Source organism: Chionomys nivalis, chromosome 2 (genome assembly GCF_950005125.1).
Source record: "Chionomys nivalis chromosome 2, mChiNiv1.1, whole genome shotgun sequence".
NCBI lineage: Eukaryota > Metazoa > Chordata > Mammalia > Rodentia > Cricetidae > Chionomys > Chionomys nivalis.
This window is the reverse complement of record NC_080087.1, coordinates 24,594,307-24,655,254: the sequence shown is the minus strand read 5'-3', so window position 1 is coordinate 24,655,254 and position 60,948 is coordinate 24,594,307. Positions and strand designations below refer to the sequence as shown.

The 60,948-nt window shown below is 42.8% G+C and overlaps 1 non-coding gene across 1 annotated transcript; it reads left to right on the top strand.

The window, feature by feature from the left end:
- Positions 1-11,095: 11,095 nt before the first annotated feature.
- Positions 11,096-11,178, top strand: Trnal-uaa (transfer RNA leucine (anticodon UAA)). The gene has a single exon. It is a non-coding gene; the product is annotated as a tRNA-Leu (tRNA).
- The last annotated feature ends 49,770 nt before the right edge of the window (positions 11,179-60,948 follow it).

The following is a 60,948-nucleotide window of genomic DNA, read 5'->3' as shown; positions in this document are numbered from 1 at the left end:
ACCTTAGATGGTGACAAAAACTTAATCAGTCCCAGGAAATTAACAGGTGAAGTTGAGAAAGAATTAACTGTCATTGAAGAGAAATTGCATAGGCACAAGTGAATTGAGTGAATACAAATCTTAATTGCATTCTAGTCATATTGCCTTCCAAAATTTTCCCTACAGGAATTTTAATGCAGAGGAAAGATATTATCTTAGAATGAATCTTTTACCACATAAGCCAAGCACAACATTAAAAAATGTAGAAAAGATATCTGAATTAATTATAAAAGGGAAATTGAGACTTCATCAACTAGCAGGTTCAGACACAACAGAGATTATAGTGCCTTGCAATAGAATTAACCTTATAAAGAAAACTACTGGATTTTTCCTTAATTGGTGCAACACATCAACAACTGGAGCCCATATAGTTTGTACTAATGCAAATAAATCAGGAAAGGCAGGTTACAAATCAGAAGATGTAAGTAAGGTGGAACAATGCCCTTATAATTCTGTCCAAAAGTCAGAATTATATGCTATTCTCATGGGACTAATGAATTTTAAAGAACCTCTCAATATAGTTACTGATTTTCAATATGCAGAAAGAATTGTCTTGCATATTGAAAACACTGAATTTATACCAGATGATACAGAATTGACTTCATTATTCAGGTTTAAGATACAATCTACAGTAGGCTTTTCCTATATACATAACACACATCCGATCCTATTTGGGTCTGCCAGGTCCTCTAGCACAAGATAATATAGAAAGTGATCAATTATTGATTGGAAATGTGCTGAAGGACTCAGAATTTCATAAAAACATCATATCAATAGCAAATGCTTAAAGAGAGTTTTCTATTACACGACTACAAGCTAAGGAGATTATTAAGAGATGTCCTACTTACTCTTTCTGTATCCAAATACTGCTACCTGCATGGAGTAACCTAAAGGGAATAAAATCTGGCAGATGGATGTGTTTCACTTTGCAGATTTTGAAAATTAAAATATGAAGCCGGGCGGTGGTGGCGCACGCCTTTAATCCCAGCACTCGGGAGGCAGAGGCAGGCGGATCTCTGTGAGTTTGAGACCAGCCTGGTCTACAAGAGCTAGTTCCAGGACAGGCTCCAAAACCACAGAGAAACTCTGTCTCGAAAAACCCAAAAAAAAAAAAAATATGTACACCACAACATTGATACTTCTTCAGGTTTTCAATGGGCAACTGCTTTGAGTTCAGAAAAGGCTGAGTCAGTAATTATGTATATATTAGAAGTTATGGCCATCATGGGTATACCTACACAAATAAAGACAGATAATGATCCAGCATATGTCTCTATGAAAATTAAACAGTTTTTTGTTTATTATAATATAAAGCATATTACAGGTATACCAAATAATCCTACAGGTCAGGCACTTATAGAAAGATCAAATCAAACTATAAAGAATATTTTAAACAAACAGAAAGGGATGAAATACCCCCAGAAGTAGATTTTATAATTTGTTAACCTTGAACTTTGTTAATGCTAATGAGAAAGGAACAACAGCAGCAGAGAGACATTAAATAATAGAAAAAAAACTTCTAAATTAAATCAGCTGGTGTATTTCAAGGATGTGTTGATCTCAAAATGAAAACAAGGAGGTGTTCTACATTGGAGAAGGGTTTTCATTCTTGTTTCTACAGGGGAAGAAAGGCTATGGATACCATCAATATTAATAATGATTCAGTTTGAAAAAGAGAAACCTCTTGAGACAGAGAAATGGCAACTCTTCCACAGAGTTAACGATCATACAGGTGGTAAGAAAACCTCATAAGGGCTGGGGCATGGTTCTGTTCATCTTTGCAAGAAAATACTCATATTCAAAAAAATGAGAGACCTTGGACATCTAGATGCCTAAAGAGCCTAAAGATGAAAATATCCAGAAAAAAAAAACACCAAGCAAAGAGAAATCTAACTTATGATGCTGTATCACCTGGTCAGTAAATTTGATTTTCTGATCATGTATACATGTCTACTTAAAAATCAAAGATGATTTTTGAGTTGGATAATGGTTATCCTTCTCAAAATCCAAGCATCTTATTAAAAAAAAAAAATCAGAGTGTCTGTCTCATGTCAGGAACCATCTGGTATGGAACAGAAACGAGAAAGAATTTAGGAAAAATTTTACTTTTTTCCATAAATATTTTGGTCTCTATCATACCTTTTGTTGAATAATATCTATATAAATAATGTTTAAGTTTTCCACAATGAACAATGAATTTTGTGCAGTAATCTTTGAAGTTTCCAAGAAGTTTCCACAACAACAACTCCAAGGTGGCTGGTATGATGCCATGATATTAATAGTGCTACTTTAAGAGCTTAAACCAAAATATCCAGGAACTATAGGACACCATGAAAAGACCAAATCTAAGAATAATAGGTATAGAAGAAAAAGAAGAAGTTCAACTCAAAAGCACAGGAAATATATATATTGGTTTTTCGAGACAGGGTTTCTCTGTGGCTTTGGAGCCTGTCCTGGAACTAGCAACTAGCTCTGTAGACCAGGCTGGTCTCAAACTCACAGAGATCTGCCTGCCTCTGCCTCCTGAGTGCTGGGATTAAAGGCATGAGCCACCATCGCCCGGCTCACAGGAAATATATTTAATAAAATTATATAAGAAAATTTTCCCAACCTAAGGAAAGACATGTCTATGAAAATACAAGAAGCTTACAGAACACCAAATAGACTGGATCCAAACAAAAATTCCTGCAGCCACATAATAATCAAAACACTAAACATACAGAGTAAAGAAAGAATATTAAGAGTTGCAAAGGAAAAAGGCCAAGTAACTTAAAAAGGTAGACCTATCAGAATTGTATCTGACTTCTCATTGGAAACAATGAAAGCCAGAAGGTCATAGTCAAGCATTATGCAGACATTAAGAGACCACAAATGCCAGCCCAGACTACTATACCCAGCAAAACTGTCAATTCCTCAAGACCCAGTAATACCACTTTTATTGGGTATATATCCAAAGGATGCTCAATCATGTCACAGGGACATGTGCTCAACTATGTTCATAGCAGCTTTATTTGTCACAGCCAGAACCTGGAAACAACCTAAATGCCCCTTGACCGAAGAATGAATAAGGAAAATGTGGTACATTTACACAATGGAGTACTACACAGCAGAAACAAATAAAGACAGTTTGAATTTTGCAGGAAAAATGGATGGAGCTAGAAAACATTATTCTGAGTGAGGCAACCCAGATACAGAAAGACAATTATCACATGTACTCATTCATAGGTAGTTTTTAAACATAAAGCAAAGAAAACCAGCCTACGAACCACAATCCCAGAGAACTTAGACAACAATGACGACACTAAGAGAGACTTACATAGATCTAATCTACATGGGAAGTAGAAAGTAGAAAAAGACAAGATCTCCTGAGTAAATTGGGAGCATCGGGACCTTGGAGAAGGAAAGTGGGAAGGGAGAGGCAGGAATGGGAGCAGAGAAAAATGTAGAGCTCAATAAAAATCAATTTAAAAAACTAAGATAAATCAACCAAAAAAAATAGGTAGATTAGTATGAGCTTACTTACACTAATAATGATAGTGAGTAATAGAGTGGATACTTGTAGTTATTATTTATAGGCAATTTACACTAGTATAGATTCTTGTATATTGATACAAATTATTTTGAATATGCTCCTATTTCTGTTTGCAATATTTGTACACCTAGGCAAAGTTATTTTGTCATATTGTATACATGCAAGCTTTTACCTCTGCTTAAGACATTTTGTATGCTGAAACAATTTTAGGATATATTTGTCATATTGCACTATACATTTCTACCTCTGATCATTGTCCTCATTTGCTGCACAGTTGTTTAAAGATTGTTGAATATTTTAATATGAAGTCTTAGTCTTTACTCTATATAGATATTAAATATTATAGGTTTCTAGTCATCCATGTTTGTCTTACTTATAGTTAGACTAATCAGGTTCTTTAGATACATAGAGATTGTATTCCACATAGATTGGTAACTTTCAACCACTTCAAAGAACTGTAGACTATGGCATTTAAAAACTTAGGGTTCTTCTGACGTGAGACACAATTGCTCCTGGCAGCACCAATCTGTTCCCGAGAAATTGCTGAGCACTGAAGACACTCCACTTGGAGCTTGTTTTCTTCTTGGCTAAACTGGCCTTTGGGCAAGGAACTATCCATGCCTTTACCACTGACAAAATGCGCAGTGTCAAGACAGGACAAGCAGGATACAAGAAAAAATATTGCCAAACCTTGCCAAGATGGGGCAAGTCAGTTCTGAAAATTCTCCTACCCCTGAACATGGTTTAGGCCTTAGCCAAAGTTAATTGCTCCAATGTTACAAATGAGACTTTGGTTGATTGCCCAGGTAGCCAGTTGTCTCTGTCATTTATTGCACATTTTGGAAGTTACTTGATTGTACTTCCTGTCTATTCAAGTAATATTATTTCCCTTCTCAGGTCTTGAATGGGGTTAAGACTAGATAGTCATAGTTACTTTCCTCTCATGACTTGGCTAAGCTATGTCTATTATAAGACATAGATTCCTTAGGATAGGATAATTATTGAAATATTCAACTTATGTTTCTTACTTGATATTGTTTATGGTGGTTGTAATTCTAATTTTTATACTTAATATTTGTTTTTATTGTATATAATTTTGTATTAGGCTTAGAACTCTCTTATTTAAACTAAAGGGGGAGGTGCTGTAGGAACTCCTTCAGCTAGTAGCCTTTTAAGATACCAGGCCACTTGAGTGTGCTCTCTTATAAATGCCTAGGTAAAGCACATGCCTGCTCTCCTTCCTGGCCTCTGGATGACTGGGTTCCTGTTCCTCGTTCATGCAGAGTACTGTGATCTGTGAATGTACTTCTAAGTAAATAGCCCTTTATTATACTCAATTCTGAACTAGTGTGGAATTATTTTATAGCATCCATCATGAGTTAATTTATGCAAAATAATTAACTGCCGGCTCTCAGTTGTGAACGGCTACGTTTCAGGTCAGTAGCTTAGTCCTAAAATAACATCAATCACTGAAGATGCATGTGAGAATCGCCCAAGAAACCAGTCCATTTCTGTGTGTATTCCGGCCCCAGGCATCCCATATAGAATGCTTAGACCCACAAAGCTTGTTAATGCCAGAATACCTATCAGGAACCTGCAAGGTGGCCCAGTGGGTAAACACACTTGCTACCAAGCCTGAGTTCAGTTCCCAGAACTCACATGGTAGAAGAGAATCACCTCTCATACATTGATCTCTGACGTTCACATGCTGCCTTCAACACAGGCATGGCACATATACACAGACACACATACACACAATGTAATTTTTCATTTGCAATTCGTGCATCTGTGAATTAAATAGTTGCAAGGCCATTGTTAGTCTGCAGGATCTAAAGAGCCAGGAATGGATGTAGGAGGACCCTGAGCTATACCTGCTAATCGGAGAACTCAGCTGGGCTTTGAGGCACAGACAGATGTTTGGGTGGCAGTTGTCTTTCAAGCAGCAATCAGAGAGTCCTCACAAAGGAGAGGGCAATCCAAGGAATGTCACCCCCATTAAAAAGGAGTTATTTAGCCTCCACGTGACAGATCCAGGAATTTTTCTTGCTCTCTCTTGCACATAGGAATGTTTGACTAGTTCATTCTTTGCCTTGCCCTGTGGTTTGCCCTGGTGCAACGCTCCCTTAAAAGGACATAGTGACATGGTCTCTTCATAATCTTCAGGCACACTTTGCAATCTGGTTGATGGGGCATCAGGGCGGGGGGAGGGTTGGCCTGTCAAACAAGAAATGTCACTTAGTGGTAAGGTGTTACGGCATGCATTTGGGAGAAGAAAGCCAACTATCAAGGAAATTCAAAAATCCCTTTTTCTACACTTCATCAAAAGGACTTCCTGCACCAGCCGTTATCAGTGTTCGAGGTAATTGTTCAAGGAGTTCTCTGTTCCAGTGGGAAACCTTAGTCTCTGCACTCACAGCTTCCTCTCGGTATGGCATTAAAAATGAACCCACAGCATGCAGTGCAGGACTTGCAACCAGGACAGACCCCTCCTTTTCTTGTGGCTACCAGTTAAAACAACTTGGAGTGAATATTTTAAAGATAATCTAGTGTTATTAATGAGTTAGTGTCTCAAATAAAAGAAAAGAAAAGGATGAATGCCGTGACCAATGCCTGTCAACCTAACATTTGAGAGACACAGGCAGGAGGATTACCATGAGCTTAAAGTCAACCTGGGCTATGTAGTGAGTTCCAGGTTAGCCTGGAATATGGAGGAAGGAGGGAGGAATGAATCTCATAATAAATATTTACAAAAGTTGTGAGAAAGAAAAAAAGTGGTAGAAAATAGATTACATAGATAGATGATAGATAGATAGATGATAGATAGATAGATGATAGATAGATAGATAGATAGATAGATAGATAGATAGATGATAGATAGATAGATGATAGATAGACAGACAGATAGATAGATAGATGATCGATAGATAGATAGATGGATGATAGAAAGATAGATAGGTAGATAGATAGATAGGTAGATAGATAGATGATAGATAGAATATACACACTTATATTCATGTATACACACACACATATATGCGATGTAGCTCAGTGGCAGAGTGCTTAGAAAAAAAACAAAAGAAAATAGGTTTTCTATAAAAAGGCAAGAGAACCATAGATCCTACTAGTTTAAAACCTAGAAGAAGGGAACTGAAAAACAAAACAGAGAAACAGACATTCCTGTGGGAGGGGGTACTCCACATATTTTTTGCAAATAAAGTGATTAACTAAACCAATAGACAGTGTAAAGGCCTGCAGAGCTTTGCAAGCCGCTAAAGCATCAAAGCCATTCTGACCATCACCTCCTCCCCACCGCACTGCTCTCTGAAGGATGAAACAGGAAGGGAACAGGGTGTCAATTCTATTTAGTCTATTGTTTCCATATTTACCCTACTTTTTAATTTGGATGAAAAAAAAACCAATACAAACATGCATTGTTCTCAAAGCATTAAGTCACAAAACCTTAAGTACAAAGTAAATACTGTGGTTCAAACCTCAAAGGAAAACCTGCAGATCAGAGGTCTGCCGTGGAGCGATGGAGTAACTGAACTCCTCCTTCAAATTTGCAAAATAAAATAGAACAGTAAATATGCACACATTTGAGATGATATTAGCAACTCCTGATGGATCAGCCCAATGGAAGAGGCCTCAGAGTGCGCAGTGTGTGGGCATGGCTGGCAGGAGCTGCTGTGGACTAAGCTGCGTATGTACACACGCCCTTTGCAGTAATCCGCATCTAGATTAAAGTTACTGAGAAAATGAGGAAGGGACACTTACTTATTGCTCCCCCAGCTCTTGGTAAAACACTTACCTCAGTTCTCTTTCACAATACTGGAAGGAATCGGCTTCCTTATAAATGAGCTTGCCTCCTTGTGGGCATGGAGGCCCTGGATTCCGTCCTTTCGTCCTTCCTCTTTTTAGGTGATTTTGTTCATTTCATGCTTTGCTACTTTTTCCTGACAGTTTCCAAGCCCTGGTAAAGAAAAGAGTGACCACGGGTGATCCCACAGTTCTTACCAAAAATAACAGGAAATAGGTCCACCGTCCCATCACACAAGTTGCTTTCTGTATTGTCAGCGCAAGTAGCCAGCTGGTACCCACGCCACGCCCATTTTCCTGCAAACTGCTCTCATCTTAACCTTTGTGGTGCGAGAAGGGCCTGAAAGACCAGGGATGTAGCTTGCTTGGCAGAGTGCTTACTAGGGTACACAAAGGCTTGAGCTGATCTCAACACCACATAAAGCTGGACATGGGGGTACAGGCCTGTAATCTCAGCACGTGAAAGGTAGACCAGAAGTTCAAGGTCATCTTTGGCTACATTGAGGGGCTACATGAGGCCCTTTCTCAAAAATAATAACAAAAAAACCCAAAAAACCCAACACTGCCATTTTGGGGGCCCACTTTGGATGTAGCATCTTGCCCGCTAGAAGCAACTGGCAAACAAACCTGAGTCACAAGATTTCTGAGGAATGCTGGATTGAGGTTTTTGTTTATTAGCTACCAATCCTTCTGTTTACCCAGTCAGAGTCCATCCTGAGCTGAGCCCAGACTGTCATTCAGGACATTGTCAGCAGCACTGCCATTTTGAGGACCTGCTTTGGACCGAGCAAACCCCTGCCAGAAGCAACTGAGTGAAGAAACGGTTTGTGTGACTTAGACGTCACAGTTCATCTCTGAGGGAAGTCAGGGCAGGAACTCACGACAGGAACCTGGAGACAGAAACTGAAACAGAAACCGCGCAGAAGCATTGTTTGCTGGCTTGTTCCCAAGGCTCACTCAGCTTCCTTTTCCTAACAGCCCAGGACCACTCGACCTGTTACCACAGTAGGCGACAACTCTCACATAATCATTAATCAAGAAAACTCCAGACACACTTGTCTACAGGCCAATCTGATGGAGGGATTTTCCTCAAATGATGCTCTCTCAGCAGAGGACTGTAACTCGTGTCCAAGCTGATAAAAACCAAAACAAAAACCAAAAACTAACCAGCATACTGGATGACACTACGTTACATGAAATAAGCAGGCTTAGAAAGACAAATACACAGTCTTTCTCTCATGTGCAGACTCTAGATTTAAATCTCACTTTTCTCTTCACTGTGTGTGTGTGTGTGTGTGTGTGTGTGTGAGGGGGGGGTGGTGGTAGAAGGGGAACCATGAGAGAGGAAGAAGAGGTTTTAGGAGGGGGGGGAATAAGAAAGGTCAATAAAACACATGTGACATAAAACTGAAGGGGGACCTACTTGGGGGAAGTGGAGGGTCACGGGTCACGAGAGAAGGACCATTGAGAAGAACGATGTGTTTTATAAAAATGCTACGACGAAATTATTTGCTTTACACGTTAATTTTAACATCAATTTAAAAATTAAAGCAATAAGCTGAGAACCCAGAGTACTTAGCTATACAGAAAAGTAATAAAAACACGAAGCCGTAAAGTAGTCGTTTATCGTTTGTATTAATACTGCATGTGACTAGAGGAGTAGGGTATCACTGGCAGAGCCAGAGAGTATCATACCAGCAGCGCCACAGATTCAGGAATCCCACGCTGCCCTGCAGCAGCCACCCTGCACTTGGGCATCAGAAGTGTGGACTCCACTCTACCTTATGAGATCATTGTTTCTTAGGTGGAAACGCTATCATACAGACCATGACTGCACTGAGATCATAGATACACACCACAAAGCCGGCATCCTCCCTGCTTCTTGTCCCTTGTCCCCAGTAACCATATATATATGTCGATGCAGAAACACAGAACTCACTTCAAAGGGAATAAGATAGTTTATTCTGGAGCCAAAACTGAATGGCCATAGATTTGCGTTACTTTGAATATCATGTTCCAATGTGGTAAGAGTTGGTGAAGTTTTTTTTTTTAATTAGAGAACAAAAGAAAGTCATAAATCAGGCACTTCATAAACACTGATGGGAATAGCAGAGAGACTATTGTTACCACGCATGGAATCTTTGCTATTTGTTTCAGATGGTATCTGATGCTATTCTTAGCTCTTGGGCTGGTGGAGTCTAGTGGTCCTAGCGCATTTCAAAAAGATCCACTCATGGTCACAAGGATATTAGGTCGAACGCAGAGGTGGGCAATTGAGCGGCTATTAAAAGGGCTAAATATAGCCCAGGATAATCAATCATTCAATTAGCCCTGTCGAGTCTTTAATACGGGTGTAGCGATTCTTTCTGTCTCTGGGAGCTTCAGTTCACGTATCTCCTTAAAGCATCTATCAGAGAGGTCCCAGAGCTGTGCACCAACAGGATTAGTTGACTTCACAAATGCTCGGCTATAGGGGGCAGAGGAAGTGAAGTCCAAAGTGAATGTGTATTTTGACTTGGATGCGGCCATGCCGAAGACTTCAAGGCCTCTGACACAGGGAACAATTTGGCAAAGCCAAATTACCCATACGGCCAAGCCTCGAAAGAACGAAAGAAAGGCAAAGTTGTTTTTCTGAGGTCCGACTATGTTTATAGCTGACCACTGTGTATAAAAACAAGCAGACAACTCACCTACAGAAACCACCTACCAAGATTACTTAACCTCTTCACCTCTGCTGTACCCAATAAACACACTGACTTTCAGCAGAGAACCCCACCTGACCCCAGCTTCATTGTGTTTGTGTCCGTGTGTCTGTCTTTTCTTCATTCCGTCATCCTCTCCTAGCCAGACAGATCTATGTAAATTCATAGTCAAAAAGACAGGTGGACAAGGTGGGGTGATCAGTACAAGGCTCAGCCCCCAGCTACCTGCTAATGGGGAACACCTAGCCTGGGCCCTGGGGTATTGACTGGGTGACGGCCAATGTAAAGCAAATAAACCCCTGTCCCCTAAATTGCCTTCAGTTGAGGGTGTTTTCTCACGACAACAAAAACGAAAGTAGAAGACCGCACAAGTTAAAAACAAGGGAAGATGGCCCCCTAGGTGAGCCGTTGGGGTGTCAGGAACCGGGATGCCGCAAAGGGGTCAGTGCCTGCAGCCACCAGGGAGGGAAATGGGGACTGAGCCGCACTACCCTGCCCGCACAGCAGTCTCCAAAGCCTCCTTCCGCTGCGTCCTGCCCCACGGGCGGGAAAGGAAAGCGGCGCCCAGGTGCAGGGCGCAAGCACCTCCTTCGATTTAGAAAAAACACACCGAAGCTCGCCCTGCGGGCCCGTCCCCACGGCCGCTCTGAGCCCAAAAGTTTGCGGTGGGGTTTGTGTGCGGCTCCCGCGCAACTCTACGAGCCCCCCCCCCCCCCGCCCGCTCGCCCGCCTGCCTGCCGGGTCCCGAGCGCGGCTCCTGCAGTTGCAGTTTCTTCGTTGCCGCCAAGACAGTGAGCGGCTTCAGCGACAGGAAACTCGGGAGGCAGCCATCGAGCCTCGGTAGCTGGGCGGGGAAAGCCGGGTGCGCAAGGCAGCCCGCTCGGGAGCAGCCTCAAAGAAAAAAAGAAAAAGCAGGAAAAAAAGGAAAAGGGAAAAGAAAAAAAAAAAAAAAGAGGAAGTTGGTGTACGCTTTGTAGGAAGAGTAGACGCGGTAGTGCACGCCGGCACCAGGATGGCCGAGTGGTTAAGGCGTTGGACTTAAGATCCAATGGACATATGTCTGCGTGGGTTCGAACCCCACTCCTGGTATAAGTGCTTTTTTTGTTGTCTTCCTCAAGATACCGTTTTTTTAGGTCTAGATTTGTTGAAATATTAGAAATCAAATTTCCAATCGGAAGAAATGCAGTTAAAGCCTTAGTAGAGTGCTGCTGTAAGGCTAGTTTTCCCTCCGTGAGGCGACCTAGTCTCCAGGGACCAGTCCACGACAGGGGACAGAAATCTCGGCTAGCTGACGGGAAGACCTGGTAGCAACCAAGTTTTTGCAAAAGTGCTTTTCCAAAGAAGGAAAAAGTAAATTTGCCTCTGCCTTTCTCTGCCTCTGTCCCCACTCTCCACTCCCTTCTTTTGTATTTTCCTTCCTTCCTTTTTCTTTTTTTCGTCTCCAAAGTTTAACCTGTTCACACGCAACCCACCCTTCAGTGAACTCCAAGTAGGTACCATTATTCTTTAGACCCAGAATTTGAAATATTTTCAGGTTTTTTTCCTATTTTTTTTCAAAAGTATTTTTAATCAAAGCAGTCTACGATCTTAAACAGAATGTGTAGGTGCGGCTCAAGGAACTCTCCAGCCTTTGAGTAAGTCGAAAGTAAGACAGTGATTAAATCCCTCAATACAAACATAAAACTTAGGAAACACTGATCATTAGCATTGATCATTTATTTCCATCTGATCTTCAGGCCCCATTCAGTTATCTGGAGTCGTAGAAATAGTCTTTGCATCGAAAGGCTGATGTTCAGAATGATGTATCTGGTTTTCCAGTCCCAGCTCAGAGCTCTATGGGAAGTGTGATCAGTATATTTAAACAGTGACACCTACTGGTAAAATTGAGGTAAATTTATTTGTTTAGATAAACCTGATATTTTTTAATAACTCTGTTTAGGAGATTAGGGCAATGTCAACCACAGACAGAAGGTTAACTCCCCACCCCACCTTCGATAAATAATCTTTGATAAATAATCTTCTTTTAAATAGAATCATTCATCTCTGAAATAATGTTTCATGAGCATTGTTACAATTGTATAAAACCCTTCTCTGGCTTCATTGAACTTTGTTCCAATTAAACATTTGCTTTTCAAACTTTGAAGATGATTATGAAGTTAAAGGGATATATATATATATGTATATATATATATATATATATATATATATATATATATATATATATATATTTAAGACACAGATATCATGGTCTTCTGAAGACTTTTCCTACATAAGAAACTTTCTTAATCCTCCCCAGCAGTAAGTTGGCGCTTGGGGACTTTGATTAGCTTCTTTTGTTTTCCACTTTTATCCATTTATTTTATGTGTACCCATGCATGCCTGAATGTATGTGAGTACATTGCATGGGTACCTGGTGCCAGCTTAGGAGGCAGCCATGAGTCCCCCGGAACTGGGCATATAGTTCATAAAGTGTCACGTGGGCACTAGGAACCAAACCCACGTCCTCTGGATGCAACAGTGCTCTTAGCTGCAGACCTATCTCTTCAACCCCACACAGCCTGTTTCTCATTTTTAGACACAGTTTCAATTAGTCAGTCAGGCTATGCACCTCATGCCTGGGCTTATTACTCAAACGAAGTAAATTTTAATGCCTCAAACGCTAAAATTTTTATTAACATATTTATAGCATAAAATGATGTCTTTCATAACAAGTTCAAACATATGTGCCATGTGATTTGTTTGTATTCACTCCTGCCTTGCCCCATCCTACGCCACCCCAACTCGATTTCGTTCCTCTTCCCTTACACTGCTCCTTCCACTTTCAGATCACACATACACACACACACACACACACATATATTTTAACATTGGAAATGGTGTGTGTGTGTATATATATATACAGTCATTTTCCAATGTAATTCCACATTACATTGGAACTTATGATATCTGTCTTTCTGAACTGTCATATTTCAGTTAGCATGATCTTCAGTTTCCTCTTTTTTCATACAAATGGCATAATTCTGTCCTTGGATGTGGCTGTGTAAAACTCCATTGTGCATGTATACTGAATTTTCTATATCCACTCATCTACGTTAAATGCCTAGGCTGCCCTTGCTCCTTGGTTGTTGTTGTGTGTGTGGGGGTGCATCAGTAAACATATTTGTGCTGGGCAGTAGTGGCACACACCTTTAATCCTAGCACTTGGGAGGCAAAGGCAGAGATAGCCGGATCTCTCTGAGTTCTAGGCCAGCCTGGTCTACAGAGCTTGTTCCAGGACAGGTTCCAAAGTTACAGAGAAACCCTGTTGAAAAAACAACAACAAAACAAACAAACAAACAAAAATCCAAAATATCTGTGCATGCGTCTTTGTGGTTGCTGACTTAGACTTTTTCAGTCAATACCCAGGAGTAGTATACTATATGATAATTCTATTTTTAGGGTTGTGTATGTGTGTAACTTCTATTGTTTATTTCCATAGTACCTGTGACTAATTTATATTCCCACCAATATTGTATTAGGCCTGCCACCTCCACTCTAGTCAGCATTTTTTGAGTGTGTGTGTGTGTGTGTGTGTGTGTGTGAGAGAGAGAGAGAGAGAGAGAGAGAGAGAGAGAGAGAGAGAGAGAGAGAGAGAGAGAAACAGGGTCTCTCTATGTCATCCTGGCTATTTTGGAACTTAGTATGCAGACCAGGCTAGCCTTGAACTCCCTGCCTCTGCTCCTGAGTGCTAGGATAGAAGGAATGGGCCACATTGCCCAGCTTTTGTCTTGTTTGTTTGTGATTTCTTAATGGTAGCTGTTCTGACTGGGGTGAAATGAAATCTCAAGATAGTGTAGTTTTAGAGACTCCACCTAAGAGGCCGAGAGCATACATCTATTCATTTCCTATAATTGGACACAAGACCACTGTGAACCAGTAATTTCCAGTAACATAAATTTCCTGGACCTTTTATCAGAGTACATGCAAGGGGATGATTGCTGTTTACACCATTGAAAAGAATGGTGCAAACAAATGGGCACAGAGGTGCACATCTCTAAACTCAGCACTTGTGGGCAGAGGCAGGTGGACCTCTGCACGTTTGAGACCGGCCTGGCCTACAGAGCAAGTTTTAGATCAGCCAGGATTATTAGTAAAAAAAGAAAGGAAGGAAGGGAGGGAGGGAGAGAGGGAGGGAGGGAGGGAGGGAGGGAGGGAGGGAGGGAGGGAGGGAGGGAGGGAGGGAGGGAGGGAGGGAGGAGAAAAAGAAAGAAAGGAAGAAAGGAAAAGACAGGTAGACAGACAGACTGAAATAGAATCCTAGGTGCTAGATATCAGTATTGCACACAGACTGAAGTTAGCAGAGAGATGTGTGGAGTGACATCCCAGTCTGAGCAGACTGCCCTGGGCAGTGATGGCAGTGATGGTCTATGACTACGACACAGGAAATGAGTCAGTCGGGGTCAGCACCACCCTATCAGCCATCTCTGTTCAGGGTCAACACTGGGAACTCACCACAGTGAAATGGGAACTGTGCCTAAAAGCGTCTCTAGAATGTTATGTGCACTCATGCCCCACCCGCTGAACAAGTGAGTGACCTTAAAGTCCACTGGAAATATTTCACACCTGATTCTGTACATTGTGGCCTTGAGCGTCCTCTTTTAGGGTATGTGGTAAGAACGTGTCACGGATGCATTTTACCCAGATTTGGTAGTCACAGGGACACAAAAATGACTGCTGTAAAAGATGGCACACTACAGATCCCTGAAACCAGAAGGTCCCATTGCAGAAGTCTCAAGGTCCAGGTTGGAGGGGGGGGTGCCGGAAGGTGTGGCTTGCACAGAAAGACAGGAAGCAGGCTGAGGACTGACTGCTTTGGGTAAAGTCAACAGTGTGGTACCCCTAAGAATTAGCAAACTCTGGAAGGGACATCCTGCTCTGTGGGAGAGGCCCCAGATCCAAGAGCTTCAGCAATACGAGGAAGAATAAAATGAGGGTTCCCATAGTATGGGTTAGGCTTTCTGCTGTTGCATTTGTTCATCTTCCCCCCTTCCTTCTAGATCAGATAGAGCCAAGATTCAGAGGCCAAAGGGAACCCTCAAGTCGCTTATGAGTCATTTCTATCTTGGAAAGTTTTAAGAGGTGCTTGAGCAATTCAAGTCTCAAATTTATCTTTGGGAATAAGCTGTAATTTTGGCTATTTTATTCATTGCTGTCTATAGTGTAGGAAGGTTGGCACTTATCTGAAGAGGTACTTCTCCCTCCCCCCAACCCCCCAAGGGTCTCACTTCTTAGCACTGGATAGCGTGAAACTCACTGTGTAGACCAGGCTGGCCTGGAACTCAATGGAAATACTTCCTCTGCCTCTGCCTCTCAAGTGCTGGGACTAAAGGCTTGTGCCAATGCACATAAAATTTTAAAAAAAGGAAAAAGATAAAGTGGGCCTGGTGGAAGACTGCAAATCTCAGCACTTAGCGGCCTGAGTTACACAGTGAATTCCAGGCCAACCAGGCTATAGGGAATCACCTCTGATTCGGACAAAGGAAAGAAGACAAAAAGCAGCAACAATGAAAAGTTAATATTTGCCTCTTAGGGCTGAGGAAATGGCTCACGGGTTAAGAGCACTGGATGTAACTGGGCGGTGGTGGCACTTGCCTTTAATCCCTGCACTCAGGAGGCAGAAGCAGGGAGATCTCTTTGGGTTCAAGGCCAGCCTGCTCTACAAGGGCTAGTTCCAGGACAGACAGGACTGCACAGAGAAATGCTGACTTGAAAACAAAACAAACAAAGAGCACTGGATGTTCTTCCAGAGGGCATTTCAATTCCCAGCACTCACTTGGTGGTTCACACAACCACTTAGATGGTTGATCACAACCGCCTATATCTTCAGTTCCACGGGACCTGACACCTGTGGCCTACACAGGTACCCACACTCATGTGCACATACCCACATGCAGATATACATACCCATACATAATTAAAAACAGTAATAACCAATTTTTAAGGAAAATTATTTGTCTCAGCTTTCCCTCCTATAGAAGTTCACACAGAAGTCCTGTTTTATCTTCAGCACAGAAGCTGTGCGTTAATGTACTGCTATCTCAGCCAGCAACTGTAGCTCCACAGTTACTGGCCTGTTTATCTAGCAGTGGCCTGGATACTCAGCCTGAAGTCTGGCGAGAATTCTGCTCCCACAGGCACCAGCCCTAAAGGTGGTGCCACAGTCGCTGCCACTAAAGGCAGCTTTAACAAAATCTCTAACCTTCTAAGTGTGAATAAGACTCGAGATTCAAAGGCTGGGGTGAAAACCTGTGAGCTCAGAGAGGCTGAGTAACAGCCAGCTAATCCCCTCTCCTTGTTGGCATCAGTGGAAGAAGCATGCTTCTGCTTTGCCAAAGCCTAAAAACCTGCACCCCTTCAAATCTCACCCTACTACTTCCTGTGTCTCTCTGTCTCTCCTCAATGGCCTTTGAGACTCCATGATTACTTTCTGTCAACTAGTTGCTAAGGCATCCTCCTGACCCAGGGTTAATTTTATTTAATTATTGCAAATGCAAACTCGGGGTTCACAGTGTGATTAAATATCCCCCAACACAGAAGCAAGCATGCTTGCAAAATCCACAGGATAGTACGCATCCCGTGAAGTATTGTTTGTTTGCTTGGTTGGTTAGTTTAAAATAAGATCTCACCATTTAGCCCAGGATAGCTTCATGCTTACTATGTAGCCCATGTTGGTCTTGAATTCAAGGTTTTCCTGCTCCCCATTCCCAGTACCGCCGGAAAGGACCAGAGTCAGCACAGGACACACCAAGACCTCATTCCCAGCACAGAGGAGATTTATTTGCCCCAGAGGAACAGGGGGCAGGGAATAAGAGGTGAAGACAGGAGATTGAGGACAAGGAGAAGGGAAAAGGAACAAGGAAGAGGGAGAAAAGGGGCAAGGAAGGGGGAAGGGATATTTGCCCCAAAGGGAGAACAGGGGACTGGCTCCAAATAGAGAGACAGACTTGCCCATAGGCAAATGGTCATTTATAAAGAGAAAGGAGGAACCCTGGGTTAGAATTAGTTGACTTGTTTTGATTGGGCATCTTAATTAGGTGAACCAAAGGTGGGCTTATGATTGCTGGACCTTGGTGGTCGGCCTCAGGATGAGGAAGTGGCCGAATAAGGGACCGGACCTTGTGGGCCAGCTTTAGGAATGGAATCTAACAGTTTTTAGTAAAGTGGAGAAGGGTGTAAGGCAAAGCCTCCTCACCCTATTGGTCAATGCTCGGGGGTGTTGGAGCCCTTCTCTGAGATTCCAGCCTTGAGGGTTCACGCCCTGCCCAGTCCAAGTCTTAACCTCAGATCCACCCGGGTTAGTCAGGACTTTGAATTCACGCTCATTAGCCAGGCTTTTAAGGTCTCCAACTCATCGTCATCATCGTTGTCGTCTCTTTATAGCAACTGATTCTGAAGGTTTGCTCTGGCACTGCTGTAATGTTTAGTAAGCGCTTGGCATGTGAGTGGCCAATGAGTGAGAGATATCATTGCACTGATGGGTTGATGGATCAGTTTTTATATAATGTCAAGGTTGCTCATAAAATTTGTATCTTGTATTTCCACAACAATCACCGAGCAATAAAATAAGATTTAATTTCAAAGACAGGGATTTTGGAGAAAGACATAGCTTGCATTTTTCTGGTTTGTTTGTTGAATTTCTTGTATTATTTACCAGCCTTTAAATGCCTAGTTTTCCAACATCTTCTTGTTCAAAGAAGAAATTTTGGGTAAGTGTTTACATAATTTCTTGTTTTAAAAAAAAGTAATGTTCTGAAATCTAACTTGAAAAGAAAAGAAAAATAAACTCTTGAATTTTCAAATACACAGCGAGTGAGTTTATTGTTTTCCCCCGGGTGTCACACCCACCGGTTAGTCACAAATAGCTATATTAAGAATGTTGTTCACATTTTTTAAACACTAGCAATTCTGACCCACCCAGCTCAGTGATTTAAAACTGTAACTTGACTTTAATATTTTTATTCTACGTAGGAAAAAAACAAGAAATTTCTATCACTGAGAAGATTAAAAGTGATCATATTCTTTTCACTGTCATGTAAAAATGACTATATCATATAGGCATCCTTATCATATCATAAAAATTAACAATAATATTCTGCTTTCCGGTAGGGCAAGGTCGTTTATGTGTGATTGCCATTGAAGTCCGTTCTTACACAGGCCCATCTCTTCTACTGTGACTAGGTGACACACTTAGGCAGTCCTCTTGGTGCAGGACAACGAACGCAAAAGTATCCCCTCTCAGCCTGAAATAACAAGTAAATGGAAAGAGGCCTAATAAGCTCAAATGACCTCAATATTCCATGGAATTGACTCAGTCAGCTTCTTTGATTTGGATTTGTTGTATCCTGTGAGTAATCCTCAGGCCAAAGTTGAGAATGGATGATCCCTGTTCTGGTTGGAAAGAGGTCCCGGTGTTCCCTTCCTCCCTCTGTTTCAATCCATAGGCCGGTCTTCGACTGCCCCTGCAACACAGCTACCCAGTCCTTTTGGTTTTGTGTTCTGTGATTTTGTTTGTTTTTGTTTTGAAATGGGATCTTGCTAGCCAGGCGGGCCTTAAACTCTCAATCCTCCTGCTTCAGTCTCTGGTATGATTATGAGTGTGTGCCATCATACCCAACTTATCATTAACCCATCTTTTCAAAATGTTTAAGATGTCTCTCTCTCGATAAATGGTTTCTTTGTGTAGGCCTGGTTGTACTGGAATTAGCTCTGAACAGGCTGGCCTTGAACTCACAGAGTTCCGCACGCCTCTGCCTCCTAAATCCTGGGATTAAAGGAGTTCCCTACCATCACCCAGCATTTAGGAAAGTCTTACATAAAGAAACTAGCACACTGAAAACCACCACACTCTAGTTCCACCTGAGCAACCCTTCATTCAGTTCATTAGCTGGGGATGTAGCTCAGTTGACAAGTACTTAGCATGCATTTAATCTCTGTGTACTTAGCATGCATTTAAGATCTATGTACTTAGTCTGCATGCATTTAAGCTCTGTGTTTGATCCCCAGCACCAATAAAACTTGGCGTGGTGGGACTCACCAGTAATCCCAACTTTTAAGAGGCGACAAGAAGACCAAGAGTTCAAGAGAGATCGAAGGTACCTTGAGATACACGAGACTCCGCCCTGGTCAGGGCGGGGTAGGAAGACAAGGTCCTGTCCTCTTGTGTTAGGCAACTAATAGCAATAATTATTTTCTAATTACTTCACACAGCTCTCCTTGAACTGTAGCCAGTAGCCATCAGCTTCTCACTGGGAGGGTGCCCATGTTCAGTACACTGGGTTTGGGGGGGGTGGGAGAAAGGCATATCCAGCCACGTGGATCCAGTCTGCTTGCTCTCCTCTTGTGTACCGGATAAAACCCCTCACTCCTGGCTGTTCCTGTGTCACAAGTAGCCATAAATTCCAGATCATCCCAATGCTGAGTTCCACTTTCTTCTTCCCTCTGACTTTAGCTGTTGTTTTAGGTGATTAAGATTCTTCAAATTTCCATCATTGCCGAGTTGGTTCTCTTGTAACCCAGCCTCGCCTGGAATCTACTGGCTATGCAGGTGAGAGTGATTAGACCTCCTTGTCTGTCTGCTCCCCCCCCCCCACCAAGGGCTAGGGTTACCGGCATTGCCCCCTCAGCCAGCTCTGCGGATGTCTCAAGTACAGCAAAGCTCCGATTAAAGCTATTTTTCCCATGTGGAGCTGACACACTGGTTCATGCTCTTTGTGAATATGAATATTCAATTTTTAACCTCCTCCAAACTGACTTTTGATGACTGCTTGGTTCACATTTATTTGCTGAGATCACAAACTATCTGCAGATTGCACACTATTAAACTCTTGTCTTATCATAATGATCTTATTTTCCAAGTTTTCTGTTTAACAGATTATTAATGAACCCACCTAGTTCATCACGCTGAGCTCTCTCCACACCCCGAGACCTGGTGGAATCCTAAAGCCTTGCTCTTCCTACATGGCCTCGAGCTGTTCTGATAGCCATAGAACCTCTTTCTGTTTTTATGTTAGGCCACTTTAATGACTATTGTCAGCTTTGAATATTGTCTCCCAGGCATTTTCAAGGGCAAGACTGGTTTAATGTGGCTGGGACAAAGAGTGTCCAGCCTCAGTTCCTTAATGATAAATACACAACTCCTCTTCCTCATCTCCCTTGCCCTCTTTCTCCCATACTTTGTTACCCTGCTCTCATGACTCCCCGCCCCCAACATCTTTTCCCCCAACTCCTGCTGATAAGGTCTCATTTATCTTAGAGGGTCTCAAATTCAGGCATCCAAAAACAACCTTGAACTTCTTCTGGTCTGGTCCCTGCCTGCCAAGTACTAGGATTACAGCCCATGGTACCATGCTTGTTTTATGGGGTGCTGGGATCAACCCAGGGTTTTATGGGTGCTACACAAGCATGGCATCAACTTACCTAAAGCCTCCCCCCATAGACAGCCATTTTTTAAATAACATGTTTTCTTTATTTTACATACCTACCACAGTCTCCCCTCCCGCCTTTCCTCCTAGTCCCCCCCACACACACTCCTATCTACCCCTCTCCTCTCACCCACCCACTCCTCCTCCACCTCCATTCATAAAGGGGTAGGCTTCCCATGGGCTTGAAAGTTTGAGGCGGGGCTGAGCTCCTTCCTGTGAATAAAAGCTGAATCCAGCATGGGGAACAGGTTCCCAAAAGCCAGCTAAGCACCAGGGACAGGTCCCGATCTCACTGCTAGAAGCCTTACAAACAGACCAAGCTATACAACTAGACAGCCGTTTTTAATAGTGTCTTGAGCCCCTATCTAGATGGCTTACTGAATCGTCACTTGCTGTAGATATTAAAACCTAATTCAGGAAGGCAAGCACAATCTTTAAGAGCAAGTTGTGCCTAATACACAATTATGAAACCAAACTACTTGTAAATAGAATATCGCTATCCCAAATACAGATCTCAGGGCAGCTTTTTAGTTCAAGGGAAGTTTAGAAATTTTTGTTGTTTTCTTTTTTTAATACCAGTGTTTGTATGACTGGTTGGGTGAGGTGGGGGAGGGGGGGGCAGCTGTTTGCTTTTGAGACAAGATCTTGCCCTGCATTCAAGCTGACTTCAAAATCATGGTCCTCCTGTCCCTGCCTCCTGAGTGCTGGGATGATAAGCATGTAGTACCCCACCCATCTTTAATACCTTTAATCTAGGCTCCCGGAAGTTTAGAGATGTGATCACTTGCAACAACCCTGGCAACCTGATAAAGTATTTTTGCCAGACCAAAAGAGGAAGAGAAGAAACAGGGGGAAGAGGAGGAGCAGTAGCAAGCCATACCTCTCTGTAAGCAAGCTCAGAAGCAGACCCTTGAAGACCTCTTGCTGGGTAGTGTTCTGTGCAAAGATCACATTCTTGAGCTTTGGTTGAGTGGGAAGGGCAAGAACAGAGGAAGAAGGGAGATTCTTTCTAAACAAAGGGAGATTTGAGCAGACAAGCAGGGAGAACTCGCCCCACGGAGGCATCTGAACTTGAGAAGGGGAGGCAGTCCTCAGAAGGGTACTTGGAGTTGAACAGAGACACTTCTGTTAGGGACAGTCGCAAGCTGGCAGCTACTCAGAAAAGTCTGCCTACTGTGACTGCTACTTCTGAGTAGTTCTCTGGGCTCCCAGAGTAGGGAAGGGGGGAGACTGTGCCCGGCCTGCCACTTCTAGGGAAAATGACTTAGGATGTGCCCTACATGAATGTGCTTTCACATGTCAGTCCTCCACCAAATCCCCCTTACAAAAGTAACATCTTTATCCTCTGTCACCATCCAATAAATATAGACATTTGGTTTTATGGGTTTTGGGTTTTTTTTTGCCCCAATAGTTCAGGTAATAACAGTGCCCAGACTGATGACTGTCTCCGCCTTTCCATTTCTTCAATAGAAATCTAAGCACTGTTAGAACAGAAAGTCAAGGAAGAAGCCCACATTGCCCCCCACGTTTCCTTTTGGTTCCCAGCGGCCTTAAAAATAGGTCCTGGTCAGTGACCAAGAAGTGTTGCTGGACAGCTTTCAGGAAAATGTCCTCAGAAGACCCTACGCATGTGCTCTTTGCCTGTTCCCACTAACGTAGATATGATGGCTATTGTATTAACATCACATCACACCACAAAGATGGAAGGTACAGGGAAAGTGAGCAAGGAAAAGCGCCTTCCTAAGTCTTTACTAGATCACAGTGACCTTTAGCCCCAGTCACCCAAGCCTCCATGCAGCCACAAAAACAGACATACCTAAAAATGCCTTAGGAGATTCTTCTCTTGGAACTGTTGCTAACTCTACCTGATGGGAATAAAAATTAATATATATTTTAGAATTACTATAAGCAATTCAAACACTCACTACCTGCCTCCTATGCCCTTCCCTGCCCCCACCCGCACCCCAGGGTTGACCCCAGCCCTGGACTTTGAGCATGCTAAACACTACTGCTGAGCTACATCCAGCCCTTCGCCTTTCCTTTTTATCACAACCCCTCTCATTCTGCTCTGAAATACTGATGTGCAATTTAAGGGAATGAGCAGATCTTCAATCCAACTGCATGAATATCGACCTTGATGAAATCGTATCAGCCTGAAAATACAGGACATAATACCAGCATTACCGCATCAGGCCAAACAGAAAAGAACCCAGGTGTGTGTTTATTTCTAGGTTTCTTAGGACAACATAGGGACAAAAGTCTGTGAAACTGTAAGATTTAGCCCCAGTAATGCAACCCCATCTTGGGTTTTCCCATTCTCTGCCTTCCTCAACGATTAAATAGGCAAGAGAGAGGTTAGAGAGACAGGGTAAGAGGCAAGTACTTACACTTTTTTTAATGAAATTTAAAAAGATACAAGGATCTGGAGATGTAGCTCAGTTGGCAGGGTACTTTCGCAACATGCATGAAGCCCTGGGTTTGGTCACTAGCACACACACACACACACACACACACACATACACACACACACATTTTTTTTTTAGAATTAAAAAAAATAAGTCATAGGAGGTGGAAACAGCATGACCTAAAGTATTCTCTTTGGATACATAGTAAGTCTGAGGCCAGCACAGACTATGTAAGACCCAATCTCAGAAGATCAAAATAAAGAACATGAGAAAAGGAGGGGCCTCCAATGCTGCCTCTGTCGCACGAGGGTATTTCTTCCCTTTTTCCCTCCCAAAGCAGAGTTTCCTGGCTTGTCTGTCTCTCTCTGTGTAGACCAGACTGCCCTTGAACTCTTGAGATCCTCCTGCCTTTGTTTTGTGAGTGCTAAGACTAAAGGTGTGAACCACTATCACCTGGCTCACACAAGAATATTTCACTCAACTGTCGGCAGCGATCCGACTGTGGTCCCATGGTCCCATAGAATTTTGATGGAGCTAAAAGACTCCCATCACCTAGTGTTGTAGCCACGATACAGCACAATGTGCTTCTAATGTAAATTAACCTATGAGCTGCCCATCATTCAGAACCATAGGATATCAGCTGTGCATAGCACCTGGTACTTGCTTCTGATGACATTATGTGTTATGTGCACACTGTTTTTCATCGTTGTTTTAGATTGTGCTTCTCCTAATTTTGCAACTGCCTTATTTTCTCTTATGTTTGGTTTAATCTTATTTTGTTTCTATGACTCTAGGAGCAACAGGTTGTATTTAAATATATGAATATATATGTATATACATTGTGTGTGTGTGTGTGTGTGTGTGTGTGTGTGTGTGTGAAATACTCTTAGACTGACAGACAGATAAATGCATGGTAGGCTATAGAATCAGGTTTGGGGACATTCTGTTGTGTAGCAATTTCCTCTGAATTAGAGTGTCCCACTCTGAATAGAAGCTCCTTTAAGACTCAGGAAGTTCTGAACTGAGAATGATGGCATATGTACACCTTCAATCCCAGCAGTCAGGAGGCAAAGGCAATAGGATCTCTGTGAGTTTGAGACCAACCTGATCCACAGAATGAGTTCCAGACTACCCAGGGATACAAAGTGAGACCCAGTCACAAATAAAATCAAAGGCTTGGAGGTTCTGAAGGGAGGCTTGTTAAGACTCTGGAGGCCAACAACTCACTAGCAGCGGGAAGAATCCGAAACTGACTAAACTCACTTGTTCTCCCATTCCAATGTTATATAAGCAGTAAGGATTTCCGAGAGAAGAGCCTCCAGCTGTCAGACTGAAAGAGCTCTAGTAGTACAGCTTTCCTTTGTCACCACCTTTGGTGGGTTGAGCTATCTTGTGGAGCAGGTACCTTTATGTCTATGGTACTGTAAATAACCCCTTGCCCATACTCCTATGAGTAACCCCACAAAACTCATTGGTTCACTAAACTGGACTTTGGTAGTACCGTTACTTTGATCTGTTGTTTGCCTCTGAGCTAGAAGTGAGTGGACTAGATGTTTATTCTTATTTTCCAGGAATCATGTCACACACACACACACACACACACACACACACACACACACACACAGAGCCGCCACTTCCACCACCACCACAAAGCTGGCTGCTTTTTTCAAGTCATGTATTTGCAGTTCAATGTACTGGCACACACCTGCCATATCCAGGATGGGGAAGTGTGATCTGGTGGGGTGGGGGGGACGACAGAAACTCAAGGTCATCCTTGACAATACAGAGAGTTAGAGGGCAAAACAACAACCAACAAGCAAAACTAAGACATTCATTTGGGCTGGAAAGGTAACTCAGGTGCATAGCACTTGCTTGGCATATGCAAGCTCTAGGCTTGATCCCCAGCACCAGAAAGAGTTCTTCTAGTAGTGCAGCTTCTAGTAGTAGTGTAAGACTGGTTGGCAAGGTGATCCCCAGTCTTACTCCCCTTATCTTAGTCAAAATGCCAAGAAATAATTGAATCCCGATCTGTGTGGGAAGAAAGAGAAAGCTGGAAAGTGGCAGTCTTACCAGGGTCCTTGACAGCCATCTACAGAAGGGACTGCAAATGGCCACCACCAGCTTGAACGCTCACGCTGGCCTGGAGGTCACAGTGATTTAAGCACACACTCAGCTGAACTCTTGCCACTTGGAGATAGTCTAGAAAATGGCACAGCCAAAAGTACCTGAGAAACTGACATGTGCTGTGGAGTATTGGTTTAACCAGGCAAAGACGTGTGATATTTGTTCGTGCTACATTTGTTAGCGGTATAAAGACGTATGTGTTGCATTTTCATTAAATAAAATTAACCTGGTCATAGAGAGGTGGGGTTAGCTAACTGGTCAGCAGGAAGAACAGGGAGGAGCTTAGTATGGTTTAGTTAGTTGAGATGGTGTGGAATGAAGTTACTTCCAGGACACCAGCAAAGAGAGGAAGTTATCCACTTGCTATTCTAATTCTCTGAGCTCACAAGTTTTCATCCTAGCCTTTGAATCTGGAATTTTAGTGAAACGATAGAGATTTAGTTAGAACTACCTTTAGTGACAGCAACAGAGCCATTTGGAAGGAACATAATCCCTCTTAGCACTGGGCTGCTAGTAGTTTGAAGTACAGCTAGGTAAGGAAGGTAAAACAACAGACCTGCCCTGGAGTCAGATGTGGGGGGTGGTTACAATCAAGGTGCACTGTAGTAGGGGACTGCTCGTTTATTTCCTGGCCACCCAGACCCAAATAATAACACAGAAACTATATTAATTACAACACTTCTTGGCCAATAGCTTAGGCATATTTCTAACTAACTCTTACATATTAAATCAACCTGTTTCTATTGATCTGTATATCAGCACATAGCTGTGGTCTGCTGGTAAGTTTCCGTGAGGAGTCTGTCTCCTTTGGCAGCTACATGGCGTCTCTCTGACTCCTACTACTTTCTCTCTACATCTCTGTTAAGATTTCCTACCTGACTTTACTCTGCTAAGTCATTAACCAATAAAAGCAAGACATATACAGAAGGACATCCCACATCAGCGAGCATTTAGAACTTGGGAGATTTACTGTCCCCACCCCTCGTTCCCATTTATAGTTTCTACAGTTAGGGCTGGTGAGATGGCTCAGTGGTTAGGAGCACTGACTCGATCCTCCAGAGGATCTGGGTTCAATTCCCAGCACCCATATGACAGCTCGCAGCTGTCTGTAACTCCAGTTTAAGAGAATCTGACATCATTATACCAAATGAATGAAATAAAGTTAAATAAAGTTAAAAAAAATAGTTTCTACAATTATTTCCCTTTTGCCAGAACTTAGTGTTTGTATATTTCTTTAATCACAAATAGATCGTTTCTTCTTTCATCACTTTGCTGGTGCCTGGGTGATCACTTGCTAAATATATTTCACCATTTTATTTATTTCAGGCTAAAGCCCTGGCACCAATACGTTGGGTCCTCCACACCCAACCCCAAGCTGCACATTTCAAAGATAAATCACTGTAATTATTTATTGTCTTGAAAAGGAGCAGGAGATATGCACGTCGAACTAATATGCACCTTTAACCCACTCGAATGACACTTTGGAGAATGGTTGCTGGGAACCCTTAATGCTGGCTTCATATTTCCAGATTCTCCCAACTGGAGGAGATAATTGAGGCTTGTGGAATGTGTTGGGAAATTTTTATTTATTTTTCTGAGAGTCCTACCCCTAGCTATATATTTTTAAAGATTCATATTGAATTTCAATGGTCAATTCTGAGGGCTGGTTAATTCCTCAAGGCTCTCCAAGATGAACAGAAAACTAGAGGTTTGGAATCCATAGAACTTTTTGAGATCAGGCTATGGAAATTTTTATTACATTGCTTTGATTTCCTTTTTTAGAAGGCTTTTATTTTTCCTGTTTAGCAATTTCCTTAATCACAACTACAGACAATAATCCTCTTTTCTTCCCTTCACTGAAAAAGAAAACTTTGGGCGGAGGATTGTACTAATACATGTTCCCTCTTCCAGTATGAGGCAGAAAAGAGAAGTTTTCTGAATTTCCCCCAATCAGGTAGATGGATTTAAAAACTGGGTCACATAAGGAGCTTGAGCTGACTTTGTGGACAAAATGGGCAGAAATCCAAGCGCTATTTTCATTCAGGGAATGTGGCAGCCTGGGTGGTGAGGTGGAACACAGCCCTCATTCTCCCACAGTTGCCAAGCTGTGCTTCAGGACACCACTTATTGCTCTGTGGCAGAAATGTCTTGGTCCGTTTTTGGGGATCACCTCACAGGCTCTTGGGAAAAGTCTTGGCTCGTCAGAATAGTTTGTGCTAATCTCCCCACTGCTGTGCTCTTAATTATAATGGCTCTCCAAGTTCCATCTTCTACTTGCTCTCTGTAAGAAAATGTGGGTGGAAAATGCTAGGGTGGAACTTAGTTTTTTTTTTTTTTGGTACTTGTTTGTGTGTGTGTGTGCGCTCGTATACACATGCGCATGCATGCAGGTGCCTGCAGAGGCCAGAAGGCCTCAGATACCTTGGAACTGCACTTAGAGATGGTTGTAAGCTGTCAGACGGAGTGCTGGGAACTGAACTTTGAAGAGCCACAAGCACTCTTAACCACTGAGCCATCTCTCCAGCTCCTTAAATTATCATCTTATAATCAGTCTTTAGACAACTAAAACTAATTATAAACAAAACACAAGAAAACAATTTTCAAAATTCCAATTCTCTGCAAAGCAGTTTTCCAATGCTAATTTCTAGAATAATCTGTTTCATCAATAAATCTTCGGTCTCCCCTGTGATGGGGGAGAGTCTTCACGCCCCCATTCAGCAAGAAGCAGTTTGGAGAGAAAAACTGCGCCCATGTTCCCAAATATGGTTTATAAATATTCTTTTACATTTAAAGGGAGATATGATATAGATATGAATGATTTGCATTGGTATGGATTTTAAGGTCAATTTTGTTATATGTGTATGTATTTCTGATATTGATTAAGGTATTGTGATTGTGTAGTTCATTTAAAAATGTAACGTATATAGGTTGTTAATGGATAATCATCAATAATAGTCAAGCTTGTAGTCATGTTAGTTAGATTTTCAAGATGTGCATAGATATATTTTAGATAGGCATTCTTCATATCTTTCAAAGACTGCAGAATATGGCACTTAAAATATTTTAATAACTTTGGGCTTTTCATGACAATGAGACACGTCTGCTCCTGGCAGCACCAATATACTTTAAGAGGAAGATGGGCATCAAAGAGGCTCCTTATGGAGTTTGATAGCCATTTGGGCAAGAATCTGCTCTTGCCTGGACTGTTACATAAACTGGACACAAAGAACCCGCAGAGAGAGAACTGCTGAACTTGCCAAAAGGTGAGATGGTCTTTCAGGATTCCTGATTCATGAAAGAGTCTGCGAAACGTTCTGCAGGACACAGCAGATAGTGACTGAACTGCCTTTGAAATTTCCTGCTTCATGGAAATGTCTGCTGGATACTATGGGCCTGAAGGCTGAAGATGGATGCCCCAACGGTACAGAGGAACTTTGGGTGACTGTCCAGGCAGCGAGGTGTCTCTGTCATTTCTAGAGTTTTGGATTTCTTGTTTGCTTAGGTAATATTATATCCTTCTGGAGTCTTTGATGGAGTTGAAGAATAAATAGATATAGTTTTCCTTAGTTATGATAAAGATAAAATAGATATAAATATTGTAATTCTTGATTGATAACTGTTTTGTTATGTGTAATCTTACTATGTTAACATTAAAGCCTTTCTTTTTTGTTTAAACAGAAAAAGGGGAAATGATGGAGGAGAGTCTTCTGTTTTGTATTGATCTCATTGGTTAAATAAACAAACGGCCTTGGCCCTTTGATAGGACAGAAAATTGGGTAGGTGGAATAAACAGAACAGAGTGCTGGGAGAAAGAAGCCGAGTCAGTGAGTCGCCATGATTCTCCCACTTGAGACAGACGCAGGTTAAGATCTTTCGTGGTAAGCCAGCTCGTGGTGCTACACAGAATATTAGAAATGGGTTAGATCAATATGTAAGAGCTAGTCAATAAGAGGCTGGAACTAATGGGCCAGGCAGTGATCAAAAGAATACAGTTTCCGTGTAATTATTTCTGGTAAAGCTAGCCAGGTGGCGGGAAGCGGCCCGCCACTTCTATTATAACACCCCTGCTGGTTCAGAGAGTCTCCAAACAAAGGAAAAGTGCCAAAAAGCCCAGTTTTGCATTCTTGGCAGCTATTGTAACTTCTTCTCCAAAATTGCCAGCCACCCAAGTCTTCACCTAAGCACTCAGCTTTTGACCAGCTTGTGGTAGACACATTATCACCACTTGCCTACAGCCTACAAAATTTCCCTGCTTTAGTTTGGGGGTGCCTCTCTGGCCTTGATCTCTGGGACCTGAGAACCTCTGTAGTTTTGGAGCCTATCCTGAAACTAGCTCTTGTAGACCAGGCTGACCTCGAACTCACAGAGATCTGCCTGTCTCTGCCAACCTATTGTACTTTTTCAATCCAGCTTGATTTATCTTGCTTCGTCAGATAAATTTATTATGGTGAGCAGGGACGGAAAACCTATTAATCAAATTTGTATGAATTTTCAAACTTTTCTAATATTAAATTTAATAAGGATATTAAACTTGTTTTTGCCATTTCTTTCTTTCTTTCCTGTTTTGTTTGTTTGTTTGTTTTGTTTTTTGAGGCAGGACCTTATGTAGCCCAGGTTGGCCTGCATCTCCCTTGTCACTGAGACTGGCCTTGAGGCTTTTTTGGTTTTGTTTGGTTTTTCGAGACAGGGTTTCTCTGTAGCTTTGGAACCTCTCCTGGAACTTGGTCTGCGGTCCAGGCTGGCCTTGAACTCACAGAGGCAGAGGCTGGAGGAGTTCTGTGAGTTCAAGGTCAACCTGGTCTACTGAGCAAGTTCCAGGACAGTCAAGGATAGACAGAAAAACCCTGTCTTGAAAGAAAAAAAAAAAAAAATGACTGGCACTTGGCCCAGGTTCCAAGGGAGGATGACTTTAAATTCTTAGAATTTCACCCAGGGACAGGGCTGTCTTTATTGTTTGTGATGGGCCTTTGGACTTCTGAGTACTTGCTGAATGTGCTGGGAAGCCTGATCACGTGATTAAAGGGTGGGGTGTTTTGAGCTAAAGAGATGCTGATGCAATGAACCAGCTTCCAGGGTGAGGGAGAAGCTGGTGCGCTGACTGAGCTCAGTTACAAGGCCTTGTGTCGGTCAGTCCTGCGCGTGCAATGAAGGCCAATGAAAGCTCTCTCACTACCACTTGAGGCACAGATCGGGGAGGGTTTCCGGTCGGTGAGTATACAGACATGTTGACATTTGTAAGGAGAGAGTTTTCTCTGTCATTAAGATTACTAGCTGCTGGACTGGGACTGAATAAGCATGGGTTGAACCTGGACTCTCTGAACATGGCGGACAATGAAGGCTGATGAGAAGCCAAGAACAATGGCGCTAGGTTTCGATCCTAATACATGAACTGGCTTTGTGGGAGCGTAGCCTGTTCGGATGCTCACCTTCCTGGACCTAGATAGAAGTGGGAGGACCTTGGTCTTCCTGTAGGGCAGGGAATTTGGATTGCTCTTCAGTATCGAGAGGGAGGGGGAATGGACTGGGGGGAGGAGAAGAAGAGTGGGGATAGGGGGAGGGGAGCGGGGGGAGTGGGCAATATGTGGGAGGAGGGGGAGGGAAATGGGAAACGGGGAGCAGTTGGAAATTTTAATTAAAAAAAGAATAAAAAAAATAAAAAAATAAGAAAAAAAAAGATTACTAGCTGCACTTTGTTGTGACAAAAAATAGCTGAGATAATTAGCACAAGGAGAAAAACTTTTATTTTGACCCACAATTCTAGGGTTTTCAGCTCATCTGTAGCTGGCCTATCTGGTGGAATGAGTGTATTCTACAGAGACATTTGGGTTTTTTCCTTTTTTGTTTTTTGTTTTGTGTTTTCAAGACAGGGTTTTTCTGTAGCTTTGGAGCCTGTCCTGGAACTAGCTCTTGTAGTTCAGGCTGGCCTTGAACTCATAGAAATCCACCTGCCTCTGCATTCCAACTAAAGAGACATTTGTACTCCTGTCTTTGACTATCAGGATCTTGAAAGAATGGGCCAGAAGAAATTAGAATTTCCTATGGGGCCCTACTGGGAAGGTGGTCCTAGATTTTGTAAGAGAACAGGCTGAGCAAGTCGCGGGGAGTAAGATAGTAAGCAGCACCCCTCCATGTCTTTCCCATCAGCCAGATCCCTGCCCCGCTTGAGTTCCTGTACTGACTTCCTGTGATGATGAATAGCACTGTGGAAGTGTAAGCTAAACAAGGCTTCCCTTCCCACGTTGCATAGGTCATGGTCTTTGATCACAGCAATGATGACCCTTACTAGGACAAGTGCCAGATTCAGGCTCCATCCAAGTCAGGGCAGGGATCTTGTCAATATCCACCTGGAACAAAGGAGTTAAGAAAGGAGATGGGGAACAGACAGAAAAGCAAAGCCTGGGGCGTGGTGTCCAAATACTAAGAATGAGTAGACAAAAGGTCAGTGCATACATATCACAGAGCAGAACTGCTCATGTTTAAATAAATATGAACCACTGTACCCAGAAACAAGGCTTGGGTACAGAGCCACCAGCTTCTGCTAACATCATCAGCAAATTACTAGAAGCAAGTCTTCTGGTGACTAGCCAGGGTGGAATGAAGTCAGTGGGTACTGCAATTATCGTTGCTACATCTGGGTGGATCTTAAGGCCAGAAACTTTGTACAAGAGGTAAAGAACTTAAGTTCTCCCCGTGGAACACTTCTTAAATAAAATACGCTGGACTCATAATCATCACAATATGTCTTGGTACTTTGGATATCTTGATAATGAAATATGAATGAGAAACGCTTCTTAGCACTAGGTTGTCCACAAAAGAGTAAGCCGACTGGCTGGCTTCCAAGTGGTCTCCCAAGGTTGTTGCTCCAGAACTCCTTCAGCCCACTGTTTTTCCTGGCTTCCAGGTATCTAAAGGCCAATTTGTTATTGTTTTAGAATTCAGCTAAGTAAACCTTAGGCTCTGAAGTATATAAACCAGAGTGTGTGTTTGTTTAAATGTAGTTGTGTGGGACTGAAGAGATGGCTCAGTGATTGATAGTATTCCTGAAGTGTACAGGATTGATAGTTGCCCCTGAAGATTTGGGTTCAATGCCGTTCGATGCCCAGTACTCTAGTGGTGGCTCACAACCACCTGTGGTTCTAGTTCCTGGGATTCCAGTGCTTTCTTCTAACCTCTGTGAATACCAGTCTTGCCTGTGATACACATACATACATGCAGGCAAAGTAGTTACAAGCACAAAATAAAATTTTTTAAAAATCGAGTACATGTTTACACACACACACACACACACACAAACATGTGCACATATACACAATTGTAGTATACCAGACTAGAGAGATGATTCATTCATTAAAAGTGCTTACTACTCAACCATGAGGACCAAAGTTCGGGTCCAACATCCACAAAACAAGCCAGGCATTCTTCACATGCCTATAATTCTAACTCTGAGAAGGAAAGAGTCAGGACGATCTGTGAGACTCATTGACTTCAAGACTAGCTAAGAATACATAAGGTACTGCCTCAAAGAATAGGGGGGAATAGTAGAGGAAGTCACCCGGCATCCTCTTCTGGCCTCCACATACATGTATAGGGCAATACACATGTACATACACTCTTACAGACACGTATATAGATCTATGCTTCTCCTCCAGAGAATTTTCTTTTTTGAAAACACTGTCTCATGTAGCCTGGGCAGTCTCTAAACTTACTACATATTGAGGATGACTTTGAATTTCTGATCCTCCTGCCTCTAAGTCCTAAATGCTGGGATAGCAGGAATGCACCATCACTACCACCTTGTGTTCAGCCCCTATGGCACACACATTTAATCCTAGAACTTGGGAGACAGAAGCAGACACAGAGAAACTTTGCCTCAAAAGAAAAAAAAAGGAAAGAAAGAAAGGAAGAAAGAAAGAAAGAAAGAAAAGAAAAGAAAAGAAAAGAAAAAGAAGGAAGGAAAACTGAGACGAAGAAAATATTGAAAAGAACAATACAACTTGTATCTTTATCATACAGGAAAAAATTGAAGATTATATTTTTAACTGAATGAGTTGCCATGGATGTGGCTCAGTGACAGGACTCTTCCCTAGCATTCATGAGGTTATGCCTCTGTTCTTTACCACTGAGAAGAAAAAGAAAAGTGGAAGAAATCAGTTGGAATATTTGAGCTGGGGATAGGACTCAGGGGTGGAAGACTTGTGAGCACGCTGAGGAGCTGTGTTCTAGCATGACAAAGAGAACATGCACGCACACACATACACGTACACACATGCACACACATGCACATGCATGCACGCACGCACGCACACACATATATGCGCGCGCACACACGCCTCACTGTTAATTTAGTTGTTTGGAATCATTCTACCTCTGATGAGTCACTTAAAGCCCTTCTGAGACACAAAAATGCGCTATCAATGCAGGTTATCACTTTTTCAGACAGACTAAACTGTTAAAAATGTCAACATCTTGCCTTAAAATCTGTTTCCAGAACCTTCCTCTTACGAATTCTCATTTATCTCCATGGAACCCAACCAAACACATGTAATCATTCTCACAATACAAAGTTTTTTTGCTACTTGAAGAGACCCTGCCTCTTTAATACCCTGCCTTTTCAAGGACAAGTGCCCCAGATCTGTTCCTCAAGCTGAATTCCTTTATGGCTCCTCTTCTCTGCAGTCCTTTCCATGCTCACTACTCCAGACTTTTGTTTCATTAGAGCTCTTCGTAAACTATGTGAATTAGTTGAAGTCCGTCTAAACTTAGCCTGCCTGGTTCAAAATGCCAGCGGGAGATCCAGGAAAGACATAGCTTGATGTGGGTTTGTAGAGATCCCAGGCTTCAGGGTTCCCTGTCTCTCTCATTCGCTAGCTCCATTTCCATTTTCTTACAAGAAGAGTTTGTATTCCAGGCAGGCTTTTCCCTCAGGACAGCAAGATAATGGGAGAACTCTAGCCTTATAGCACACACTTCGGGCTAGCAGAAAACACAGGAAATGCTTCCAAAATCCTAGAAAAAGTCTCTGCCACCAACGGACGGTGACGTGCCCACTGGTGAAGAGTAAAGCCCCAGAAGGACACAGATTTGGGTGGGAAGAGCTGGTGTCCGGAAGGGAAGTAGGCTGGAAAATGGAACACGGTGATATCCAGACACAATCTTAGTACCTCGGGTGAGCTGTGACCTGGGACATAGCTGTACAGTCACCTTCCTTGTTATGCCTTCATAACCAAACATGGGATGGAGGGAGAGTGTGGGGGAGAAAGGAAAGGGAGGGAGGGAGGGAGGGACAGCTCTCCATTCTGAAGCTGCACCAGAAGCTGTTATTTCCCTCTGCTAGCAGCTGATGCATGGTGTGGATATAGAGAGACTTACACCAACATAAAACACTGCTCTTCATCTTCCAGACCATAGCATATAGTGAGGAGGAGGAAGAGGAGGAGGAGGCATTGTCCTAGTATCAGGTACTCTGACAGAAAGCATGGCATGGAATGGAAGCTGGGAGCAACACAGGAAGAAAGTGGAAACTATAATTCAAAATGCAGAGCAGAGGTGTCAAAAAAGATGAACAAAGTTCCCAATTTCGAACTGAATATAGAACTACAGCAATCAAGACAGCGTGGAATTGATATGAGAAGACGTATAAATCAATGGGAAAACATCAAGAGCCCAGAAATAAACAGTGTATTTATGGCCAATTGATTTTTGAAAAGGGGGCCAAGGTAATTCAATGTGAATTGCCTTTGCAACGAATGGTGCTGGAGCCATTTGATACCCACATGTAGAAATGCGACTTCACATCCTCCCCTCACCCCATGCACAGAAACGAAGACAACGAATGGAGGAGGACATAGAACATGAGTCATCGAATGGTAAATTAGACACCAGCAAAATTACTTGTCAGTGACTGGGTATGTAGCTCAGTGGGCAGAGTCCTTGCCTCAAATACAAAGAAAGAAAGAGCCGGGCGGTGGTGGAGCACGCCTTTAATCCCAGCACTCGGGAGGCAGAGGCAGGCGGATCTCTGTGAGTTCGAGGCCAGCCTGGTCTACAAGAGCTAGTTCCAGGACAGGAACCAAAAAGCTACGGAGAAACCCTGTCTCGAAAAATCAAAAAAAAAAAAAAAAAAAAAAAAAAAAACGAAACAAACAAACAAAAATAAAAAAAAAGAAAGGAAGGAAGAAAAGAAAGAAAGAAAGGAAGGAAGGAAGGAAGGAAGGAAGGAAGGAAGGAAGGAAAGAAGGAAGGAAAGAAGGAAGGAAGGAAGGAAGGAAGGAAGAAAGAAAGAAAGAAAGAAAGAAAGAAAGAAAGAAAGAAAGAAAGAAAGAAGAAAAACCATAAACAAAATCTCTGGGTGTGATCCCTGTGACGTGTAATGCGTGTTGTAATCTCAGTACTGGAACGGTGGAGGCAAGAGGATCAGAAGTTCAAGGTTATCCTCAGCTACATATTCGATTTGTCTCAAAAAATAACAGCAGCAACAAAAAAATTACATTTAGAACTTCAAAAGACAACTATATAGGAAATTTTTAGAAGGCCACAGGACAGGGGAAAATACTTGAAAAGCGAATACAGAACAAATGACTCAAGCTTATGCAGAATAGAGAATTCCAAACGAAGTAGACAACGACTCAGTTTTAGAAATGGGCAAAGGGACGTGAAGATGGGCAAAGCTAATTCTTAGGAAAATGAGAATAGAAACCATAATCTGACACCTCTTTGTAACTACTAGAATGGTTATAATAATAATAATAATAATAATAATAATAATAATAACCAATGATAACAATGCCAGACAGTGTGGCCAGAGAGATGCTTCAATGGTTAAGAGCAATGACTGCTTTTCCTGAGGACCAGGATATGATTCCTAGCGTGACGTGGCAGCTCACAATGGACTATAACTCCAGTTCCACGGAACTCGATACCCTCTGGCCTTTGTGTGCACTGCATGCATGTTGTGTGTTAAAAACACATGCAGGCAAAATATCCACACATATAAACTAAAAAAAAGTTTTTAAAAAGTCAGACCACATGAAACACTGGCAATAGTATGAAGATAATGTCATATTTATACATCGATGGTGGGGATTTAAAATGATGCAGCTGGCTGCAAAGAGTCTTGCAGTTTCTTTAGAAACCAAACAAAAATCAAAAAGCAATTTCAGCTCCAGAAATCTACAGAGAGAAAATTAAAACCTTGGCTTACAAACAAAGACTCATACACAAGCATTTATTTACATCATCTCTGACACTCATCAAGAAGTTGTAAATGTCTAGTCTTATGTTACATATCAAATGAATGGGCAAATGGGCTATGTTAATATAATAGAAGAGCATTCTGTATAAAAAGAACGGGTGAGAAATTCCTAATATGTGAGCCCGGACCATGAGACACCGGGAGAAAGGAGGCAGCCACAGAGAACCCAAATATTGTTTGATTAAATTTAAATGCAATGCCTGGAAGAGGCCGGTCCATGTGGATGGAAAATGGAGCGTTAGCTGCCTGGAGCTGCAGGCTGGAGAAAGCATGAAGGATCAATTTCTATGGATGGAAATGTCCTAATACTGGATTGTGGACATGTGTACACAGCTCTGTATATTTAGTAACAGCCACTAAATTGGATATTTAAAATGGATGACTGTTACAGTCTGTAAATGCATCCACCCCCTTCTTAAGGAATATTCACCCCACAGTCCCCAGAGACGAACGAACATTGCCCCGTTAACAATTCTTGGTTCTACCAGCTGAGTTGAAGGACACACTTAGAGGCTAACTTTGTAACTAAAGAAAAGGAAGTTATGACCCAACTACATGGTGCAATTATCAATGATTTTTATACCCCACCCCCACCTCCACCTTTTAAAATTAGCAAAACCTTTTTTGGTGGCATAGACCTGTAATCCCAGGTATTGAGGGAGCTGAAGGAGAAGAATTGTTAATTCAAGGCTTATACTGGCTACAGAATGAGTTCAAAATCATATTGACAACCTTCTCTCGCTCTCTCTTCTTTTATTCTCTCTATCTCTGTCTCTGTCTGTCTGTCTGTCTGTCTGTCTGTCTCTCTCTCTCTCTCTCTCTCTCTCTCTCTCACACACACACACACACACACACACACACACACACGAGAGAGAGAGAGAGAGAGAGAGAGAGAGAGAGAGAGAGAGAGAGAGAAGAGCTGAGGATAAAGTAGTAGTGGGGGTGGTGCGTGTCTTTAGTCCCAACACTTGGGAGGCAGAAGCATGTAGATCTCTGAGTTCAAAGCCAGTCTATTCTGCAGAGTGAGTTCTAGGACAGCCTGGAGAAACTGTCTTGGAAAACAAAACAAAAAGTTCACTTACTTAGCATCTGCAAGGCCATCTATTCACACTTAAGGGAGGGCCGCCAGCAGTGACTTTTAACCCTTTTATAGCTTACCGGTGAAGAATGGCGCATAGCAGGTAAATTAAGGCACTTCTTCACCCGGTAATCCTACTAGCCAAGAGGAGCTGTTTCCAGTCCAGGCAACGGGGGCAAAAGGAGTGAGTATATCGGAATATCAGAGCCTCATCGTCAACATCCTTTCAGAGTTCTTTCTGTGGGGTCAACTACGAATGCTGGAAACTGAGCATTCAGCTTGAGATAGTTACTTCTCAAAGATAGTCCTAGGAGTTCGTAGACTGACTTAAGCATAGTCTGTACCTTCTGGAAACTTCGCTGTGTCTGTACATATGACAAACAAACAGCCCTGAGATGGAGTTGCTAGTTACAGCAGACTCCCTGACTGCCAAGGGAAACCCAAGAAGTCTCTCGCTCTCTTCCCAACCCGTACACTGGAAAGTCTGACTCAGAAAAAGTGCTGTGTGTGCGCCTGCGTACACGCCATGCACGTACTGAAGCCATAGTCACAATCCTTCTAAGCTAGCCGGTTTGAATACTCCTTCATTCTGAAAACAATCGGTTCATTCTAACCCAAAATTGTCTTTAAGAGCAGCAGCCGGGCTCCTTAATCTGAAGACTTTTGGTGTTGCTGCCTCTCTCCCTGGCTAATGAACATCTAAGGCTGGTGAGTCCTGAACCATTAAAAATCTTCAGGCTTGCTCCCACTGCTCCTTGGTTTGCTGTCTTTATCCTAAAGATTTTCCCACATGCGCGCTTGAGTATTTCTTCTGAATGGACAGATTATTTGTTGGAGCTTCTGTTATGTTTTTCCAACACCATCTTTTTTTCTAATTATAGAGATTTAAGCCCTTGCTGTGGGAATTTTGAGTTCTTTTCTTGGATGGGAGATAAGTTTTGGCTTTAGATTAGAAGGTCCCAGAATAACCACCATTTAAAAGCCTCCCTGTGTTGACGTTTACAGGGTTTCACTTGACTGAAGCTGTGCTCTAGCAACAGAGACAAAGTAAAAGGGGGGAGTATGTCCCAGATTTTGTTCAAGGATATCCCTTACTTCTAATCACTGTTAACCCTGGCCTGGAGAGGTGGCCCAGCAGGTAAGAGAGTGCTGATTTCAGTACCTAGCACCTGCACACACACACACACACACACACACACACACACACACACTTTGGTGGCCTGAATAAGAACGAGCTTCCTAGTCACATATACCTGAATGCTTAGTTCCCAGTGGAACTGTTTGGGAAAGTATCTTAGGGTTTCATTGTTGTGAAGAGACACCACAACCTCAATATCTCTTATAAAGGAGAATATTTAATTGGGGTTGGCTTACAGTTCAGAGGTTTAATTCATTATCTTCATGGCAGCAAGCAGGCAGACATGGTTCTGGAGAGGTAGCTGAGAGTTCTATATCTGGATCTTTCAGGCAGCAGGAAGAAAGAGTGAGATACTGGGCCTGGCTTTAGCATCTGAAACCTCAAAGCCCACATCTAGTGGCACACTTCCTCTAACAAGGCCACACCCCTAAGAGTGCCACTCCATAAGAGCCTGTGGAGTCTTCTTCATTCAAACCACCATAGAAGGAGCAGAAGGTGTAGCCTTGTTGGAGGAGGTGCACAGGCTTTGAAGTTCAGAAGTCATTTCCAGTTAGCTCTCTCTGCTCCTGTAGCTCAGATAGAAGTTCTCAGCTGCTGCTCTGGAGCTGAGCTCTCTGACTTGCTGGTTAAGAACTCAAACCCTCTAGAATTGCAAGCCCTAAATTAACCACTTTCTTTTATAAGATGCTTTGGTCAAGGTGGTTTGTCACAGAAATAGAAAGGTAGCTAAGACACATAAACAAAATTGTCTTCATAAAAATAAATCACCGGGTGGTAGTGGTTCATACCCTTAATCCCAGCACTTGGGAGGCAGAGGCAGGCAGATCTCTGTGAGTGTGAGGTGAGCCTGGTTTACAAAGCAGGTTCCATGACAACCAGGACTGTTACACAGAGAAACCTTGTCTAGAAAAACCAAAGAAGAAAAAAATAGATAAAAGAAAATAAATTTTCAAAACAGGGAAGCTTAATTCTCTATGCAAACCTGTTAGAGGCAGGGCAGTGGGCAGAATCTGAGGACATTATGGCCAGGGGCAGAGTCAAGACTTTTTGTCCCTGATGACACTGGTAACACTCCTCTAGGACCGGGGAAGCCAGGAGAGGCAGAGGTTGGGGGGCTCACGGACACAGGGAGGCTAGAGTATTTTCCAAATCTGCCTAAAAAGAAAGACTCCCTGCTGTCTTCACTGGATCTTTCCATTAACAACCAACATTTGGAAGCCTGTCCCATGGTCTACAATCTGTCAGTCTCAGAGCCCCTTCACACTGCAGTTCCTGGATAGTTCCTCAGCTGATCTGACCACATTCCTCTGCTCCGTTTATTCATTTTCCTCTCAACAAATCCTTGCTGAACATAGCCAGTGTTCAATGCTGGTATACAACTCTAAATAAGAAAATCAGGAAATAAAAAGGAGAATTAAGGTTTGCAGTACATGGGGACAGGAACACACACACACACACACACAGAGTGTACAATGGAGAGGAATAAGAAAGTGGGAAATCATTTGTACCAAGGTAATCAGGGTAGCTTTCTAAGGAAAAAGGCTAGGTTGAAATTCACACCTGCCCCTCCAGCCCAGGCTATAGTATTCTCCATTGTGCCTTGGGAATAGAGCATCTATAACCAGACAGTTTCTTTTGATTTGCAGCCTGAGTGGTTAACTTCAACCATGAGCTCAATAGAATTTAGAATCACCAGCGTGATCAGCTTCCAGGTGCTGCGGGAAGGTGTAACTACTCGCTTACTGGGGCGTGGCCTCATAGACTATTTACCTGGATGCAGAAGCGCATCGGCTCTCTTTCTCTCTGCCTTTCCCCCGGGCCCCGGTTTCGCTGGTTCGGTTTGTTTGGATCTCATCTTTATCCATCGTTCACGCAGAGAACCCTGATGTGTAAGTTTTATCTATTAATAAATACCTGTATATTCTTAGTTCTGAGCTAGTGTGTGATTCCTTTTATTAAGAGCCAGATCTCTCTGCGTTCATCCAGGCACTGCGGGAGTCATCTTTTCAGTCAGTGGATGTGCACACACCCATATTAATCATGGGCAGGACCTGGGCTGTGCCAGTGAAGAAAGAGCACTGAGCACCAGCCGTGCCTTCACCTGTTGAAGGAGGGCGCTTGTTGGTTCCTTGCGCTTAGTCCCAAAATAATCACACAGAAACTGTATTAATGAAATCACTGCTTGGCCCATTAGCTCTAGCTTCTTATTGGCTGACTCTTACATATTAATTTAACCCATTTTTATTAATCTGTATATCACCACGTGGCTGTGGCCTACCAGCTAAAGCTCTGGCGTCGGTCTCCAGTGGGGGCTCCATGGCTTCTCTCTGACTCCAGTCTTCTTTCTCCCAGCATTCAGTTTAGTTTTCCTCACCTATCTAAGTTCTGTCCTGCTATAGGTTCAAAGCAGTTTCTTTATTCATTAATGATAATCACAGCATACAGAGGGAAATCCCATGTCATTCACTGGTCTGTTCTTGACTGTCCACATAACGAGACCATCTGTTTCAGCCCCTGATGCTCTGACTTCACCACCATGATGGACCTTGACTTGGAACTATTGCTGGAATAATTTCTCCCTGATGTCACCCTTACCAGAGTATATATTATCACAGCAACAGAAACGAAACAAGACAGTTATCTTCTTACCAACCCTATCTGCCAGTTGTCTAAAAACCAACCTTGACATCACTTTGCCATTTATTCCCTCAGCCAAACGTGAAGGCTGTGCTCCACGGATCTCCAAAACACCTGCTCCACCTTTTCCGTTGTCTAGATCACCCTGCCTACATTGAACCCGCCGCCACATTTGTGAGCATAGATGATTCATTTGTCCATAGCACCTCAAATTTGGTTGCGACCCTAGCAAATGATGTCTTTATCTCTACCCTTCTTAGCAATAGGCATGCTTCCAATAGTCACCAACTGGATAAAGCCAGGTATTTATAACCAATCTCTTGATGGCTACAGTTGTTCTCTGTGTTTCGTAAGCTACTCTAGCCTAGAGGAAAATGTACTAAAAAAATAAAAATAACAAAGCAAAAATAAAAAGATTTTTTTCCCCAGAGTGGTGACACAAGCCTGTAATTCCAGCACATGAGATGCTGAGGCAGGAGAATCAAGAGTCTGAGATCAATTGGACGACATAGCAAAACCTGTCACAAGAACTGAAATGAAAACAAAACCCTCCCATCCCAGTCAACTTTTTAATCATCAAGGTAGGTATTAAAATGATAGTTTCATTTTGTGAATATTTTGAAGATTTTTTTGGAGGTAGGTTTTCCAATTTCTTCAAGTAGTTTGGAGCTGATAGAGAAGACTAGCGACTTCAAACGTTTATTTAACAGCAACAGCACAGAAAGATTTTTGTTAGGAAAATCATTTGAGGGAATCTACAGAAAAGGCCCAGCTTGCCAGAGAATGAGAAAATGAACAATTTAGGAATTTTCTGAAAGCCAGTCTCAACAATAATGTCAACAGCATCAAAACAGCAGAGAAAGAGGATTATACCTGCTTTAAAACACCAGTGATGGAGATAAAGGCTTTGCAAAGGAATCGGCTCGGTTTGTCTATCAGTGGACTGAGATGAATAGAAGACAGATTGCTACAGAAAGAAGCCTAGGGCTTTCACCCATGTTCGTTTGCGTGACTTGCTTTTTCCGTATGTGTCACCCTAGCTCACAGACGAGGGGACGGGGACTTGGGTACCCACATCTGCCCCCATCTCAAGCTACTTAGTGTCCCTGGTGTTTAAGAACGGACCCTGAATTCATTCAGCATTTCTGTTGAATCTACAATCTTTTTGACTGACAAACACAAGCAAACAAACATGAAAACTGCCCTGGCAATAGAGCCAGAATAATGAGGTCATTTTTGGGGTTAATTTACTTATTTAAACATGGTCTCACGAAGCCCAGGCTGGCCTGGAATTCTCAACGGAGGCAAGCCTGGCCTTTAACTTCTGATCCTCCAGCCTCTACCCCGTCAAGTTCTGGTATGACAGGCATGGATCGCCATACTTGGCTTCAGGCCAGGAATGTGAGTGAACGCTAAACTTCCCGAACTGGGGTGATGTCACTCCTCTTCTCTGGGTCTCCTGTGTGGTTTGAAGGGGGACTAGAATACAGAGCAAAGTAGTTTTGCAACACTTGGAACACATTTTAAGAGCTGAGGTTGAGGCCCAGACCTGCCTATCGAAAATTGTGGTCTGGCATGAAGATTGCAAGGGGTGGGGGCTAAAGAAAGAGTGAGGCTGCGCTGAACTTTGTGGAAGTTTTGCCAAGTACCTCGCAAGCTCTGCTCTAAAGTCACAGGGATGCCCACCGAAAATTGATGGACGGCCATAAACAATGCACCAGCCTTATGCTACATGAAGTTATATGTCCTGTGCTGAAAACACTGCTAGAAGATCCCCTAAAGACTAATCTGAGTTGGCCCCAGGGCTATAATGATAAGGGATAAATATTACTGCTTGGAAGACACACTGTTTTCGTTTTATTTGTTTTGGGTTCTTGTAAGCCCTGCGTTCATAAGCTCGTGCCTGTCTCAGTTCTTCACATTTCCAGGCAGGTAATATATCAGCTTGGTAGACAGCTTACCTAGTGTGAAGCCCTAAATTTAATCCCCAGAACATCAGACAGGAGGAGGCACTTAAAATGCCTTCATATAGTTTTTGTCCAGGTAAAAGATAGAGAAATGAGGAGCAAATAACAGAATGCAAAATATAGAAACTGGATTTGGGCTGGCTTAGATGAAAGTTTTACCTGGAGATATTTAAATTGCTTCCAAATTTGGTAAGAGTGTGATTTAGTACGGGTGGGGAGGATCTACATGCTGGCATCAAACACTTCTTTAAGTTCTGGTACAACCTCTTACTAGCTGGGTGAATTCGGGCAACTCTTGTTAGCCTTGCTAAGTGCCTGTCAACTGAGGCTGTTGAGACAAAGCACCATCGGTTGAATGACTGAAACCAGGAGGATGTAGTTCTCATAGTGCCAAATTCTGGAAGTCTCAAGATGGAGACGCTCTTAGTGAGAGGCACCTCAGCTAGTCTGCAGATGGCTGCTGTCTTAGGGTTTCTATTGCTGTGAAGAGACACCATGACCCCAGCAACTCTTTTAAAGGAAAAGCATTTCATTGGTGTGACTCACTTACAGTTTTCGGAGGTTAAGTCCACTATCATCATGGTGGGTGCATGGCGGCATGCAGGCAGACAGTAGCGGAGAGTCGTACAACTTGCGGTCAACAGGAGGTTGGCTGAAACACTGGGGTGGTATCCTGAGCACAGGAAACCTCAAAGCCAGCTAACACAGTGACATACTTCCTCCAACAAAGCCACACCTAATAGTGCCGCTCCCTCCTGTACTGGTAACAACTGCCTTCTTGTTGTGTTGGGGTGGAGAATATGAAACTCCCCAGGAGAATCTCTCTCCCTGTTTTTGCAGGGCACTAATTCCATCCCTGAGAGTGTCAGTATACTTTCATTTAAACTTCAAATCTCCTACAGGCTCGAAGTCTGATGACCACCACACAGGGGATTAGGGCTTCCCCGTTTGAGTTTTTTTGGGGTAAAACATTCAAATATATAGCCTAGATTTCAGTTTCTTGTATCACAACTCTTTGTAGGATTTGAGAACAAAATGTTTATAAGCTCAGGACCATAGGAAAACCAGAAGAAAGTGCACTGGCTGGTTTCAGTGTCAACTTGACACAAGCTAGAATTACCAGGGAGGAAGGAGCCTCAGCTGAGGAAATGCTCCCTGAGATCCCGCTGTAAGGCATTTTCTCATTTAGAGATCAATAGGGGAGGATTCAGCCCGGGGCGGGTGGTGCCATTGCTGGGCTGATAGTCCTGGGCTCTATGAGAAAGCAGCCTGAGCAAGTCATGGAAACAAGCCAGTAAGCAGCTCCCCTCCATGGCCTCCGCATCAGCTCCTGCTTCCAGGATCCTGCCCTGTTTGAGTTCCTCTCCTGACTTCCTTCAGTGGTGAACAGCAATGTGGAAGTGTAAGTCAAATAAACTCTTTCCTCCCCAACTTGCTTTTGGTCATGCTGTTTCCTTGCAGTAATAGAAGCCCTAACTAAGGCAGAAAGCATTCAAAAAATGTTAATTACCAGGCACTTTGGAATAATATCTGAGGGCCGAAAGCTGTCTCTTGAATCCCATGTTAGTGTTCTCAGGGCTATGTTGAGCATGCCTCTGCATGGCAGCCTTGGGACCCTTCACCCTCACCCTTAGGAGGTCAGGTACATTCTCACTATTTTACAGACAAGGAACCCGAGAAGTTAGAAGTCGTGCAGGGTGAGTGGCAGAGCTGAGATGGGGACCAGAGCATGTGGTTTTCAGTGACACATTGCCTTCTGCTGTTTAGACAAGATGTGAAATTAATTATTTAAAAGTGCCAAGAAATAAACCGGAATGGGTATTTTGCTCAGAGTTCTGAGGTTACCGGAAAGTCTGAGGATGAGCTCTGAAGGCGAAAACTCAGGTCCTGTACCTTTCTTACAGAGTGAAATAGAGAAAACAGGACCTTATCAAGGGACAAAGCCCAGAAAAGAGTGGAAGGTCCAGCTGGCATCCACGAAGTGGCTCAGCAGCTATAAGCCCAGCTCTCTGGGATCCCTGAAACCGACGTGGTGGAAGGAGAGCACTGACCCCTGCTTGTTGTCCTCTGACTTCTCTGTGAAGCATGCACACACCACACCCATAAGCACAACATAAATAAATGCAACAGAATTTTTTTTTTTGGATTTTCGAGACAGGGTTTCTCCGTAGCTTTTGGTTCCTGTCCTGGAACTAGCTCTTGTAGACCAGGCTGGCCTCGAACTCACAGAGATCCGCCTGCCTCTGCCTCCCGAGTGCTGAGATTAAAGGCGTGCGCCACCACCGCCCGGCAGAAAAATTTTTTTAAAAAAGAATGCATCATCTTTTTTCCTAATGGCCTTCATCTCCCCTTCCTCCCATCTTTCCTTCTTGATGTCTGTCCTGTCTGTAGCTCCAATATTACAAAGACCAATTGCAAAAGAAAAAATACAGCTTTCAAAGCACTGACAGGAGGAGAGCATTCTTTTGCAGCTAGAATTCTTTTGTAGGGCACCTGCCCCCAGCTCCTGGGCTTCTGTCCTCTGCTTAGTCAAGATTGTTACCATTCTCTCTGGAAGAATTCTGCTATGACCTCTTGACCTCCTCCCTAGCTTGTAGGCTTGAGGACTTGCTTAAAGAGAGAGAGTTTAGCTTTAGGAAAACAGACAAACAAACTGGGACTGAGTTTTCTTTCTTTTCTTGTGTGTGTGTGAGTATGTGTGTATGCAGGTATATGAATATTCATTTGTGTTTATGTGCATGGTATTTATGTATGCATTCAGGTATGTGCTTCGGCATGTGGAAGCCAAGGATAAACTGCAAGTGCCATTCCTCAGAAACTGTCTGCCATATATGTAAATATATATACTTACATATATATATATATTTAGAAATATATTATTTTGAGTATATGGGTGTTGTATCTGAATGTATATCTGTGTATTGTGTGCATGCCTGGGGCCTTGGGAGACCAGACGACGGCATCAGAGCCCCTGGCACTGGAGCTGCACATGGTTGTTAACTGCCATGTGGGTGCTGGGGATCAACCCAGGGCCCTCGGCAAGAGCAATTGGTGTTTTTAACTACGGAGCCATCTCTTTGGCCCCAGCTTGATATTTTGTTTGTTTTGGTTTTTATTTGTTTTTGTTTTGAGACGGGGACTCCTTGTGTAACTTGTCTGGCCTAGAACTTGTTATGTAGACCAGGCAGGCCTTGAACTCACAGAGTTGTCCTTGCCTCTGCCTATCAAGTGCGTACCACCTTGCCTGGCTTCCTGCCTTGCTTTTATGAGATACAGTCTCTCACTGAAGCCTGGAGCTCACTATTTAATTAGACTGGCCATTCAGCGAGCATCAGGGACCCTCCTGTCTCTGTACACACAGTTCTTGGGCAACAAGGGTGGGCCACTGTGTTCAGATTTTTTATATCTGTGCTGGGCATTGAACTCAGGAGTACCATAAGCTGCAAAGCCCCATACTGACTAAACTATTTATTTCTCCAGTCATTTGACTTTGAGTTTCTTTTTAAAGAAAAAAAAAATATGGAGATAAAATTTTCTCTTGGTTTCCATATTTTAAAAGTATATTTTTATTACATTCTTAGGGAAAACATGAAATGGTCTTGGAGTTTCTAAAGAAAGCACCGCACAATCACTGAGTTATAAAATGGGTATCAGATACAAAAGCCCGACAGGAACCCTTTTCCAGCATAGTCAGACATGAATGCTGCCCCACTGAATCTCTATATGGCTCTCAGGGTAACCCCAAGAAAGGTGGAGGTCGAGTCCAGGGAGGTGCCACAGAGAAACCATAAATCATGCAAACAGCCGAAGCAGCCAACATAGTCAGGGGCTACTATTGCTATGATGAAACACCATGGCTGAAGCAAGCAGTCAAAGAAAGGGATTGGCTTACACTTCCACATCACTGTTCATCATCACAGGAAGTCAGGGCAGGATCCGGGAGGCAGGAGCTGATGCAGAGGCCACTGAGGAGTGCTGCTTACTAGCTTGCTCATCATGGCTTGCTCAGTCTGCTTTCTTATAGAACCCAGGACCACCAGCCCAAATCTCACTCATATTCGGCTGGGCCCTCCCCCATCAATCACTGAAGGGAAAATGCCCTAAACCACCTCCTATGGAGGAATGTTTTTCAATTGAGGTTTCCTCCCTTAAGATAACGCTAATGTGCCACACTGACATAAAATTAGTCATCTCTGACAGAGAAAAAAACCTGTGCCTTCTGGACTCAAAAGTTAGCTTTGGGAATCAAGGCTCTGCCACACCACCCATCAAGTTACTGGTGGAGAAACCACTGTCTAGCCTGTAGTACCTCACTGTTATGGGAGGGTGAACCAGATGAGGCGTGGCTGGGAGACAGTGTGCCACTTAACGGGACAGCTCTTGGAGAATCTTCTACTATTGAAAGAATCTGGTAACGTTTTGTAATGATTTGATGAGGATTTACTCATCCTACGAATTGTGCAAACGTTTTCTCGTGTGTGAGTGTTTCCTTGACTTTACACCTTACCTTTGCTTTGTAAGCTACAATTTTTTCCTTTTCTGTAATCTATAGTTTTTCTTTGAAACAGCTTTTCTCATCTACTAAGCTTTCTGCTTTAATCTTTTAAAAACGTTTTTAAAGATTTATTTTATGTGTGTATATCGGCACTACATGCATGCTTGGTACCTGCAGGAGTTGGAAGAAGGCATCGGATCCCCTGGAACTGGAGTTCAGGTGGTTGTTAGCTGTTACACGGGTGCTGGGAATCGGACCTGGGTCCTCTACAAGAGCGGCAAATTTCTAAACCACCGAGCCAACACTCTAGTTGAAATTACACGCGAGTGAGAACGGATCACGAGACCCACAACGAAACCCACTCTAAGGGTTTATTGAGAGAAAGACACCTGCGCAGGCCTGAGGACGTTGGTACAGGAAGAGAGTGTGAAGTGTGCATGCCTAGCTTTTAAAGGCTGTGCACAGGGGCTTACACGGCTACACCAGGCGTAGATCACGTGACCACACTGGCCATAGATCGTGTTGGGCTTGAGGGCCCTGGGTGGGTTTTTAAGTTGTCTGAATGCTTGATGGCTCGCACACGGCCCTGGAACCCGGAAGTGCCAGCATTGGGGTGGCTAGACATTTTGCCAAGGCGCTGGGTTATGGAAATGATAACACTAGTCCCTTTGCTTGATCTTTACCCATTACTTTAAATTCCATACAGAACTCAATAGGTTATTAAATAGTTTCTTACTGAAAGAATCATAGAAATGTTTTCTGTTTCTCTTGTCTTTAAAAGTCTTTTAAAATGTTTTAAAAATGTTTTCTGTTTCTCTTGTCTTTTAAAAATTATCTCAATCAAAGATTGGTTGACAGTGGTGATCTCAGGGCTAAAGTACTTGCCTTCTCTTCTCTCCTGTGTAGCTGGCAGACTTGGCTGGCAAGTGATCCACAGTTAAGATGACAGCCCCCATCTGCCTCCCTGCTGATTTGCATTTAAAAGTTGAGTCTGTGGGATTTTACTACATGCCTGTGCTTTAAAACACTGCTGGTGTAGTTGGTGTAGTTAGCAGTTCAGTAGTTCAAGTAGTTATCTTGAGATAAGAGGTGAACTAGAGAATTCTGCAAACTTCACAAAAACTACCATTCCTTGATGCAGGGAGCGGGGCGTCAGCTTTATAACTAATTTGAAGAACAAACGGTACCCTTTTCCCAAAGTGAGGAAGTTAAAAATGGGCATGTATTTTATAGACTTTTGTAGCTACAAAGCAGACAAAAATCTCATCTCTTCGAATCTGAAGTTAATACTGTGTTTAAAAGTCTTCCAAAGCCAAAATTATTAAGCCCGGTTTCCCGGAACATACTGCATGTCAAAGAAAACAAAAGCTCCTTTCCCACCCTTCCCCCATCCTGAGCAGGAGGTCTGGTAAGTGAACACCAGAGGGAGGGATGCATGCCTTCTTTCCAATCTTTGGTGGGTGTAGAGTCCCTGGGACAGGATGCTGGCTGAGTACTAGTCAGGTTGAGCTCACAAAAAAGAAAGAGCGGGGTGGGGCAGAATCTGCAGTGTTGTCAGGTTTCCAGACTGCATCTAGATGCTGCAGGGCTGGCTTTGGACCAGGTTATGCTCAACTCAGGTTCCGTTCTTGGATTGAGAACTGAGTCAGTCCCAGAGCATCCTCCATGATTCTGTACATGCCTTCAGAGGCTATGAAGTTAGACTCTTAGAACTAGACCTTTGGAGACCCAGGGAATCCACCCACTCATTCCACAGCCAGGCTAAGGAGGCTTGCAGGGCTCAGGAATGCATGTTATTCATATCGCTGGTCTCTGGTAGAGCCAGGATTTGAATCCAGGGTTTTCCTCCAACCCATTCATACTTAATGAGCTAAGTAGACAGTGCATTTTCATATTTGGATATAATTTGAATGTGTATAATGGTGAACTTAGATAAATAAGTGTGTGTGCATGTGTGTGTGCATGTGTGCGTGTGTGTGCATGTGTGCGTGTGTGTGCATGTGTGTGTGTGTGCATGTGTGTGTGTTGTAGAATAGAGGTTGATGGCCAATGTCTTCCTTAAACCCTCTCTATCTTATTTTTTTGAGATAGGGTCTTTCAGAGAACATGGAGGTTTCCACCAATTTAGCTATAATATGTGGCCAGCAAGTCCCCTGCCTCCACCTCCCCATCACTTGGGATTGAAGGCATGATACAGATTTTACGTGGGCACTGGGGATTGAACTCAGGTACTAATGAATGTGTAGCAAGCACTCATCAACTGAACTCTTTAGCCCTATATTTTGGTGGTGGTGCTTGCCTTTAATCCCAGCACTCAGGAGGCAGAGGCAGGCAGGTTTCTGTGAGTTTGAGACTCAGCCTGGTCTACAGAGCAAGTTCCAGGACAGATAGGGCTGTTACATAGAGAAACCCTGTCTTGAAAAAAAGAAGTATGCCTGTTTAATTATTGTATGCACATTTACCACATCCCTATGAAGTAACAGAAACGTGAAAGTCAGAAGACAACTTACAGAAGTCAGTTCTTTCCTTCTACTGTGTCAGTTATTTCTGGCTGGACACTGTGCATCCAATCCTGTTTGGTCTGGATACTGCTGTGGAATTCCTCTTTGGTATACTGCAAAATGGGTTCCTTTCATTGTTAATAAAAAGCTGATTGGCTGGACTTTCGGGGCAGGAATTTCAGGGCAGAGTGAATGCTGGGAAGAAGGACGGAGTCTGAGGAGTCAAAAGCCAGACATGAAAGAAGCAGCATGAGGAGCTCATAGATGAGGTAAACGAGCCTCGGGGCAGCACATAGATTAATTTAAGAGCTGCCTGGAGATAAGTCTAAGCTATCAGCAGAGCATTTATAATTAATATTAAGTTGTTGTGTGGGTATTTTGGCGAGCAACTGGTGGGATGGAAAAGTACAGCTACAAGATACCTTTAGGACCCTTGAAGAACCCTACTGCTTGTGCTGGAGTTAAAATACGTAAGTAGAAAAGAATTGATACAAAAGATAGCACATAAAGGAATGGATGCAGGAGGATCCAGAGTTCAAAATCAACCTTGACTAAACAAACAAGCAAAAACCAGAATCTAGAGAGCTCAGGGTACTCAGAAAAGTTCCATAGGTCTGATGGTTTAGCTCAGTTGTTAGAGAAATTGTCTAGCATTGCTGAAACCCTGGGTTTAATACCCAGCACTGCTTAAGTCAGGAGCAGGTTCACAGACTTGTATTCTCAGCACTTGGGGTAGAGCAGGAGTCTTGGGAATTCAAAGGCATCATTAGCTACACATTGAGTTTGAGGCTACCTTGGAATGCATGAAAGCTGGTCTAAAAGAAATTAAAATCCACATTAATAACAGGGGAGGGAAAGCTACCAGGATGTAGGCGGAGTTTCTCTGTATACTGCCAGCCACTCCCTGAATAATCACACTTATTAATTATAAATATAATAGACTTATTAATTATAAATGCTCAGCTGATAGCTGAGGCTTGTTTTTAAGTAGCTCTTATAAATTAAATTAACCCATTTCTATTAATCTATGTGCTGCCCTGAAGCTCATTTACCTCATGTATGTACCCATTCTCCTGCTCGCTCCATGTCTCACGGTGTCTCCTCAGACTTCTTCTTCCCAGCGTTCTCCCAATCTGTCTTCCTGCCCAGCTATAGGCCAGACAGCTCTTTTTTAACCAATGAGAGTAATATGTATTTACAGTGTACAAAGGTTGTTCCACAGCACCAGGGAACACTATAGAAGAAAGAACAGTAGCTGGAAGGATGCAAACAAACAGAAGTATGGGTCTTATCCTGTGCCAGCTTATTGGAGACCAGCTTTGACAACAATATCACTTACTAGGGTAGGGACATGGGGATTAGAAAAATAGTAAAGAGAACAAGGATGTGAGTGAAAATAATAAAGCAGAAAACATAGGATAGTGCCGGGAGTTCCAGTGAATACTGAAATTACATGCATTTAATTGTCCATAACTTTTATACCCCAATGCAACAGGGGGATGAAGGCAAAAGATTGCTTTAACATGGTACAAAGGACAGCTAGAACAATTATTCAATACTTTGAGACATCATGTTATTAGTATTTTCTTGTTCAGGCAATGAAACCACCCTAAATCAAGTATCCTGAAGGCAACCACTCCCAAGGTCAAACCTCATTTTTTTCAAAAGAAGGAACAGAAATGTGCTTGAACATCCTGACCATTGGTCAGGGTGGAGTGGATCTACCTATATGGGCCATCTTAATGGCAAAAAACAAAAACAAAAAAACAACAAAAAATAAAACCCACACGTAGGTCAGGATATGTAGTCAGTCACACTTGTCAACAGCTTAGAACAAGCTAAAACTCTCTAACCTTTTGGCAAGGTAGAAATAGGCACACAGTTTTGGGCCTCCACACCATCTCATGATGGAAAGTGTAAAAGTAAGTAGGCTCTCATAGAGCGAGAGAATATTACCCAACTCCCATCATAGGTATTAATCTATTCATGAGAACTCTGACCATGTAACTACATACCCCTGCTTCACTAAAGAATAAAGTCTCCTGTAGACAGAGTTTTTCTGTGTCTTGGCAGTTGCTTCCAAATAACCATTTAGAGAATATTATTAATTATAAATGCTTGGTTAAGAGCTTAGGCTTGTTACTAGCTAACTCTTACACTTAAAATTAACCCATATTTCTTATCTACCCTCCACCACATTGTGGTACCTTCTTTCAACACAGCACATTCATCTTGTTTCTCTCTGCATCTGCTTGCAACTCCCAAGACTCTGCCCTTCTTCTTCCCAGCATTCTCTCTGCCCTGAAAATCTTGCCTAGCTATCAGCCATCCAACCTTTTATTAACCACAAGAGCAATACATATTTACAGTGTACAGAGGATTACTCCACAACAGCCTCCATGTAAGTTGGTGGGGGCAAGCCATAGACATACTGGAGTAGGAACCATAGAAGAATTTGAGGAAACATGATTGCCAGATGAACAGGATGAAGGCAGAATGAAGGAGTGGAGACTGCCACAATGAAGCTGTTCACGAGGCTGTTACCAACACTCCGATTCAGAGGTACCTTCCTCTTCAATAAGATCTGCTGCTATGATAAAATGCCCAGAAAAAAAAAAAAAAAACAATGTGAAGGAAGGGTTTATTTTGGGCTCACAGTCTACCGTGAAGGAAAGTCATGGCAACAGACACTTGAAGATGCAGCTGCTCGCAACACACCCACAAACCAGGAAGCAGTAGGAGATGAATGGATGCTGCTTAGCTCACTTTTTATTCCATCTAGGACCCAGTCCATGAAATATTGCAAGCTACATTTTTGGCAGATCTTCCTACTTCAATTAATCTAATCAAACAAATCCCCCACAGATGTGCCCAGTGACGAACCCAATCTACGTCATACCTCATAGGAAGCTTGTGGTCTCTAAGTGTTAGTTAGCACAGGGTAGAGTTTTAAATGGGACACGCAGGCATGGAAACATGGACAATGAAAGATTAAAGGACCTTGTGGAAGAATTAGATGCTGGTGGTAGGGATGAGAGGCAAGGAGAATAAGGCAGAGTGAAAAGAATTTGGATGTCAACTGAATGACTTGGATAGAGAGATCATGAGAGAAAGCCAAGCCTAGAGGGAAATTCACTTTCAGATTCCCTGACATGGAAATATAATAAGACACCCAAGGAGAAAGAATCCAGCTACGTGGACCAAGGAACTGTTGAAAACCTTCAAAAAGGGCTTTCAGTTTCATCCGCATTTCCCGACAAACTCGCTAACTCAGCCAGTTGAAATGCAGATGACTAAGCTGATCCCAGTGTCTGATAGACTCTTCATGAGGAAGTCTAAGTTCTCTCTCCCTTTTTTCTTCAAAGACATGACCTCACTCCCCTAAACTCTTACGTACTTCAGTTTGGCCTCCAACTGAAATCCTCCTACCTCAGCCTCTTGTGTGCTGGATTCAAAGGAAGAGAACCATTCTGTCTGGCTAATGTCAAGTTTGTTTTTTAATTATGGAAAAAGAATTGGAAGCTTAAGTTTCTTTGAATAGTATAGTCAACTGAAAAAAAAATAGGGTAATGTCAAAATATAACCCCCAAATTTAGGATTATTTTACATTTAGAGACTTAGTTCAATCTTTCTAAATGTTATTCCTATGAAGCAAACATTTCAAAATAAGTAAAATTTTAAAATGTCTTTTATTATTATTACTATTATTTGTGTATGTGTCTTATTATTATTACCATTATTATTTGTGTGTGCATGCACGTGCGCGTGAATGCATGCACGCATATGTAGAAGTCACAGGACAACTTTTTGGAATTGGTTCTCTCCTTTCATCATAGAGGTCCCAAGAATCGAATTTAGGTTCTCAAGGTTGGTGTCAAGCCCCCTTATTCAGTGAGTCATATCTGCTGGTCCTCCCAGCCCTGATTTTATTTTGCCTTTTGTTTTAGATTTGATTTCAGAGACAGGGTTTCTCTGTGTAATAGTCCTGGTTGTCCTGAAGCTGACCTTGAACAGGCTGACCTTGAACTCACAGAAATCTGTCTGCCTCTGCCTCCCAAGTGCTGGGATTAAAGGCCTATGTTACCACTGTTCCATGATTTCCTTCCTTCCTTCCTTCCTTCCTTCCTTCCTTCCTTCCTTCCTTCCTTCCGTCCTTCCTTTTTTCTTTCCTTTTTTGAGACAGTCTTGCCAGTCTGGCCTTGAACTTGTGATCCTCCCACCTCTTCCTTCTAGGTACAGAGATTACAGTGGGTGCTAGCAGCCACTCTAGATTTTATTTTTATTAAAGTGATATAAACACACCATTTAAATAACCCCTAAATTCCAAAGTCTTCAAAGGTCATTGTCTGCCTTCAAATCTCTATTTTCTGCTTCCTTTCCCCAGAGAGGTCTGGGTTTCAAGTTAATTGTTTATATTTTACTTTTAGTGCTGGGAAACAAACTCAGAGCATTGAGCACCCTAGGCAAATGCTGGAATTGAGCTCTGTCCTCAGCCTGATATCTCAGTTTGTAGGATTGTTTATCACTTACTGATCCTTCTATCTCCAAGTCATTTGGGTATAACATGTTCCCTCCACCCCAGTTGAGGTAGTATCTACAGACTTCCTGTCAAAAAGATAACTTAAGTTTAGTTTCTCTTTGACTTGTACCAAACTGTCCCAACTACTTCTTCCTGCTCAGCATCCTTGCTTGGAGTTATAGCATTTCTGATTCCCTTGGAGTTGAAAGTAAACACTGTTCTGACTTTGGAGGCTTAGTGCTGGTTGAATCATATAGGGAACTGTGGGTACTTTTCCTTCACTTGATGACTTGCAGTTTTACCTTAGCAGGGCATGGTGGCATGTGCCTGTCATTCCAGCACTTTGCAGGCTGAGTCAGGAGGTTCATAAGTTCAAGGCCAGTCTGGGCTACCTAGTAAGATTCTACCAAGAAGAAAGAAAAGGAAAAAAGGGATTGTCTTCCTTCTTCATTTACCTACATTTCTAGCCATATGATTGCTACTAATGCATATTCATTATGTCATATTTAAATACTTTCTTTTTTATTAGCATATATTACCTATATATAACAGGAAATTTCATTATAACATTTTCGTACACATATATAATGTATTTTGATCATATTCATATTCATCCCTTTTCCCCTCCCACTCATCCTCTTTCTTATCCCAGTTGGTCCTTTCTCTACTTTCATGTCTTTATTTATTTACTTACTTTCATGACCCAATGAGTTTAATTAGGGTTGTTTTACAGGAGCATGGATGAAGGATGAGTGGCTACACACAGAAGAAAATACACCTTCCCCAAGTAACCATTGCATCTATAGATTGTATATCTTATTGGTGTCTTCATTCATATCTGTTATTGCATCCATTTTATCTTCTTTTTAATTTTTTTAGAAAAACAATTAGAGTTGTGTGTGTGCATGAGTGCATGTGTGTGTGTGTGTGTGTGTGTGTGTATTATGTGCCACAGTATGTGTGTAGAAGTCAGAGGACATCTTGTGGGAATCAGTGTTCTCCATTTACCATAGGCATCCTGGGATCAAATTCAGGTTATCAGGCTTGGGAAGTGCCTTTACATGTGGAGCCATCTCATTTCTTAAATGTCTTCTGGAAGCTTCCAACAGTTCTGGATCCAGATAGACTTCCTTGCGTAAGTGTGAAAATGCCTTAGCGTCTCTCTTGCATTGGATCTCATATTATCCTGTGCGTGTGTTCACTGTTCTGGACTTGTGCCAGCTTCCTGCTCCTGTGCCCTGGGACCATGCCTCTTCCTCCATTATCTGTAACTGTAAGCCCAGATAAACCTTTCTTCCTGAAGTTGCTGCTGGTCATGTTATTCTGTTACTGCAACAGAAAATAAGTAACACTCATGGTATCCAGAGATTGAACTTGCCCAGCTTACACAGCAAACATCTCTACCCACTGAGCCATCTCACCAGCTTCTTGTCATATAGCCCTGACCGGCCTGGAGCTTACCATGAAGACCAATTTAACCTTGAATCTTGATCCTTTTGGCTTTGCCTTCTGAGTGCTGGGATTACAGGCATGCACGACTTTACCTACCAAGATTCTCCTATTTTTGTTTCATTAATTAAACAAAATTTGGCTTCCTGTCCCTATATTAATACTCACTTAAACTTGTGATTCTCCTGCCTCAGCCTCCCAAATTTTGATATTGAAGATGTAAACCACTACAGCTGGCTAATAATAGTTTCAAGATATTTTTTCTACCTGTTCTTTGTTTCTTCAGGGTTTTTGTTGTTGTTGTTTATATATTTCATTTCAACATTTGTATGAGAAGTTATCCTCGGTTGCTTATTAATTCCCAATTTTCCTTTCATGATTAAGGGCATAAGAATAAGAAGTGAAGCAGGCACCCCCAATTTACTGATGACCTTCATTTTTCTAGGATCGTCTTCCTTAAATTGTTTCTTCTTGGGACATCGATTCACTATAGGACACGCGGGCAGTGTCCTGGGTGATGGATGATCCTGACCACCTGTAATTTAGTTGTTCTGAGAAAGAAGAAGGATATGTTAGTGCAGTGGTCTGAAAATGAAAATGGCCCCCATAGGCTCACAGGGAGTATTATTGGAGGTGTGGCCTTGTTGGAGTAGGTGTGGCCTTACTGGAAGAAGTGTGTCATTGGCGGGTAGACTTTGAGGTTTCAGAAGCTCAAGCCAGGCCTGGTAGCTCACTATCTTCCTGCTGCCTGTGGATCAAGATAAAGAACTCTCAACTCCCTTTTCAGCACCATGTCTGCCTACATGGAGTTATGCTTCTGGCCATGACGATAATAGGCTAAACCTCTGAACTGTAAGCCAGCCCCAATGAAATGCTTTCCTTCATAAGAGTTGCCGCCATTATGGTGTCTCTTCACGGCAATAGAACCCTAACTGAGACAGTTATCTTGGAGTCCCACACTCACCCTTCTTGATTTTGGTATAGATCCCTTGCCCTTGACTTGCTTGCTTCCCAGGTCCACAGACTCTGTTTTCCTAGAACACTCTTCCATGCTGGGTCCTTCAGTTGCCACACTGTATGGATGGGGCCAAGGACTTGAAGGACCTAACTAATCCCTTTCTCTCAGGCTGTCCTTTTTGTCCTTTCTCCATTGCTCCCCACAACCAGGGTAGAGATGAACTCCAGTTTGACGGTTAATTTTAACAGTTAACTTGACACAACCTAAAATCACCTGGGAAAAGAGTCCCAGTGAGGGATCATCTAGATCAGGTCGGCCTCTGGCCATGTCTTCAGGGAACTGTATCCATTTCAATAGTTATGTGGGAAGACCCAGCACAAAGGCCCCGCTTGGTAACTATAGAGAAAACAGGTCGAATACTAAGCATGCGTGCATTAATTTCTCTTTCTTCTTAACTGAAGAAGTTACTTGGCCAGCTGGCCCTAGCTCCTGCTGGTGTGACTGTTCTGTTGTGATGGACTGTCACAGGACGCCTAAGCCAAATAAACCGTTCCTTTCCTGCTTTTTTGTCAGGAGGTCTTATCACAGCAACGGAAATGAGCCTAGAACATAGATAGCAAATGGTATCAGGAGAATGGAGGACTGTTAGGATCTATTTCAGATCACTCTAGCTAATTGATTCCAAGGGGGGGGGTAGAAAAATGAATTTTCCCTTCCAGTAATGGCAATGAGAACTCCTTCAGAAGGGCTTGATGGGCCTCACCGGATTGCTAGTCTGGACCATTTTAGTTTAGCTACGAGGGCTGAGGATAAGGCCCTCGATCAGCAGCTATTCCTGGCCTGAGTCCACTTCTAGGCTAGGGAGAGGAGTGATTGACAGCTTCAGAAAATCTGACTGGAACAGAAGAGGCAAGTCATTTCCTATGGCAGTGATCCTCAAACTGTGGGGTCTCAAACATATTCGCTTATCAGATATCCTGGATATCAGATATTTACATGGTCGGGGGTCACCCCAACATGAGGAACTGTAATAAAGGGTCACAGCATTAGGAAGGTTGAGAACCACTGCCCCCTAGGAATGTGTAAATTTCTTCAGAGAGTGGGGAGCTCGGTGGTTAAGTGCTTGCCTGGTTTCAATCCTGATAACCACAAAAGAAGAAAGGAGGTGTGTGTGGGGGGGTGAGAGGCAAGGACAGACAACAATAGCAGATGTCCTTTATAGCTCATCTCTTAAGACTCAGCTCAAGGACCCTATGAGTACCACCTCCCCTATCAAGTGTCTTTCTCCTGGCTCATGATACATCTTGTCTGAACTGCTACACCATGTTAATCTATAGCTATCTACTTGTGTGTGACCTCTTTGATGGTAAGTGTCCTGGCTTAATTCTTATTTGCATACCCAGGCCTTCAGCAGATTGTGTGAGGTGCAGAAATGTCTGCCGTGAGGGAAAGATGATCTAGAAGAGTAGGCAGATCTTGCTATTAAGAGGGGAAGTAGAGGGGGTGGAGGGATGGCTCGGGGGTTAAGAGCACACTGGCTGCTCTTTCAGAGGACCCAGGTTCAATTCCCAGCACCCACATGGCAGCTCACAACTGTCTGCAACTTCAGTTCCAGGGTTTCTGACACCCTCACACAGATATACTGGCAGGTAAAACACCAATGAACTTAAAATAAAAATAGTAAATTATATGGAGAGACCAGCCTGGTGTTGGGGGGGGGACAGGACTCAGAGAGGTACCTTCTTAAATGGAAGTTTTAAGTGCTCATACAGCTAAGGCCTGTCAGTTATCACTAGTATTGATATGACTCACATCTAGCCTAGCCCTCTGTCAGCTACAGTAACCTTGTCTCCCGGCCTTCACTTCAGACCTTCTCCCAGTCCTCAATCAACTGTCCCAGCAGAGGGTTCCTAACTTTTCACTCTTCAGTCATTTGGACACCTCCTATTTGTTGTTATTTATCATTATTAATTTATACAATTATACTCTCTAGATGGTTCCTGCCATTACTCATTTTTGTTTTTATGTAGACCAGGCTGCCCTTAAACTTGCTGTGTAGCCAAGGATGCCTTTGAACTTCTGATCCTCTAGCCTTTACCTCCCAAGTGCTGGGATTAGATTTTAGACCTGTGCCTGTGTCGTGAGGTGCTGGGGCTTTGTGTGTGCTCACTGAACCGTATCCCTAGGCCCAAGACAGAACACCCAGATTCAAAACTAAACACAGACTTTTTGAAATGATGATCAACCAAATTCTTCCTTTCTTTCCTTTTCTCTTTTTGGGGGAGGTTTTGAGACAGGGTTTCTCTGTGTAGCCCTGGCTGTCCTGGAACTCAATCTGTAGATCAGGCTTGCCTTGAACTCGGAACTCAGAGATTTGCCTGCCTCTGTCTCCCAAGTACTGGGACTAAAGGTATGAGCCACCTATAAGTTCTTTTTTTTCCCCCTGCAGAACATTTCCTAGGTCCCAAGTGACTGACCTATCTAAGGCCACCTTTAGGATACAAAAGCTCCCTGTAAAGTTTCTCCAAGAGTTCTGAGCTAAACTTTGGGGTAAGCTGTTTGAAGTTTGCAGCTGCGGCCTAGTAGACCTATTCTGAACTTCTGGGGCACAGAGGATGTTCCGAATTTAGAATAGTCTCCAATGGGCATATACTTCAGTTCTTTGGATTATGAAGGAATGTATGTTATTTAGTCCCAAAAAGTTTCATGTGTTATTATTTTGTTTTTTTTAAACTTGATTTCAAAGACTTTTATTTGTAGGTATCTTCAACGTCATATTTCAGCTTGCAGAAATATTAGATGTTTGGCCAAAAAACTTCTTACATATTTAGTGAATAGTCCAGCATCTGCTACATGTACAGTTTTGTTTTACATATTTTAATCTGAAAAAGATAAGGAAAGGTAAATCCCCTAAGCCTTTCCTTTCTCTTCTGTGTGGTTTATTCATATTCAATACTAAGAGAAAAGATGAAGTGATTTCTTGAATTTTAAAAAATACACTGTAGCCGGGCGGTGGTGGCGCACGCCTTTAATCCCAGCACTTGGGAGGCAGAGGCAGGCGGATCTCTGTGAGTTCGAGACCAGCCTGGTCTACAAGAGCTAGTTCCAGGACAGGCTCCAAAACCACAGAGAAACCCTGTCTCGAAAAACCAAAAAAAAAAAAAAAAAAAAAAAAAAAAATACACTGTAGCTGGGCATGGTGGTGCAGGCCTTTAATCCCAACACTCAGGAGGCTTGAGCAAGTGGATCTCTGTGAGTTCAAGGTCAGCCTGGTCTACAGAGTTAAACAATAACAATAACAACCCAACACAATTTCCCTCGAAACACCACAGAGACACACATGTGCCGCCCCGCCACACACACACACACACACACACACACACACACACACACACACACAGAGGCATATAGGGGAGCTGGGGAGATGGCTCAGTCGATAAAGCACTCACCTTCAGACTTAAGCTCGATCCCCAGAAAGACCTGGTTTATTTGTTGCTGTTGTTTTCTTTTTCCTTGTCTTTTTCTTGCTTTGCAAAGCCAGGGGCAACAGCTGAGACTCTAAGCCCAGGACTTGGGCAGTATTAGACAGATCCTTAAGGCTTTCTGGTCGGCTACCTCGTCTACTTGGTGAGTTCTAGGCCAGGGAGAGACCCTGACTGAAAAATGTGTGTCTGGAGAGCATTGGCCTCCATGCAGACACATATGAACACAAACACAAATACACGCACAAAAATACATCACAAATTTTCTCATATTTCTATCATTCTAAAAACCCTGCATCTATATTTAATCCCTCTTTCTTCTCTCCCTTCCTCTCTCTGTCTCTCTCTTTTGTTGATACTGAGGACTCAATCTAGAGCCTTGCACATGCTAGGCA